The sequence below is a fragment of the Primulina eburnea genome, chromosome 16 (genome assembly GCF_022965805.1).
Source record: "Primulina eburnea isolate SZY01 chromosome 16, ASM2296580v1, whole genome shotgun sequence".
In the NCBI taxonomy this organism is placed as follows: Eukaryota; Viridiplantae; Streptophyta; class Magnoliopsida; order Lamiales; family Gesneriaceae; genus Primulina; species Primulina eburnea.
The window spans coordinates 9,916,645-9,988,733 of NC_133116.1; the positions used below are offsets into that span (position 1 = coordinate 9,916,645).

The 72,089-nt window shown below is 34.6% G+C and overlaps 5 protein-coding genes and 2 long non-coding RNA genes across 7 annotated transcripts; 3 read left to right on the forward strand and 4 right to left on the reverse strand.

Moving 5' to 3' along the window:
• Positions 1-940: 940 nt before the first annotated feature.
• Positions 941-3,185, reverse strand: LOC140816607 (uncharacterized). Its single transcript, XM_073175988.1, has 4 exons — positions 2,443-3,185; positions 2,059-2,164; positions 1,419-1,618; positions 941-1,281 (listed from the first exon to the last, which is right to left on the reverse strand). Exons 1-4 carry the CDS (start codon positions 3,183-3,185, stop codon positions 1,011-1,013), a joined length of 1,320 nt encoding a protein of 439 aa, XP_073032089.1. The 3' UTR covers positions 941-1,010.
• Positions 3,186-22,891: 19,706 nt separating this feature from the next.
• On the reverse strand, positions 22,892-32,672 carry LOC140816198 (myosin-1-like). Its single transcript, XM_073175290.1, has 24 exons — positions 32,510-32,672; positions 31,548-32,383; positions 31,034-31,135; positions 30,810-30,953; positions 30,575-30,725; positions 30,455-30,482; positions 29,468-29,633; positions 29,254-29,317; positions 29,112-29,125; positions 28,944-29,028; positions 28,707-28,810; positions 28,474-28,612; positions 28,218-28,336; positions 27,949-28,101; positions 27,776-27,865; positions 27,485-27,562; positions 27,002-27,160; positions 26,375-26,581; positions 25,610-25,815; positions 25,398-25,533; positions 24,803-24,932; positions 24,572-24,718; positions 24,207-24,274; positions 22,892-23,853 (listed from the first exon to the last, which is right to left on the reverse strand). The coding sequence occupies exons 2-24, from the start codon at positions 31,836-31,838 to the stop codon at positions 23,194-23,196; spliced, it is 3,441 nt and encodes a 1,146-aa protein (XP_073031391.1). The 5' UTR covers positions 31,839-32,383; positions 32,510-32,672; the 3' UTR covers positions 22,892-23,193.
• Positions 32,673-35,337: 2,665 nt separating this feature from the next.
• LOC140815869 (uncharacterized) lies at positions 35,338-36,021 on the forward strand. Its single transcript, XR_012114463.1, has 3 exons — positions 35,338-35,690; positions 35,778-35,827; positions 35,908-36,021. It is a non-coding gene; the product is annotated as an uncharacterized lncRNA (long non-coding RNA).
• A 4,776-nt stretch (positions 36,022-40,797) lies between these two features.
• On the forward strand, positions 40,798-42,779 carry LOC140817417 (glyceraldehyde-3-phosphate dehydrogenase A, chloroplastic-like). The gene is made up of 5 exons (XM_073177086.1): positions 40,798-40,984; positions 41,152-41,271; positions 41,370-41,671; positions 41,746-41,990; positions 42,102-42,779. The coding sequence occupies exons 1-5, from the start codon at positions 40,955-40,957 to the stop codon at positions 42,602-42,604; spliced, it is 1,200 nt and encodes a 399-aa protein (XP_073033187.1). The 5' UTR covers positions 40,798-40,954; the 3' UTR covers positions 42,605-42,779.
• Positions 42,780-42,988: 209 nt separating this feature from the next.
• Positions 42,989-46,097, reverse strand: LOC140817418 (uncharacterized). Its single transcript, XM_073177087.1, has 3 exons — positions 45,442-46,097; positions 44,587-45,082; positions 42,989-43,280 (listed from the first exon to the last, which is right to left on the reverse strand). The coding sequence occupies exons 1-3, from the start codon at positions 46,061-46,063 to the stop codon at positions 43,274-43,276; spliced, it is 1,125 nt and encodes a 374-aa protein (XP_073033188.1). The 5' UTR covers positions 46,064-46,097; the 3' UTR covers positions 42,989-43,273.
• Positions 46,098-46,123: 26 nt separating this feature from the next.
• Positions 46,124-50,582, forward strand: LOC140817419 (uncharacterized). Its single transcript, XR_012114759.1, has 3 exons — positions 46,124-46,326; positions 47,245-47,375; positions 50,347-50,582. It is a non-coding gene; the product is annotated as an uncharacterized lncRNA (long non-coding RNA).
• Positions 50,583-52,604: 2,022 nt separating this feature from the next.
• On the reverse strand, positions 52,605-53,144 carry LOC140816004 (uncharacterized). The gene has a single exon (XM_073175072.1). It carries the CDS (start codon positions 53,142-53,144, stop codon positions 52,605-52,607), a length of 540 nt encoding a protein of 179 aa, XP_073031173.1.
• Positions 53,145-72,089: the final 18,945 nt, after the last annotated feature.

Consider the following 72,089-nt stretch of genomic DNA (forward strand, 5'->3'; position numbering starts at 1 on the left):
GCTCGAGCTCGATTCGAGCTTCTATTATCAGGCTCGAGCTTGGTTTGTATTGAAATTACTGAGCTCGTTAAAAGCTCGAGCTCGGCTCGTTAAAAGCTCGTTTAACATGTTAATCAAGCCAGGCTCGAGCTCGGCTCGTTAAAAGCTCGTTTAGCATGTTAATCAAGCCAGGCTCGAGCTTGATTCATTAATAGCTCGTTTAACATGTTTAACAAGCCTGGCTTGAGATCGTCTCGTTTTCAAGCTCGATAAGCATAGAATTGAGCTCGAGTTTGAGTTTGAATCGAGCTTGTTAAAAATTAAATATATCTATAAACTAGTTTTAAATCAGACATAAAAATATAAATTCATTCATAAATAACCAAAACGACACAAAAAAGAGCAAAAAAAAAAACATAAATAAGTATATTATTGAACATTCCAAAATCATGTTTGCGAGCCACCTAAACGAGCCCGAGCTCGAGCTCGAGTACAAGTCACCTAAACGAGCCGAGCTCGAGCTCGCGGGCCTATTATCAAACATGTTTGCGAGCTCACGAGCCGAATTCCTTAGGCTTGAGCTTGGTTTGATTAAATTTTCGAGCTCAAAATCGAGCTTGGGCTTGGTTTGATATGATTAACAAACAAACTCAAACGAGCTTTTTATCGAACCGAGCTTCGAATAGCTCGCAAACCGTTTGGTTCATTTACATCCCTATTCGTAGCGACAATTGCCAAACTAAAAACTAATATTAATCATGATTTAAATAATATAACAATTATTTCTCCCTTTAATTTCTTTCAATACTGACAAATGCTCCTATTAATTTCAACTGTTTGGAATATTTGCTAATTGCTAAGGCCTTGCCTAAACTACATGTAAGCGATATGGAAATTTAATGTATGAATACAACGTTATTTTAAATTTTAGTAATTGATGAATGAAAGAGGAGACCAAGTGTAGGTACAAAATCAGTAGTATAAAAAAAGGGATACTAGAAAAAGAATCAAGAATTGGTCAGCAACCTATTTCAAGAAGAGTTTTTGCATTGAACCAGTACACAATCCTCCAGAAACTGAGTGAGCTGAGAAGAGTACAATTTCGGGTCGTTCCGAAAATGATCCACATGGGGTGTAGAAACGAAGTTACAGGCTCTAACCTCAACCCCACTACGCCGTTGCCCTTCGATGAAGGACTCGACCGACCCTGCTGGAATCACTTTGTCGGCAGAGCTGTAGATGTATAGTTGCGGGCATGATGGTTGTTGAGATGATAATAGACTCAGTACATCTGAGAGCCTCCTGTGATTTTTCAGAAATAGGTAAGCAGTGTAAGTGTCATGCAGAAAAATGGCATTGAATGCCGTAAAACGTAATCTCTGCTATGATATCAATCAGTATATACTAAATCAATATAGCTAGGACAAGTTAATCGATACCTATTTACGGAAGGATAATTCAAAACCACTCCAAAGAACTTCTCTAGAATGAGGAGCAGAGCTGCCTCAGTTAATGCGGGTTTTACTTCAATGGAGGTTCTGGTTTCAGCCAGTGCCCCCGTATTTGGTTCATCGAAAGAACCCTTCGTCGAAACACTGTTTTTCTTCAGAAAAGCTGCAGAAAATCCAGAAGCCCAGACCTAGATAGGTATAAAAACAAGTCAAAAAAAAACTTTTACCTCATGCACAAGATAAAAGTTTATGACATAGAACACATTTCAACCAAATTTAATGTACAAATACACTTTTCCTCATCTCTGTTAGGCGTTAGCAGAAAGCGTATCCTGGTCTTAGTTTTTAGTTTACCGTACAACCAGATGACAGACGATGAAACTACAGAACTAGTCAAGAAACTCACTCGATAATATTGGACAAATTATGTACAAAATAGAAAGGCCAGAGAACGGTAAACATTCTCATAATATAGCTGGTCGTATAGGTCAGCTTCAGATACAGGTAATTATGTATGACAGATTAAAATTATCTATATTAAGCATATTACGCAAAGACGATTTTCAAATTCTATCATTTAAGTAAGCCGAGAAAGGTTGTCCTCGTTTAACCACGCAAGAAATATTACCTGAGGATCAGGGGCCGCCACAGGAGCAGAATCCACAATGCAGCCTTTAATCCTTTCTATTAGATCAGAATCCTTCTTCTGAAGCTTTTCCAAAATGACCCCATAACTGCAATACAAACAAGATACACATACATCACCGCATTGCTTTACTACATATATCTCAAAATCCACTCCTCAACATCATTGTATGGTGGCAAATGAAATGAAGCTACATCCGAGCTTCTCAATTTATTATTGTACCCAAACTAGAGCCAAAAGAATTCAAATACAAGTTTCTAGTCGAGCTTCAAGCTAGCATTATAAATTTGAGTTCAATTTCGAACGTACGAATATAAATAGCATTTGGTTTAATTTGATAAATCATTATAAAACAAGGAAACTTACGTTAACCACCCAGTATTACTGAAAGTATGAAAGACCAAATTTTTCCCATGCTCCTCCTCAAGCCACTCAGCAAGATGATTCACAAGCAATTCTACATTTTTCTCAGCTTTTCCTCCAACTTGATAGCTGAGGACCTCGGACATGGGGAAAGTAAACGTTATCACATGAAACCCTCTTGAAGTATACCATTCGGCATATCTCTTAAGATGCTTCTGCTTTGCCCCCAGCCACCCTAGCAAGACAACTACTGTCCTAGCTTTATTCGAAGAACCACCGGATAACTCAACGGTGTTAGGCTCCGGCAAATGCCATCTATACAAAACATCAGATGGCGATGACGGAATATCATATCTATCTACAATGGGATTAGCGGATTTTCCCAAGTTGGCCGAGCGATATAAATCAAATAAAACAGGAGAAGACATGGCCAAAGAATGATAATGATAATTCGAGTTAGTGTTAGGGAATGGTATGCGTGCCTTAGGCATGGGAACCTGAATTCTAGTAACAAAACGCAATTGGGTCAATCTCGAAACCGAAATCTGAGAGACCCACGACGAATTTCTTGTTTCTCGTGATGAATGTGATGAAATGGAAGAAGGGTTTGATTCTTCCAAAGAAGATGAAGTGTTAGAAGATCTTGAAGGGGAAAATTTGTCGAAGAAATCAGCAGATATGGAGGCTGCAGCTACCGCAGAGGCAGCAATAACCGGCCTCTGAAAGAATCCGGCAAAAGAACCCATGATTTTTCAACAATCTTTATCTCATTCAAACAACAACCAATTTCTTATCTCCGCAAAATCTAACGAACACCAAGAAATCAAATAAACTAAGCGCCTCAATAATTCTGTACACTTAATTCAGTCACGCACAACCCACAAATCCAAGAAGACAAAACCAGAACAACCTGCGTGAAAGTTGATTATAAATAAAGTTCTATCAAAATTATGATAACACCAATCCGATAAACATTAAAAAGATCGAAAATTGAAGAGGGCCGCAACCAGATCAGCACGAGACGAATAAATTAAAGTCAAAATCGGGCTGCCAGCAAAGATGACAGCCCGACACAATCCACCGACCGCGAGCAAGAATTCGTCCGCCTCGGAGACTTAATTGTTCAACGCGTTTCTTGAATCACTTCCTTCTCCGCTCCTTCTTTATATGTATATATATAATATTGAATTAAAAGTCTTGGCTAATATTTGCTTGCTCCATGACTTCTAACAACCAACGAATCCTTTTTGCCCGCTCCGAAAATGACGGAATGAGAAATCCAATCAAATTGGAATTCTGGATATCAAATTTAAATTTGAGATGGGATTCTATGAATTTTTTTATAAATATTATTAATTTTGTTTAGGGGAAATTCTAATCAGCCAGTTTTTATTTTGATATTTTAAATAGACAAATTTCATTTTTTTAATAAAAATTATGATATAATATTACTACATAGGCCAATGTTATATTTATGTCAAATAAAAAAGAATAAAACTACGAAAAAAAATAACATAATAAAATAAAATTTTAATAATATGAATTATCAAAATCGTAAAAACAAAAGATATGTGACTTAAACATAGTTCTTTTATTTATATTTCATAAAATTTTAAAAATATTATTGATTTTATATTAGAATGATTTTTAAAAATGCTTTTTATTTTGTGTATCTAAAATTATATAAAATTTTGAAACATAAAAGTGATGTAGAGTATTGTTTTTAGGGGTGCGTTTTGGTTTTCTATTTTATAAATATAAAATTTAATATCTTGACTTTTTCCTTCGATTCGATTTTCTATCAAAAAGGTTCATATATTTCGATTTTGATAATTATTTAAATTAATAGTAAAAATATATTTTAAAATATAATATATTATCTTCTTAGATATTTTATAAATAAAACATTTAAGCATAAAATTTAAATAAACTAAAAAATTATTCAAAATGATTCTTCATCAGTAAAATATAATGTCATAAATTATATAATCTAAATAAAATTATAAACAATTCATTAATTTAATGAAAATTCGGTTTTTTCGATCGGTTCGATTTTGACATATATAATCCGAAATCGAGCAATATAAATTATCGATTTTAACATTTATATCTGAATTCAATAATTCATAGGTCCTTTGTTTTTATTAATTTAGCTACTATCTTTAAATTTATAAAATTGAACAAACTTGACTATTGACAAATTAAACTTAATTTAATGTATAAAAAATAAGAAAAACGCCGAGTCACCCTTTCGTCATTAAGCACGTGTTTAATTATTTTTCCCCAATTAGAATATTCTTTAATGGGAATCAAATTATATATTAATAATATTCTGAAAGAATATTCGGATATTACATCTTATTTCCGGTATTTTATTGGGATACGTATATTTAGACTAGATGAGGACATGTATATAATCGATCTATTACGTTTATTGTGTAATATAATAATTTTATAATTTCAGAAAAAATTTTATGATATTTTATTCGAATAAATATTTAATATGAGCCATATTAAACTAATACGTGAGATAGATTTGTTGAATTTTGCAGAATCTCACATATTTCTAAATATTTTCACATAATCTTGTAAATTTATTTTGTAAACTTTTCATAGAATCATATAGATTTTGTAATTTATTATTTTGATTTTTATTTATTTATTTGAACTAACAACTTAAAGCGAAAGAACTTTTATTTATTTCAAATATTTCTCTCTCAATAATATATATATATATATATATATATATATATATATATATATATATATATATATATATATATATATATATATATATATATATATAGTTTTAAACTATTGTTAACAACAAACGAATATGTTTTTAATAAATACAAAAAAATAAATAAAAGTTATATGGATGAGAAAAGAATGAAAATTGGTGTTTGTACTGAGTATGTAAGTTTGAGAGATTTTTCAATTAAGTGTACATCCAAATTTTTGGGTTGAATCAATAACATTTTTTGATATTTTATTGTGGTACCTCATGTTTAATTCATGTATTTAATAGAATTCTATAGAGTCATTAAAAGTTATTGTCATTTTGAATACCAATAGACTTTTGTAGAGTTTTTAAAAGTCAAGTTTGAATACCACATACTTTTTAAAATTCTACAAAACTTTACATTGAATACCGCTAAACTTTTATAGAGTATATAAAAGTCTAGATTGAATACATCTAGATTTCTAAACTCCATAAAAGTCATTAAAAGTTTAGAACCAATACACCCTCTAGTTTTGGTGATCGATAAATAACAATATCGAGCTCTTTCGGATGCAGACATTCTTTTATTTTAATTTCATGTTTTTAGACCATTTGATCATTTCAAGCCGTTCAGAATGAAGATCAGAAGTTCAAGCCGTTTTTGCAACAAAGTCAATATGCAGATTATCTGAACTCTAGCTAAAAGATATAATCTGTTAAACTGACCAGATCAAAGTCCTGCTTACAGTACACTAGTTCAAACCGTTGAAACTTCAACAACATTGTAGCTTGTCAGAGTTGAGTAATTTCAAAAAAGATATTACAAGACAAGTCGTTCAACAAACTGCTATTTTTAGAATGATAAAATAATATCTTATCAACTCTCGAATGACATAAAGCTGACTATTTAGTTCATGGTCGGTCAGTTTTTTGAAAAGAAAATAGTCTAAAATCGTAAAAACACGGGGAGCATTAAATGAGCATTTAATGATAGGTACGGTGAGTGAAAGCGGCATGTTCATTCTGTCGAGTAATAATACAGATGATCGTTGAAAAGAAAATCTAGCATTTGGAGCTCTTCAACTATACATATGAAGATTCAAGAACTTCAAAGAACACTCTTGAACTCTCATGCATCTGCCTATCTGCTTTTGCAAAAGATTTTTTATCGCACTTAAGCTAACATAATCTCACGACCGTCAAAGCACATGCCTATCAAAATATATCATATCTGTGAGGATAATTCTGTGATACATTACTGACTCGAGCTTTCAAGCTAACTGTTGCATTATTTATGTTGTTTTCTAGTGAATCAAGGGTTCTAAAACATTCAGATATTGTAAAGTGATCACTAAGAGTTTCAGCTTAGGCAATGATAAGTCCTAGTTGAAGTGAGTCGTTACAAGACGTTGTAAAGCCAAAGTCTAAGTTGTTGAAATGGTGATGTAGGAATACTATATCTGAATATCCATAAAAAAAATTATGTCTCATTTCATTACGCCACTTTACGTTCATGCATATTATTTTCAAGTCGCTTGTTGTTAACCGTTGAATGCATTATATAGTTCATCACTAGTCAACCCGAACCATTTCAGCACTTATTCACTTTTCAGTGATCCAGCGAAATCTAATCGTTCGAGAATATTTCTTAACAATCTAAAAGAAGTTAAGAGTTGTTCAAAGTTTCGAAATATTCATCCTCCTTCAAGCTCTAATCTGATCCCAACAAATTCATATATGAAGTGAAAAGTAAAATTTTGTGCATAAAAAAGTACTTTTTATGAGTTGAGTCAGGTAAGAAACTTGTCTCATAAAATTTACCAGCGAGACGATGATGTTATAGATGTTTTATATTTAAAAGATTTAATATTTGGTATTCGATAAATGGATAAATTTAAAGGATGTTCTATTATATAATTTTGCCATCGCTTATTAAAAAGAAGTCGAAATGATTTTTTGTCCAGAGACAATAAAATTAGGAATGACAATTTCATCCGAACCCGTTGGAGAATCTGATACCTGACCCGAATAGAAGAGTATATGGAGGGATTTTTAGACCCGATTAAATAATTGGGTAATCGGGTATGGGGATTTTCGGGTTTGGTTATGGAGGCGGGTTTGATATAATCCGACACACATCCGACCCGAATACCCGTTTAAATTAATATATATGTATATATATAGTAATTATATTTATTTATATTAAAGATTTATCTTCTCAAATCCAAGTAAATCGATACTTTCTTTTCCTCTTGCTCTTTCACTTTCACTTTTACATTTCAAGGTTTTACCGCTCTTTTATTTTGCATTCAATTTTTCATCTTCTCCATTGGTAAGTTTATTCCAATTTGACTTCAAAAATTGAAAAATATTTTATTTTTGTTGAATTGCGTACTTTTATTCAACTAATATAAACTATTTTTAATATTTTGTTATTTTTTCTATAAGTTTATTTTGTAAATTTTTATCATTAATAATTTTTCATATTGTTCATTTAAATATTTTTTAAATATTCATAACTTCATTGAAAAAATTTAAATTCGGGAAAATTCAATTGTATATGATAATAGAATATTTGGGTAGGGTATGAATATCCGATAATCCGATGGGTATGGGGATGAAGATGAAATTCAATACCCAATGGGTATGGGGATGGGTATGGAGATGAATTCAATAAATGAGTATGGAGATAGATGTATGAAATCCGACTCATACCCTACCCATTACCATCCTTACATAAAATACCAATTTTGTTGTTTTATATACTTCTGGGTTTGAATCTCACACATGTGCGTTTAGCAAGAAAATCTTCTCCACATTGTATAAATAAATAACACTTTTAATCATAAATAGCCATTGTTTTTGTTGAAATATTATTTAAAATGTGAAAAATATTTGTGTTGAAAATGTGAATGTTGAATGTTGAAAAATAGGTGTTGAATATTGAAAATTAGTGTGTGATGATGTAGGTAATGATGTATTTTATTTTTGGATTATGTGTAAAGATTTCCTATAAATAGATCTCTCATTTGTGAAGAAAATCACAATTGAGTAGAGAGAAAAATATTATAAAGTGTGTAGTTTGGTAAATTTTGAGAGTTTGAGATTTTTACTTTTTACCATAAATTTTTACTTTTTCACAACACGTTATCAGCACGAAGCTCTAAAAGTCCTACATACTAATCCAAGCTCCAAACAGAAGAAAAAGGTAACAAAAGTAATAATATTTATTTTACTGTTATTTATTTATTGTGTATTTATTTAATATACAATATAATGTTATTATTAGAAATAATAAAAATAAATTTTTCATAAAACTTGTTATAAATCCTGGGAGGATGTTAAGACGACATCCCACACTCCCGGTAAGGGATACGACAAGTATAAAAGCCTATACGGTTTTTAAACAAAAAGTAATAATATTTATTTTACTGATATTTATTTATTGTGTATTTATTTAATATACAATATAATGTTATTATTAGAAATAATAAAAATAAATTTTTCATAAACTTGTTATAAATCCTGGGAGGATGTTAAGACGACATCCCACACTCCCGGTAAGGGATACGACAAGTATAAAAGCCTATAAGGTTTTTAAACAAAATAAATTATGACGATCATTATAATATTATGATATGATATACATAATTATTTAAACATGTCTAACATTATATACATCATATTATTAACATAAAATTATACAAATACATACATTTATTTTTTTGTACACCAACGGTCATAAACGGTAACAAACGGCTAGTTTTTGCCCTATAAATATCATCTCACAAACACATTCAATCACTCCAACTTTCTCTTCTTCTCTAAAAATTATTCATCATCAAATTTTTCGAAGAAAAAAGAAGATGGCTTTCTCAAGGATATTTTTAATTATTTTGGTTATCATACTCACGAGTCTTGTATTTATCGGAGAATATCCCCCTCGTGCGTTTTCTTTATTTTTACAAATACTTGTACTTGTTGTTTATCCGTTACTTTGTATTGCAATATTTATTAACTAATAAAATGCATCGTAATTTTTTTTAGTACCACCATGTCAAATTTAACAAAGCTCGAATTTATTGCGCTCGACATCACGGGAAAGAATTATATGCCATGGACTCTAGATGTAGAAATGCATCTTGAGTCATTGGGTCTAAGCGAGACCATTAAAGAAAATGGCATATGCACGTCACAAGAAAAGGCAAAAGCCATGATATTTTTGCGTCGACATCTCGACGATGGATTGAAATGTGAATATCTGACTGAAAAAAATCCCATGGCTTTGTGGAAGGGATTAAAAGAAAGATTTGAACATATAAGGGAAGTTATACTTCCGACCGCCCGGGATGAATAGAACACACTGAGATTCCAAGATTTTAAAAAAGTCAGTGATTACAATTCGGCGATGTATAGAATAATCTCGCAATTAAAATTTTGTGGACATGAGGTCACAGAATCTGAGATGCTTGAAAAAACATTTTCCACATTTCATGCATCAAATATTACTCTACAGCAACAATATAGAGTACGTGGATTTGCGAGATATTCTGAGCTCATCGCCTGTCTTCTTGTGGCGGAAAAGAACAACGAGCTATTAATGAGAAATCATCAGTCCCGACCCACTGGATCAACAGCATTTCCAGAAGTAAATGCTGTAAGTAAAAATGAATTTATACCTGGAAACCAAAATCAATTTCAAAGACAAGGTTTTGGTCGAGGTCGAGGTCGAAGTCGTGGACGTGGACGTGGACGTGGACGTGGAATTGGTCGTGGTCGTGGACGCGGCCGTGGTTTTGAAAATAATAGAGATAGTTATAACTCATCTCAAAAGAGCGTCCCAAACCATCCACAGAAAAGACATCATGAGAATACAAGTGTTAATGAGAATCACTCAAAAAGATATGAAAGTTCTTGTTACAGATGTGGTACTCCAGGACATTGGTCCAAATTTTGTCGAGCCCCTGAGCACCTTTGTAAACTTTATAAAGAATCATTAAAGGGGAAAGAAAAGGAGACCAACTTCACTGAACGCAGTGACCGTTTGAGTGATTCAACTCATCTTGATGCTGGTGATTTTATGAATGATTTCTCTGGAAATGATCAACATGTTGGTGGGATAGAAATGAACAATTTTGATGCTGCAGATTTTCTCAATGATTTTTCTGAAAATGAACAATATAGTGGTAGAATATAAATGTACAATAATTTGTTTTTCATGTATTCATATAATAATGTTTTATTGTACAATTATGATATGTGTTATATTTATATATGTATTGTCAGTAATTTTATTTCATTGCATATTTTTTTGAAGTTCAAATATGGAAAATGCTATGAGCAAAGCTGAAGTTTGCATACCCGATAGTGGTACAACGCACACTATCCTCCGAGATAAAAGATATTTCTTGGAATTAAAACCAACAAAAACAACGGTGAACACAATATCAGGTCCTGTAGACTTGATTAAAGGATGTGGTAAAGCACAATTTTTGTTACCTAATGGTACAAAATTCTTGATCAATGATGCTTTATATTCACCCCAATCGAAAAGAAATTTGTTGAGTTTTAATGATATATATTCCCATGGGTATGATACTCAAACAATGAATGAAGGGAATGAGAAATATATGTGTCTTATCACATATAAATCAGGAAAGAAATATGTGATTGAAAAACTATCAATGCTCCCTACTGGATTGCATTATACACATATAAGTCCCATTGAATCAAACATGGTAGTTGATAATTCCTCGATATTAACCAATTGGCATGATCGATTGGGACATCCTGGTTCAACAATGATGCGAAGAATTATAGAAAATACACATGGTCATCCACTGAAAGACCAGAAGATCTTTCAGAATAATAAGTTTCAATGTAAAGCATGTTCTCTTGGAAAACTTATTATAAGACCATCACCAGTCAAAATCCAAACTGAATCACCAATGTTTCTTGAACGTATTCAGGGTGATATTTGTGGACCAATCCATCGACCATGTGGACCATTCAGATACTTTATGGTATTGATTGATGCCTCCAGCAGATGGTCACATGTATGTTTATTGTCAACTCGAAATGTTGCATTTGCAAGATTACTTGCTCAAATAATAAAATTGAGGAATCAATTTCCCGATTATACAATCAAGAAAATTAGACTTGATAATGCTGGTGAATTTACTTCCCAGACTTTCAATGATTATTGTATGTCTATGGGAATCATTGTTGAGCATCCTGTTGCTCATGTACATACACAGAATGGATTGGCTGAATCATTGATTAAACGTCTGCAAATGATTGCTAGACCAATGATTATGAAAACAAAGCTCCCTATTTCTATATGGGGACATGCAATTTTACACGCTGCTTCATTAATTCGCATCAGACCAAGTGCATATCATAAATACTCCCCATTGCAGCTTGCATTTGGTAAAGAACCAGACATTTCTCATCTGAGAATTTTTGGATGTATGGTGTATGTGCCTATTGCACCACCACAACGAAAGAAAATGGGACCTCAAAGAAAGGTTGGAATTTATATCGGTTATGATAGTCCATCAATTATTCGATATCTTGAACCTCAGACAGGAGATGTGTTCACAGCACGTTTTGCTGATTGTCATTTTAATGAGGAAATCTTCCCAATGTTAGGGGGAGAACAAAAACATACCGAAAAGAAATTACATGGTATGTATCATCATTGTTACATCTGGATCCAAGAACAAAACAATGTGAAAAAGATGTACAACAAATTGTACACTTGCAAAGAATAGCAAATCAAATACCAGATGCATTTGCAGATACAAAAGGGGTAACTAAATCATATATACATGCTGCAAATGCCCCTGCTCGAATTGAAATTCCAAAGAAACAAATGGAAGATACTCATGATGTCATTAAACGCCTGAAGCGTGGAAGACCAGTCGGTTCCAAGGATAAAAATCCTCGAAAAAGAAAATTCATAGAGAAACATGATGATCACAAAATAGAGAATGTTGTTCCTGAAGAAACACATGATGATGAAAATGTTCTGTCAGAACCACATGATGATGAAAATGTTCTGTCAGAACCACAAACTGACGAGAATCATGAAATCTCTATCAATTACATTAATACTGAAAAAATATGGAACCGAAAAGATATAGATGAAATTGATGATATATTTTCTTATAATGTGGCAATCGACATCATAAATGATAATGAAGATCATGAACCAAAATCTTTTGGTGAATGTAAAAATCGGCAGGACTGGATAAAATGGAAAGAAGCCATCCAGGTTGAATTGGATTCGCTAAATAAACGTAATGTTTTTGGACCTATAGTCCTTACACCTGAAGGTGTAAAACCTGTTGGATACAAATGGGTTTTTATTCGAAAGCGAAATGAGAAAAATGAAATAGTAAGATATAAAGCTCGACTTGTTGCACAGGGTTTTTCTCAAAGGCCTGGAATTGATTATGAAGAAACGTATTCTCCTGTGATGGATGCAATTACGTTTCGGTATTTGATTAGCTTGGCGGTATCTGAAAATTTAGAAATGCGTCTTATGGATGTTGTTACAGCTTACTTATATGGATCACTTGATAGTAATATATATATGAAAATCCCTAAAGGATTTAAGATGCCTGAAGCACAAAGTTCAAAACCCAGGGAATGTTATTCTGTGAAATTACAAAGATCATTATATGGGTTAAAGCAATCAGGTCGAATGTGGTATAATCGACTAAGTGATCACTTGATGAAAAAGGGATATGTAAATAATTCAATATGCCCTTGTGTTTTCATTAAGAAAACAACATCCGGATGCGTAATTATTGCTGTATATGTTGATGATTTAAACATCATTGGAACGAATAAGGAAATTCAAGAAGTTGTGTCATACTTGAAGGAAGAATTTGAAATGAAGGATCTTGGAAAAACCAAGTATTGTCTGGGTTTACAAATTGAACAAAAAGAATGTGGAATGTTTGTTCACCAGACAAATTATACAGAAAAGATCCTTAAACGTTTTAATATGGATAAAGCAAATCCTTTAAGTACTCCAATGGTTGTTAGATCATTAAACATAGAAAAGGATCCATTCCGTCCATGTGAAGATGATGAAGATATTCTTGGTCCAGAAGTACCATATCTAAGTGCCATCGGTGCCCTTATGTACCTTACAAATTGTACAAGGCCTGATATATCTTTTGCCGTAAATCTGTTGGCAAGATTTAGCACATATCCAACAAAGAGACACTGGAACGGAATTAAACATATATTCCGTTATCTACGAGGAATGACAGACTTGGGACTTTTGTATTCAAAAGATGCTAATTCAAGTATGATTGGTTATGCTGACGCTGGATACTTATCTGATCCACACAAGGCACGTTCCCAAACTGGATATGTATTTACTCGTGGAGGCACTGCAATTTCTTGGCGTTCACAGAAACAAACGCTCGTAACTACTTCATCAAATCATGCTGAGATTATTGCACTACATGAAGCAAGTCGTGAATGTGTGTGGTTAAAATCAATGACCCAACATATCCAAATCTCATGCGGATTATCATTCGATGAGAAACCTGTGATACTATATGAAGATAATGCTGCATGTGTTGCTCAAATGAAAGAAGGATACATAAAAAGCGACAGAACTAAACATATTCCTCCTAAGTTCTTCGCATTCACCAAGGAGCTTGAGAAGAATAAATGTATTGATGTTCGTCACATTCAATCAAGTGAAAACTCATCAGATCTCTTCACAAAGGCACTTCCTAAGTCAATATTCAGAAAGCACATATATAATATTGGGATGCGCAATCTACGAAATTTGTGAAGAATTGTTCATGTCAACATCAGGGGGAGTTTACGTGACTGCACTCTTTTTCCCTTACTATGGTTTTTATCCCAATGGGTTTTTCCAAGTAAGGTTTTTAACGAGGCAGTACAAAACACGTAATGAAGACATCATCGTATCATGATCATCATCACAAGGGGGAGTGTTGAAATATTATTTAAAATGTGAAAAATATTTGTGTTGAAAATGTGAATGTTGAATGTTGAAAAATAGGTGTTGAATATTGAAAATTAGTGTGTGATGATGTAGGTAATGATGTATTTTATTTTTGGATTATGTGTAAAGATTTCCTATAAATAGATCTCTCATTTGTGAAGAAAATCACAATTGAGTAGAGAGAAAAATATTATAAAGTGTGTAGTTTGGTAAATTTTGAGAGTTTGAGATTTTTACTTTTTACCATAAATTTTTACTTTTTCACAACAGTTTTTTGCTTTATGAAAAATTGCATTCGGGGAATTAATATTTTATAGTAGACCGTCTTTCCGACTGGCGGAATCAACTTGAATACTGATATTTTAACCGATTCAACCAAATATTTTTCTGAAAAAGCCATACAATCGTATTGTTTCATAATTTTTTATTATTATTATTGCTAATTTTTTGAACAAAAAAGTTGTATATTCATGTTTATTTTTTATATATAAAAATATAGACTAGGGGGGAGTAGGACAACGAACCTCTCCTTCTCAGTCATTATTATGACAAAAAAATTTCATCGTTTCTAACAAAAATAAACAAGAATAATGAGGCAAATGCTATTGACTCTCCGATTTCTATTATTTATGTTATCACTTAATTTTACAGGAATAACAATAAAATACAAACGGATTGATAGTTCATGGCTCGTCTAAACTAAACTTTCAAGTTTGAAACGATAAATTTCTCGTGTTCAAGATCTAATCGTAGCAAAATATTTTCTTCAACTAAAAACCAATAAAAAAAATATTGTGCGTGTTGGTAAGTTGTGTTAACAAACCTACAATTCAAACTCTTATTTTCTTTTATTTTTTATGACGTGAGAACTAGCGGCTGCTATCATTTTGTGTGTACTTGGTAAACCCATGAACTAATGCAATAACATGACTGTGTGATAAGCTCGTTCGAGAAGATGTTGGTAGAAAAAATCGAACTCTTGATCATTGATCGAGTGATCAGTTACTCCACTGACTCAAATATGAAAGACTTGTTATTTCTTTTATTACTCTAACTTAGTTAGGATTTAGGAACGAAGGAGAAGTTGTTAATGAAAATGACACGGAGGTGTGTTGTCCCTATGCTATCCTTTCTATTTATAAGGTATAATTAATTATGAAACTATATTTATTTTTTCAAGACATTAGGCACAACAACCCCCAATTAATCACGCGTTGCATTCATAATTTATCACTGAATTGTTTTATGAATCGAGCTTTCACAAAATTAAGAACAATTTTGATGAGATCAAAAAGTTCGCATACATTAAAATGTCTTGTTCAGATGATCAATTTCTTTAATAAGTTAAATCAAACCGCTCCAAAAATATAATTGTGTATTAAAGAAATAGGTAAGATGACTTCATCCGGAGGTCAAGCCACTCTGATGCTCAAGTTAGTATAATATTTGAGATTAAAGATACATGACTAGCGTAAATAATTGCATATAAAATAAGTATGAAAAGTTTACTTTTGAAAAATCATTTGCTCAGCATATTTGGATGCTTCAAACAAAATATTCTCCAATGAGCTGCAATAGCTCGTGTTCTAAGAATATTAACACCGATGAATTAAATCGAGTTTGGTTTTAAACCAAGCGGAAGAAACTCAAAATAATCCTTCGTAAAGAAGATTGTTAACTTAGAAAGCATTTTATCTTTTGTAAACCGACTTAACTTGTTAACCGCACAAGCGATATCAGGTCTAATACAGTTAGTTATGTACATAAGGCTTCCAATAGTTCTGGAGTATTCCAGTTGGGAAACTGGTTCTCCACGATTCTTCGCCAAATGGACATTCACATCTAAAGGCGTTTTTACTGGGGTAGATTCATAAGCGTTAAACTTCTTCAACACTGTTTCTACATAATGAGACTGAGATAGGACTATTGCTTCTGGAGTTCTAAATATTTTAATTCCTAGAATTACATAAGCAATATCTATATCTTTCATATCAAAATGTTTTGTCAACATTTTCTTTGTATCCTTAATCAACTCTTGGCTATTTCCTATTATTAGCATGTCATCCACATATATACATGCTATCACATAAGATTCTCGAGTGTCTTTAATGTAAACACATTTGTCACACTCATTAATCTTAAATCCATTTGAAAATACTACCTTGTCAAATTTTTCGTGCCACTTCTTGAGCGATTGTTTAAGTCCGGATAGTGACTTAATTAAACGACAGACCTTTCTTTCTTGTCATTTAACAATGAAGCCTCCAGGTTGCTCCATATATATTTTTTCTTCAAGTTCACCATTTAAGAATGTTGTTTGACATCCATTTGATATCTCTCAAGGTTATGAAAAGCTGCAATGACAATGAGCACACAAATAGATGTATTCTTGAAACTGGTGAATACGTGTCGAAGAAATCGTGACCTTCTCTTTGTCTATAGCCTTTGGTCACAAGCCTGGGTTTGTATTTTTCAATACTTCCATCAATTCTAGTTTTCTTTTTCAATATCCATTTGCATCCCAATGGCTTGGTACCTGATGGAAGATCCATTAGTTCTCAAGTATGGTTTTGCAAAATGGAATCCATTTCAGAGTTGATGGCTTCTTTCCAATAAGGAGCTTCAGGGCTAGCCAAAGTATCTTGTATGTCCTTTGGTTCATTCTCCAACATAAAAGTATGGAAGTATGGACCAAAGGATTCTATGATTCTAACCCTTTTGCTTCTTCTTGGCTCTTGCTCCTTTGAAGTGCCTTCCAATGGTATAGCATTTCATTTAGAGTTGGCTCATGTGTAGGTACTTGACATGCATGCTCCATCTCAAGTTTTCGTTTGCTAGAACCGTTTTTTTTTCCCTTTCTTTACAAGGAAATATATTTTCAAAAAATACTGTATTTCTTGACTCAACTGTCATGCCCGTATTCATTTCTGCATTTTCAGATTTGTGCACTATAAAAACTATAGGCACTATTATTATGTGCATATCCGATGAGTATGCAGTCGACTGTTTTTCATCCAATTCGCTCATGTTTAGGCTTTGGTATTTCTACCTTAGCTAGACACCCCCACATTTTAAGGTACTTGTAGGAAGGCTTATTACCTTTCCACAATTCGTAAGGTGACGTGTCATTTTTATTATGGGGTATCTTGTTCAGGATGTGATTAGCCCATAGTATTGCTTCCCCCACAAGTTTTAGGGTAGTCCTGAACTTATTAACATAGCATTTATCATATCTTTCAGAGTTCGATTCTTTCTTTCGGCAATGCCATTCGATTGAGGTGAATAAGGAGCAGTCGTTTCATGAATTATACCCACAGATGTGCAGAATTCATCAAACGGTGCTCCGTATTCTCCCCCTTTATCGCTTCGAACCCTCTTTATTTGTTTGCCTAGTTGATTCGCAACTTCGGTCTTATAACCTTTAAATAATTCAAGAGCTTCATCTTTCGACCTCAAAAGATATACGTAACAGTACCTTGTATGATCATCAATGAATGTCATGTAGTATCTTTTTCCTCCTCTAGTTTGTACAAACTTTAAATCACCAAGATCGGTATGTATTAGTTCTAGAGGAGTTGTACATCTTTCAATCGAGTGGTAAGGCGCTTTGGTCATTTTTGCTTCAACACATATATCGCATTTTTGTATTGGATTGACGTTGTGTTTAGGCAATAATTCCAGTTTCATTAAACGTTGCAAGGTATTAAAATTTACGTGTCCTAAACAAACATGCCATAAATGAGAACACTCAAGCAAGTAAATAGAACTTTTATCTTTATTATTTTCAACAACATTTTGGCTAATAGCCATTACATTTAATTTGAAAAGGTTCTCATCGAGATATCATTTTCCAATAAAATGACTATTCTTGGTCAATACAACCTTGTTAAACTCAAATACTAGTCTAAACCCGTGTTTGACCAACAGAGACCGCGACACGAGGTTCTTTCTTATGTCTGGTACATGAAGTGCATCAACAAGGGTTACTTCCAAACCCGATATCATCTTCAGTACTACATTTCTGGTGCCCACCACCTCAGATGTAGTGGAGTTCCTCATGTATAGTTTTCTTCCGGTCGATGGAGTGTATGTAGAGATCATCCCCTTGTTGGAGCGTTGAGTTGCTCCAGTATTAACCCACCACTTGTTGGGGTTTTTCACCAAATTTGCTTCCAAAATAACTGCAGACAAATCAAGTTCAGAAAAATCAAATGGTACCGACCTTTCTTGAACTACGTTGGCTTGAGGATTTCCTTTCTTTGGCTTCCTACAATCCTTAGCCATGTAATTCGGTTTTCCGCAGTTATAACAAGTGCCTTTGAACTTCTTCTTATTGGGTGGTTGTTGGTCTTGTTGTGGTTGCTTCTCAAACTTCCTTTTCTTCCCTTTGTAACTCGATTCAACAATGTTCACACTTGCTTCCATTTTACTTGCCTTGGCCTCGGTGCTCTTGTTGTCCTCTTCTATCCTCAATCTCACAATGAGATTCTCAAATCCCATCTCATTCTTTTATACTTCAAATAATTCTTAAAATCCTTCCACAATAGAGGGAGTTTCTCGATCAAAGCAGCAACTTGGAAGGACTCTCTTAGACTCATTCCTTCCGCATGAATCATCGTGCAAGAGAAGTTGTAGCTCTTGCACTTGACTCATCACAGATTTTGAGTCCACCATCTTGTAGTCCAAAAATCTCCCAACAATAAACTTCTTCAAACCCGCATCCTCCGCCCTATATTTCTTATCAAGCATATCCAAAGTTCCTTGGCGGTCTTGACTTGACAATACACATTGTACAATGCAGTGTCAAGTCCATTGAGGATGTAGTTCTTGCACAGAAAATCACTTTGGTTCCATGCATCCAAAGCGGCCCTCATGTTGGTGTCTGTCTCGTTTTCAGCAACGGTGGGAGGATCCTCCTTCAAGAACATTGACAAACTCAATGTTGTGAGATAGAAGAGCATCTTTTGTTGCCATCTTTTGAAATCTGTACTGGAAAACTTTTCCATTTTCTCTCCTGCTGCAACGGTTGCATGTGCTGTTGTAGATGATGATGACATTGAGATTCTTCTTGCAAATGATTAGAAATCCAAAATTCTTCTTAAGATTGTTGTGTGTGGTATTCAAATTTGATAGGAAAAGTAAGAAGAAAACAATCTTCTCCCCAGATACAACTACAAATCTTTGATAATGAGCACTCAAATATCCAAGTTCTATGACAAGGAAATGAATGGAACTCTCTCTTGTTGAAGAAGGAATAAGAACAATATGCAAAATGATATGTTATGTGTATGCCTTTTTTGATTTTCAATAATCAATCATTTAATGTTTTTCATGTGAAAATACATGATCTTTCATTCATAGTGGTGTTCCTTGGCCATTTTAACTGACCACAATCATCAAACAATGCAAAGGAAATGAAAAAATGTCGGAAAAATTAAGGGACACGAAAAAACCCGAAAGGGTGCGTGCAGGTGCCCGCCCTCCCCGTGCTGTCGAGCGCTCTCGGCAGGCGCGCGCAGGTCCGCACGAGTAGCATGCGTGCATACCTACGCGCAGACCCGCACACGGGTGCGCGCCTGCTACTGTTCATCGAACTCTTTTTTTCGTTTTCCGTCCCTTACATGTTCCGACTACTCGTTTGAAGTTCTTTCAACATTCGATGAACTTGTTTCGAGTTTAATTCAGAACCACCGAGCTTAATATTCGTTCATTAAGCTTCATTCTTCGTTTCGAATTTTTTCAATCAAACACATTGATTAACTTGCTTAATTGTCATTCATTAAGCATCAAATTATCCAATAAGTATAATATTTGAGATTAAAGATACATGATTAGCGTAAATAATTGCATATAAAATTAGTGTGAAAAGTGTACTTTGATGAGGGTTAGGAGCCCTCTACTTAAAGGTGGAGAATCCTGGTTAATATAGAATTTTGTGATATATGATAACTAGATTTGTGCATATCCACGTAATATTTTGTAATATATCTAAAATATAATTATATATTTGATAGGATTGTTACAACATCGTCAATGTTACCCCCCCCACAAAAAATATGACGATGAGTGAAATGATGGAAAAACATTTTAAGTGAGTGAAATTATATTTTATATTATGTAAGATAATATTCTAGTTGCATATAATAATGTCATTTGAGCGTTTGTTGTGGTGAGCTTTTTGAGGTGTGCTAAATAAAGTGGCCCGTATAATTATCAGCACTGAGTAGATAGTCAAATGATCTTTCATGCCAATCCGGAAGTGGCTATACTGCCCATAAGAGGTCCAGTCAAGATGTCAAAACCAACATAAGATCAAACATATATAAGAAGTACAAGATAATACTGATTACAGTAAAAAGACCAAAGAGATCCAGAGTGAACATATGCATATGAGAAGACCATATATGACTAAGAGTCCGGACATAAATATTGTTTGATATACTTATGATCTGAGTTATTTGAAAACCAACCTCAAGTAAAGAACTGTGGGTGAATATCTGCTGAAAGCCGAGCTCAAATAACGAGAAGTAGAAACAACCACGAAAGACCAAGCTAAGATAAAGAGCAATAGAGAATACTATGCTAAATCGAGTTCGAATAAAGAGTTATAGAGAATAATTTGCTAAAAATGAGCTAGAATAAGAGCTATAGATCAAATTCAAACCCTTAAATATAGTAAATAATAATAACTTTTTTTAAAAAAAAAATTAGTACACATGTATTTAAAACGTGATTCAAATTTCTTATATTTATTCAGAAAATATTGATTTTATATTATTTTCATTCATAGTACAAATGATTATTATTATTATTATTATTATTATTATTATTAATTGGTTTTCTTATTGTGTCTATTATTTTTTATTTATTTTTCATAATGTAGGAACCCGCAGCTGCTATCATTCGGTGTGTATTTGGTAAACTAACAATATATGTGTGACAAGTTCGTCTGATAAAATGTTAATAAAAAGAATCAAATTCCTGATCATGATCAAACATTCATTTATTGAATCAACTTCAATATCTACTTATTATTTCTTTTATTTTTATAACTTAGGATATAGGAACGAGGAAGAAGTTGTTAATGAAAATGAAAAGGAGGTGCGTCGTCCATATGTTGTCCTCTCTACTTATATATATAATTAATTATGAAACTAGATATATTTATGAAATTACATCTATATTATCGAAAGAAGATCCAAGAGATCTAGATTGATAATGTGTCTGAGAAGATCATATACGACCAAGATTCCGGACATAAATATTGTTTGATGTACTTGTGATATGAGTTGTTTGAAAACCAATCTCAAGCTCTGGGTGAAGATATTCTGAAAGCCGAGCTCAAACAAAAAGGAGTAAAAAACATGCACTAAGTAAAACCCAAACTAACATAAAGAGCAATACAGAATAGAATAATCTGCTAAAAATCGAGTTCGAACAAAGAGTTATAGAGAATGATATGCTAAACACCAAGCTCTCGGTGGCAGGAAAATGGTTTTATTCGGACTAAAATTCTAAATTCTAGAATCTTTTAATATTTAAAATTGATCTGTCATGGCTAATATCATATTAATCCAAGATTATAAAAAATTTACATATAAATTTTTAAAAAAAATATTGGACCACCCGGGCTGGGTAGTAATGACTGTGGCTGCGTCATTGACCGAGCTCGAATAAGCTATAAAGAACAATATGCTAAAAAAACAAGCTCTAATAAATAGTTATAGAACGAATAAAGAGCTATAGAGAATAATCCGCTAAAAATTGAGCTCAAATAAAAAGTCATAGATAAAACTCCAATTAATGTTGACGAGGCAAGGTCGGGCTTATTGTTCTTATTTTCGGCAAATTTTTTTCTTCTTAATTCAATCAATAGAAAACAATTCGTGGGTATAAATTTCGTTCCCACAAACAACGCCTTGATTTGATCAAAAAATTCCGATGACTCAGCCCGGATACGAATTCACTCAGGCGCTCAAGTCAGTGTAGTATTTGAGATAAAAGATATATTACTAGCGTAAATAAAATAATTGCATATAAAAAATGTATGCAAGATGTACCTTGATAAGGGCTAGGAACCCACTATTTATAGGTGCAAATCCTAACTAATATAGAATTTTGTATCCTAACTAATATAGAATTTTGTAATATATTATAACTATACATGTGCATATTTCAATTAACATTTTGTAATATATCTAAAATATAATTATAATTAGATATTTGATAAGATTTTTACAATATCAAAATATTTCTAAAAAAATTGGACAAAATTAATTTTATATGTGCCATTTTAATATTAATTAATATTATCCTGTGTGCCTACACAAATTCTTTTTTGGGGGGTCAACATATTGTATTTTGTAAAAAATAATGGTATACGATTATAAGGGCGCTAAAATAAAATGGAAAAGGGAAAAAAATATAATGACTTTATAGGGTCTGTTTAAAGTTGTAGATTTGGGCTAGATTTGATTAATTATATTGGGTTGCATATTTCTAGCTCATTAGATATAAAACTTATGCTGATTGAAGGTGTCATGCAAGTGTTATTATAATACAAATTTTGTTCCAAAAGTTTCAGATTGGCGAGAAATAATCTTCATCTAAATACTCAAGCATAAATCAAAATAATCTCTCTCAAAGAGCCTACAAGATAATGTTTGAGCCAATTCTATTAGTTGGCAACTAGACTTTATGGTCAGGTTGTCACATTATCCATCACACAAAAATAAATTGTAAAACTAAAAAGTAAAGCTGTTCATTATCAGAAGGAGAGATCATAAAACATAGGTGTCCTCAATCAGCACACATTTAAACCAATGACAACCAAATTTACACTACAGAGAAAAAAGGGCAATGCCATGAGGAATGGCATTTGCAATCTTCTACAAAATCATTACAAAAGCAGAACTACAAGTCCATCTTTACTATCTTATCTGTTTCCATTACCCACAAACTTGACACAAACTTGGTAATGTCAACTCAAAACTATGTATAGTTCAAGAAAATCCATCTCTTCAAGGAATGAAACTCAGGTTACCCTTGTACTGTTCCTCCCACCCCACCATTTCTTTTTCGCCTTCTCTCCAGATCCTTCTTCATGCCCAAGCTTATGGAGAATCACTTTTGTTTCTTTTAATCTTGATCCATAATCTTTTTTCCAGGCCTCGAACATATGTTTCAATCTGTGAAGCTCGAGATCAGGATCCAGACCTGCCTCGACTTGACCTGATTTAACTTCGATTAAGAACTTGGCGTCGTCCCCGAATACTTGACTTCGTTGCTCGAATTCATCAGCTAATCGACCTATAACGTTTAAACCAGTACTTGACGATCTTTCTCCAGTCTTTTCATGAACACATATGTTGCTACCTGTTTCCCAGGTAGATTCTCTATCATCGTTTCCATTGAGTGAGACATCTGAATTTCTTCGAGAATCGTCAAAAGCTAGGCTCTTTCTCGCAATGGAAAGACTAGATTGAAGCGACCTCATTTGTTTCTGCCACACTTCTTCCATGGACTTCATTTTTAGCTCATATTCAGACCATCGATTCTCATACTGTTGCAGCCTTTGGTTCAGGACCTCATCCTCTTCTTCTTTCTCTCTCAAAGCAGCTTCAGCTTTGAGAACACGACGATGAAGTTCAGCAAGAAATGACGACTTTACCAGCAGTTCTTCTGGCTCGTTACCCTGATTTCCAGTTGAGATGTATGAAAATAAGTCTTTCAGATATATACAACAAACAACAAACTGATTCTTTTTTCCAATTAAGCAAACCTTGTACAAAATATGAAAAAATTAAGCTGTAAATAGGTATCATGAAAAAACAAGCCAAGGAGAAAAATACATATCCAAAGAAAAATATATGGCATGACGTTAGCTAGATGCGTTAACAAATCGAAGCATTAGTGTCCATTGCTTCCCACAACATACTAACATGCCATATATTTGTCTTTGGATATGAATCAATTGCTGCCTACAATATACTAGCATGCAACCATACAACAATTCAAATTATCAACCAAAAACTGAGTCCTGAGTACCTTTCTTTCTCCAAATTGCAGCAACCCTATGTCTCCCGAACATCTTCGAACCAACCAGCCACGAATAACTAAGAAATAAAATAAAGGAAAGAGAAAAATGAACTTATGAATACCTTTTCACTTTTAAATGTTATAGCTCTATCACACAATGGCTATGAAGGTCAGGATGTGTCCTGCTGCAGTGATCACTGATTCGATAGTGGAGTCATGAATTCTAATTTCCCTATTGTATTTGTCTTAAATAAATATTTCTCCAGTTTTTTCAAGAAAGAAAGCGGGTAGAATATAAAACTGATGCCTGCTTCAACTTAATATAATCGTTTACATTAAGGTAGTGTGTCACATTATTATGTAACATAGTTTACCTGATTGTACTAGAACTGATGCCTTCTTCAAATTTATAAATTTTTTACTGCAAATCCTGGATTTTATTTGCTTTTGGATGGAGATAGCGGCTCGATGCCTTTGTACTAGGATTGCACAATCCTTTCTAGTTTTGACACCACGGATAACTGCATTGAACATGTTTGACAGCTTAGAAAAATTTTATTTAGTAAATGCAGTCCCAAAATACATATCCACATAGACAGACATACACGACTGAAGTGCAGCAATACCCCTCCTCAAATCCTTTAGATAGCCTCGAGCTTGATGACCCCTGTAACAGCTTTGAACACGCAAGATACCATGAAGAGTACGAGTTCTTGTATCCTCGAGTACACCAATCTGAAACGATTCATGGTACAATTAAAATTGAGTGCCAATGGAGCCCGATTAATTAACACACACTTCTCACATAATGGTTGGCGCAAAACAAGGGAACAAAATTCACGAAGAATAGTCAATTTGTTCTTAGGCCATTTTCAGACAGATACCATAGATGTACCAAGATAACACAACAGCAAATATTATTGATGCATGTAACAAACTGACACTGAGAATTTTCCAATACAGGCAATTTTCCTGAAATTTAATGAATGTCGACGAGTCACGGCAATTATGTCAAAGTTTAGGCAACTTGATACTCGATAACACAAAATTAACATCGCAAGCTAGCTTGACGAAACACACTCATAGGCATTATAAAATTGGAAACTCTTTGACCTCATTTATTTTTCATTCAATTAATAGAATTCAGAATATCAAATTCCTCAACAGTGAAGGCTATAAGAAGAGGGGATTCACTCCCACCTGTCCAGTTCGAAAAAACAACTTAGTGTAGCCAACTTGATACATCTCAGGTAGAATGTTAAACTGGCGAAGAATTGCCACTGAAACACTGAGTGGATCCTGTGATGCAACATGATCTAATAGAAGAAAACCATACCTAGAGAAAGAGGTGGGTGAGATCACATTGATAAATCATGGAATCTAGTAGAATAATCAGGTATTTTATTCTTTACCTTCTAGTAAACTTTTGATGCGACATTCTGGTAGGAAAACCAGCTCTCGATATTCTAACAACTTCTAAGACTCCACAGCAACGAAGCTGGTGCAATACTAGCCCTTGATTGTAGCTACCAGGAGATTGGAAGTCATTGGGCTTTATACAACGTATAAAATGCGGTGTTGTATTCTCAAGATGTTGCATCAATAGGAATAATTGGCCCTGACTAACAAGAAATAGTAAGAAAACGAGAATAATAATATTAAAAGAAGTAAACTGCTTAGGGAAGCGTAATCCAATCTTTAAGAAAATAGCAAAAGAATATGGCAAGTTTTTTTTCCAAATTATCAAAAACTGTGGCAAGTTGAGAACCCTTTCTCCACAATTTTCATCTTAGTCACTGTTTAATCCACTCAAATCTAATAGACCACGTGTCCAATAAGAGTCCATCAAACATGATTTGTTTTGATATAAGAATAAAACTATAAAAGTTTATCATTTTATTTTGTAATTTAAATAGTGGATAGATTAGGCTATTATCTTCTTTACTGCATTGTATACATGTAGGTTGTGCTTAACGAGAACAAAAGGGAACAAGAAAGCTTCTTTTTCCACGCATCTATTCACTCATAAACTACATGAACATATAAACAGCAACTTAGATACAACATTAACATTGAGCTCTTTAATGCAAATGTTGCATGTTGATCTTTATAATGTTTGATTGCTCAGAGCCTGAGGCATTTATTTATCCTCTGATCATTCAAGATTGAGATTTTACCTTGAATTTAGTTGTGACACTCAATTTTTGTGAATCTGCTCCACCAGATTTATAGAGTGCACCAACTACGGGCTTTTGGGATTGAGTAAGCATGCTGGAAGCAAAAGCCTGAGGGAGGTGGCAAGTACAAGAAGATAATAGTTGGATGGAATCCAAATGTAGCAAATCTCGATTCTTCTCAAGAAACCCAGTTGTGTCATACATGACCTGGAAGAAACAAATAAGTTATTGAACCTCAACAGAAAAAAAAAAAAAAAACAAACATTAAGAGGTGACTAGAAACTGTTTACAAAATATTTGATTTTTATGTGTGTAATGAAAAAAATCAAAGATGATGCAACCTGATGGCCAAAGTGGCGCCACTCACAATTTTATGTGTTCCACAAATGGTACAACAAACGAAAAAATTAATTTGATATACATAAAGCAAAAGTTTATAATCAATAATCATCCTTCAGCAAGTTCAGTTAACCATAAAATCATTAATCTAATGTCTGCCCCACAAATAAGAAATCTCAAAAATAGTGACTAGAATTTTTTTTCCTTTCTCTTTCTTCAAATGGTTGTAAGAGATAAAAATATGGATCAGTAGTCTATCCAAAAAAAATTTAGTAATAAAAGTAATACCTCTCCAGCATAATGGCAAACACTGAAAGCTTTGCCTCTTTCACCTCTAAAACAAGGATTTGAATTCAGATGTTGCTTAAGCTTATTCGCGAAGCTCAAATCTGTACCATTCGGAAAGGTTGATTCCTCATCTAGCAAGGATTGTAACCCTAATGGTTTCTGCAATAAAGAAAACAAATGTCCAAGAAAAATTGAAGAAACCACATTCTTTGCAGGCTGTTCATCTGTCAACCTCAAAATAAAGGGTATGATTTCCTATACTAATATTTATTATTGTGCATCAAACATGTTCCTAAAATTCCAAAGAATATACACCCAAATAAAAAATTAGGAGAAGAAATTCTCCCAGATTATCACTATTAAAAATTTAAACCTCATAAAAGTTGAGCAAATATGGAATATAATGCCAAAAGGTCCAGCAGCTTAGTCAAAACTGACAGAATGAGACCATTAGTTGCATAAATTGTTGGAAAAGTGTCATACCTTCTCAAAGAGATTGAGACAATCTTGGTTATCTTCAAATTCAACTTTTGCCCAGTCAATACCATCTTGAACGTATTCCTGAAGAATAATTGGATAAATTCCAGTTCAATGGAAACTTTAAATCTTTCACATACCACATTCAATGTGTTGCAAAAGAAAATTTGCAGATTCAAAAAAGTTAATCAAATTCAGAAGATTAGATAGAAATGATACATTATCGGCATTTAATCTTGATTCTTGAACTATGAAATAACTGCACAGCATAGGTTAAAGAAGACAAGTGAAGATTACCTCTTGTTCCAATTTGAACAAGTGGCGGTTGAAATGTTGTTGTAATCTTTCATTGGCATAATTGATGCAGAATTGCTCAAAACTATTCCTCTAAATTAAAAAAAAACGATAAACACAGGATTGTAAAAGACAGAGAAACAGGAAAGCTAATAAAAAATATAAAAGGTGCATACCTCAAATGATTCAAAGCCATAGATATCGAGAATGCTGATGGACCGTCCGGTGCACTTTTTACCTACTGCTAATGATATATTGATTTGTTCAACAAGCCAATCGAACAAACAAGAATAAATAGATTTTGCCAATGCATCTCTCGTATCAATGGCCTATAAGAATGAATAAGAAGCCATGAGACTCACATACAAAAGTTGTAAACCCACTAAAGTCAGTGGTAGCCACATTCGAAAATCGAAATACAATATATCGTTGTGGAATCTCTAACCTGAGATAGAGTAAGCTTTTGAACAATATTGTCATTTCCTACTTTCATTTTCCTAGTAGATAATGCTAGCTTTAGTTCCTCCACATTGCACCCAATCAATGTAGCAACATTGATTAAACCTGAAAATTGAACATACAACACAGAAAATTCATGCGCTGACAAGGAGGTATGCACATTCAAGCCATCGCATCAAAGATTTTCTAGACAATGCATACTTGCAAAAACAATTTCGCTCATCATATGTAAATATACTCACTTTCATCCACCACTGGTTGAACATGGTTTTCACCATCAACCACCGTAAATGAGACATTTCCCAGCCACAAAACTGCAGCTAGCATTGCAAATACACTATCTTGATCTTCTTTTTTAACATGAACAATGTCCAGCGCTTCCTTGGTTTAGCAAAAAAGATATATGTCTAAGTATGTTTAGATCAGATGAAATGGTAAACATAAAAACATGAGATTAAACCATAAGGTTCAATACCATAACTACGCGGAACTGTTCGGCATCATTAACCTCAGAAATTGTATAGCAATTGCTCTGTCTCAAATAATTAAACTCATCGGCATTCCGTAACTTCAATTTCTCTGTATAAAAATACCAAGGTGCAGACACGAATGAGAATATAAGAAAGAAAAGGCACGGACAAGGACTGGAAGATAAAAATGATATTTGGACTACAATTGGGATATCTTAGTGTTGATGAAGCATATGTTATACCTTGTAAGGTGGGTGGAGCTCCAGCACAAAGCTGATAAAAGATATGATATGACCTTTCTCCCTCTGAACATTGAACTACTCTGGACTGTTCATCATAACAGTAAGCCAGAGTCTTTTATATCACAAACAGAAGATGATTGAAATCAACCAAAGTAGATTAAACAATACCTTCTCAAGTAAAACTTAACGGAATGGGCCGCGTCAAAAGAAAAATACAAAAAAAAAAATAATAATAAAATTAGTCATCGTAATTTACTAAATGGTGATTTTACTTCAATATTATTCATCATTGTGCAAGACAAGATCTTACATGTTTGAATCTTGGCACCTGATATTTTTCCAGTTTCGCTGAAGTGAATTTCAATCAACTTTCCCTGCAGAAAAATTCGTCCAGGTTACTTTAATTTTTGAGAAAAAAACAAAACGGTGATGGCTATTCATATTATCTCACTCATATAAAACATGTTATGTTGATTGCACACACACTCTGGTCAAGCGAAAAAGCTAGCCAATGAGCAACTTACGAATCGACTTGAGTTATCATTTCTTAACGTTTTGGCGTTGCCAAAGGCTTCCAAAATTGGATTTGTTTTCAGAATCTCATACTCTATTCCACCACCACCTCCCAGGGCAGCTAGGTATTGCATTGCTATTTTTGCAGTCTCCGTTTTTCCAGCACCACTTTCCCCACTAGATAGAGAGAGCAAGAGAGTATAACTATATAAAAGATCAAAGGAACTCTACACAAGTAAATAGCTCAGCAAGTGAAATAAGCACTAAACATCAGCATAAAAATAAGTTAGCCATTTCTGTCTGAAATAATGAAGATGCAGTGACCCAACTTTTTCTAGCAGTTTAAAAACAAATAGTGAAACTGATAGAACTGAAGCCATGCGCTTTCTTGATTAAGATGCTGTAGAAGATATAATATAGCATAAGAAAATTTCATTTTCAATTAGATAAAACTGTTTTATAGTCAATTCATGAAAAAAAAAGTACTTCTGTGATTCAACAGTGTAGTAATTATAAGCTGCACGATAAATGCTTCAGAAACTACGAAGAACAGAAAAAACTAATTGGTGTTTGGTGTGGCTTTTAATTGTTTCAGTGGAAAAACTTTGATAGTTATTTAAAAAGAATTGAAAGTGTTAGGTAAGAAGTTGATTTGATGTTTTGTCATTTGAAAGTGTGCTGCGTATATTTTTAGTGATTCTTTTGAGTGGTGAAATCTCCACTTAGTAGCCCTTATAAACATAGCCTAAGTAGTTGTGAATTGCACTTGCATATTATCAAAGTCCAGAGGGCAAACGTTATAATAGCATGATATTGCCACAAGAAACTTATATTACAAATAGGGGAAAGCAAAACCCAAATGAATTCTAAAAAATGAAAATCGGCTAGTACAATAACATGATGCAACAAAATTGTCTTTGTAACACAACACAATGAACACAATGAAGCAATGAAGAAGAGCTGCAAGAATACGAAAATCAAATTAGTGATAAACTGACCTTATAATGATGGATTGATTCACCTCATCTGCAGACGAAAACAAATCGCGTGTTAAATCACTGCAGCAACTACCTTGGTTGCCGATTCGAGTAGTGAAGGTGGTGGATAAATCATATTACCTCGGATCATTTCCCGAATAGCTGTATCTGTGATGGCATATACATGTGGGATCTCCAAAGATTTGCACTTGTATGCTTCAATATAATTATCGCCATATAATGGCAGTTTCTTAAAGGGGTTAATGGCAACCAGAACAGGACCTGCCTTGGTCTAAAAGAAACACCGAAGTAAGAAACAAAGCATCAGGTAAAATCAAATATTAGAACGATTTTAATAATAAAGATTCATACTTACATATATCATATCATGATTATATCTATACTGAAGATTATGCAATACTGATGGTTCGTTTAAATAACTTAGTTGCATAAGATCGTCTATGCCATCGAGTATATCAGGATTCGCTGGCACCAGAGCTTCAAAATGCACTTTCAAAACCTACATGGGAAAAAAGTTGGAGAAGGATGAACTTAAATGCTTGACAAAAATAAAATCACAATGAAAAATTTTATGCTCACTTTTCCGTCGGCATATGATATCAATGATTCGTTTCCAGAGGTCCAAAGAATTGTCCCCAGCTCCCAATTACCATCAGGCAGTTTAAACCAAGATTGAAGCTTCTGAAATGACAAAGTTAAACTATTAGGTGATAAGGTAATTAAAATTTTTACCTGAATGAGGGTATCTTCAGCCAAAATAATTTTCGTATTCAACAACATATCAGATGTGTTTCCGGATCAGAATTTTTTGTCTCGTGTTAGGTAAAATTATATACAAAAGAGCTTAACCCCTTTGACAAATCAATGCCTCGTTTTCTTCAATGGGACGTAGTAAAGAAAAAACACAAGAAAATAACTCATGGGAAGAACTGAAAAAACATGCTCGGGGGAGAACAGAGATAAATGTTAGAAATAGGCATGAGAAACAATATTGGAAAATAAACAGAAAATGCGGTATACTATATAACTTATGGAATGGACTCCAAATATGCAAGTACGTAACAAGAAAAGGAAAACTCCTGTATTTATATACCTTTTTTGATGCATATGGGGTGGTGTCGCTCCATTTAGAATCAGCATGCAGCTGTTCAAATGACCGTGTGGTAGTGTTAACAGTCTGAATATAGTCACCATCATCACGCAAAGAAGCACCATCTTTGGTTGACAAGTCCAAAGTACAATATGGTGATTCCTCATTAACCGAGCCAATTTCGGCATCACTCGGCCGTTCAACATTTTCCAACATACTGTCAGTTCCCATTGACAGAAAATCAACGGGAAGTGATTTGATAGACTGAAGTCCATGTACTTTCTTCTGTGACATTTTCCTCAACGAAGGTCCTTTTTTTTCCCTTGGTTCTGCCTTAGTTCATTAATCACATTCACAGAATTATAATAATTGGATCAAAAGGAAAGCTTTTTTTCCTTTTGTTGCTCTCAAAAAGTGAATCAAGCTTTAACTAACAGGTCCCACATCCTCATCTGCCAAGCTTAATGGCGGGGACCATACAGTTTCCATAATCGTTAAGCGACTCCTCACTAATCAGTCACATTCTCTACAGCAAATCTCTAACCCCACTGGCCAAATTATGCACAATCAATAAATCAAAGCTTACTCCAAAAAATTTGAGAAGGAAATATCAAATCTTCTAGATCAGTCAGACACGCATTTAATTTGCCGAAATAAATACTTAAACGCGTAAAAGATTTAGCCGACAGTTAATCTTCAATCTCCAAGCAGATACTTTGCCTCACAGAAAAGAAAAACGGAACATAATTATCGCACCACTGTCTTTCTCTGCCAACAAAAAAATCCCAATCTGGGTTTTCGTTAATGACTCACAACGCACCTCAACCGATCGAACTCAGCTTTAAAAAAAAGAGCATAATTTCATGAGAGATGTATGAACAAGAAACCACAAAAAACATCATCTGGCAGAGCAAATGCAACCCAGAATGAAGCAAAAACAGATTGAACAATGCTCAAAAACTTACAACGATTAGTAGTAGAAATGAAAAAGGAAGAAAACCCAGTGACTGTGAGAAAAAGTAGAAAAAACCCGCATTGGGCTTAGCTTTGAGTGGGGATATTTATCTTTTGTGGGAAAATTTAAAGCCAGATTGGGCAGCCATCGATGATTGATAGGGACATGGAGGGAAGAAAGGGTAATTGTGCCACCATTTGATTTTCAAATTGTTTTGGCACCAAATGTATTTCAAGGGTCGGAATAGACCAACCACGTTTGATTGTAACGCTCATGTACGGAACGTAGGGAAATAATGCATGGAGCACAACATAACAAAATATTTAATTTTATAATTATTTTTTTTCTCTTACTAAAAAGAAATGTCCACTATTTTTTAATTTTAAAATCTTATTAAATTTTTTTTCTTCTTTATAAAATTTGAAACATTTAATTAAAACGACACAACTTTTCAAAAATCCTAAATGTCTAAAATTCTATACATCGTCAACTACCAACATCATACGTCAACATTTAAAAATAATTCAAAGTTGATCTTCAGAATAAAACATAAATCTCTAAATAGAAAATCTTCAAAATCTTTTCGTAAAACTTTAAATATTAATATATATGGAAAATAAATGTTCATCGAGAGTGTACTGCTGGACTCAATCTACTCAAACGTAGGGAAGACAATTTTCCCCGTGGGTTCGGGTCCCCACGGGGAAAACCCAAAACGGGACGGTTTCGGGGGAGAGCTATCAGTTTCGGTTTCGGGAATTTTTAAAATCCCTGCAATGATTCGGAGGCGGGTATAGGGATGATATCCCCATCCCCGAACCCGCCCTGATAATAATAATAATAATAATAATAATAATAATAATAATAATAACAATATACAAAATTAAAAGAAAATCTAACCTAACCCCTCAATTTCCATTCTCCCATTCATCGTTCACGCCTCCACCAGTTCCACTCTCGATTCTCAAATCTCAAGGTCCAACCAACACTCTAGGTTTCCATCTCTTCATGACATCTCGTTTCGATTTCGACGATTTCTAACTTTTACGGAATGTTGGACCTCAACAAAAAGTAAACCAGCACTACAAGAAATTCTGCGTACAACAACGCATATACGACAATGGTTTTTGTGAAAAATCTTTGTTGTATGTTTTCTAACAATGGTTTCACAAAAACCGTTGTCGTATGTTTTTTAATAATGGTTTTAACGAAAATCGTTGTCTTTTGGGGGTCAAAAACAACTGGTTTTTAGGGTCAATGACAAAGATTCTATAAAATCGTTGTTTTTGAGCGTTTTCTTAGGGTCAAAGACAATGGTCCCATGAACCGCTATGGTTTTGAAAAACGTTGAAATATATAGTAACAGTTTTTATTTAGCGACGATTTTTCTAAAACCGTCGCATTTTTAAAATTAGCGCCGGTTTTACAAAACCCATCGCTAAATTTAGCAACAGTTTGTTGAAATCATTACTAAGTTTAGCGACGGTTAAAAGCCAAACCATCGCTAAATTTCAAAATGCGACAGTTTTTTAATTGGCGACGGTTTTTGGAAAAACCGTCGCAAACTTTCTATAAATACCACCATTTTCGATCAATTTTTTCTCCACAACACTTCACAACACTTAAAATTTTTTCTCTTACACGATTTATCACTTCATACACCACTTAAAATTTTTCTCACCCCTTCAAAACACTTAAATTTTGCTCTCTTACACGATTTTACTACTTCACAACACTTAAATTTTTTTTCTCTGGCACGTTTTTAGTTTCGATTGTTAGTGTCTTTTAGATTTATTAAATTATTAAAAGTATTTTTTTATTTTTCGAAACAAATTAGCGACGGAAATCATAATTACTGACTGTCGCTAAAATTAGCGACGGTCTTTATTGCTAATCGTCGCAAATTGTAGTAATAGTTTAAAAAATCGTCGCTAATTAGCGATAATTTTTTATAAATCCATCGCTAATTTTATTAGTAACGGTTTTCTAAAACTGTCGCAAATTCTACCTACCACAACGGATAAAAATCTGTTGCCGTATGCCGTTTTTGTTGTAGTGCAGGTTTGATTATTGACTTGTTGTTATTTGTAGATCGATTTGAGTAATTATTGTTTAAACCATGGGTTTGAAATAAAATTGAGATTTATGGGATTTTGTTTTCTCAATTTTTCTATCATGATGTTCAAAAAGAATCTACATACACAGATCATGATTTCGTTTGATTATTAGGACATGGGTTTGTTAAAAATTTATTGAAACAACTCGATAGTTGAAGGTTCCAAGCACTAAAAAATGGGGGCTTGATTGCAAAACATGTTGGAACTCTACATATTTAATGCTTAACACTGCATTGGAGTATGAAGACATGTTTGCTCGTTTGAAACACCGTGAGAGTTTGTATAAAAGAGTTCCAACAAAAGATGATAGGTCAAAAGTGAGAGATATTTCTTCTAAATTGAAGATTTTTTATGATACCACAGAGTTGCTTTCGGGGACCAAGTATCCCACTATAAATATTTTCATCTCGACTATTTGTGATATTAAGTTGGCAATTGATTATTGGCTTCTTTTGGATGATAATGTGGTGAATACAATGGCAACAAATATGAAATTAAAGTTTGAAAAGTATTGGGAGATGATGAATTGTTTATTGGCAATTGGGAGCATTGGATCCGAGGTACAAGATGGAGACAATTCAATTTTATTATCCTCTTGTTTTACGGTGATATGTATTCATTTGAAATTGAAAAAAACAAAGTTGTATAAAATTGTTGAAGAGTACAAGAAGAAATCCAAACAATCTCAGGAAGTGAAAGATTTACGATCTTCATATTTAATGCCTCCACTTCCTAAGCGTGGTAGTTATGCTGATAAATTTAGGATGTTTATAGAATCCAATACTAATACTGAAGTTGAGAAATCGGAGTTGGATTATTATTTAGAAGAGTCTTTGTTGCCAAAAAATACAAGTGACTTTGATATCTTATGTTGGTGGAAGACGAATGAGATCAAATATCCCATTTTGTATGTTATTGCAAAGGATGTGTTGGCCATTCCTGCGATGACTGTTGCTTCTGAATCAACATTCAGTACTAGTGGAAGAGTTTTAAGTGCTCACCATAATTGACTTCATACTAAAACTATGGAGACTTTGATATGTGCTCGAGATTGGTTATGAACTGAAATTCAAGGTATTAAATAGTTTCAAAACAAATTGTTTATGAAACATTATTTATATTTTTAATTTATAATATTTTTATTTTTATTTATCTTATTAGATTCTATAGCTTCGAAGAATCAAAAGTTTGACAACGATTCTGATATAGAGGTAAGTAATAAGTCGATTTTTTTTATTTGTTATAAAGTGTTTAAAATTTATATATTTTTTCTCTGTCTTGTTATTTTTAGGAGCCGAAGTCATGCACTAACAGTAATACTGATTACAGCATGGAGTGATGTGATATAATGGAGAAGAAAGTAATCTAATGATGATAAGGAGTTTGATCTTTTATATTTATTGGATCTATGGGGGTTTTATTTGTTTTGGGAATATTGAACTATGGATTATTAATGTTATGTAAGTTTTATGGATGTTGTTAAATTTTTGTATCAATACTTTTTAAGTCAAATTAAAAAGTTTTTGTGTCAATTTAATAAATACTTAAATTTTCATAAATAAAAAAATTCAAGCGGGGACGGGGATAGGGGCGGGGATCCCCATCCCCGCGGGGTCGGGGATTGGGCTTCCCCGATTTGGTAGAATCGGGGATGGGGCCGGGGACGGGGATGGCAAACCCGCCCCGGCCCATTGCCATCCTTACTCAAGCGTCAACACCTCTATCAAATCATAATCGCATGCAGCCATTCAAACCTAGTGAGTCTAATGACTTAGTACGTTCTAAACATGAGTAACATATAATATATATACAAGCACATGCATTAAAATCATATTTTTATTTAAAATAAGCTTGTAATATATCATAAATCCTAAAATCGTAAAGATGTCGATCATTTATCATTTTGGATGAAGTTTGATCTTTGAAAGTGACTAGCATTTATCCTCTGGTTGGCTTATCAGTCTTAGATTACCATTGCACATGGAGACGGCACTAGGCACAGCCGTAAATAGAAATATGATCGTTGGGCTCCTTCTAGGGCTTTATCTATAAATGGGCTCCCTCGGGGTTTTTTCCTGCATGCGGGCCAAATTTTCATCAAAAACTTTTTAAAAATCATTTAGCTTTTATTAATTCTTTGGGCAGCCCTTTCGTACTATCCTGGGACGCAAAATGACCATTTTACCCATGAACTCCACCGATTTTGACTTTCTCTTAACTTTATTGACTCGAGCCTATCACATAATATCATACAAGTTTATAAATTTCTTCTAATATTTTTCTTAGACATAAATCCACCTTTCGATTTAAAAACTTAATGATTAAACCATAAAGCGTTTTTAACCCAAATAAATTTAAAATTTAATATTTTCTTCCAAAATTTTAAACCTAAACTTTTCATCCTTAAACTTAATATGACACCTCAAAATACACCCACAAACATTTCTTAGACGTAAAATTAAGCTCCTCAACTAATTTCTCAATGTGTTTTAAAACTTAACCATACGTGCCAGTTTTAACCCGTATCGATTCAAAACTTAATCAAACTTGAACCATAGCCTATCAACACCTAACTATACCTTATACAACCATATTCAAGCCATTTAAGACCATGATCAAGCCTAGGAACCTTCTGAAATTTTCTGCACATATTTCGAAAACCCTAACCTCATCCAACCATAAATTCCTTCGACCCTAAACCCTAACCGAGTGGACCTGTTAGAGTTCGTGCTCTTAATTAATATTTAATTACCAAACAATAAGGATTAATCGGTGTAAACAGCGAAAATGAGTTTAAAACGTTCATTTGGACCTACAGAAATTTCGGCATGACCTCCCCGTAAGTAGGACATCCCAAAAATTTCAAAACACTACAAAAACAATATACGCTCGAAAATAACATCAAATTCACAATCAACCAAACAATTATCCTACAGCCGCACTAGCCAGGACTTGACACAACATACCATAAATTAAATCCAAAACAACACCATACAGCTACATAGAGCATCTCCCTGGCAAATGTATCAAACCAGTATAACATATAAATATCTGGGAACTCTGACACAAACCAACCGACTACTGGATACTACTCGCCGACGTTCCACCAGACGCGTCAAATCCCCTGAATGACCTGCTATGGCATCAAAAACAACCACAACATAAAAAGAAAACAGGGGTCGAACCCCAGTACGATAAACCAGTAAAATCACGACGTATATAAAAGACGTGTAATAATACCAAATAAATGCAATGACATGCGATGCATGAATGGTAACAATGGAATAACGGATACCAAATGGAGTCCAAACGAATAAAATCATCAACAATAACAGTGGCCACCCGTGCCAGGAATGCAGCATCAAATCGCCGCTCGTCCATGCACGTAGCATCGGGAATGCGAGTAGCTAAGTCGCTCGTTCCTAGCTGTCATATGAGAATGTGGCTAATCTTAACCCACTCGTCCCTCTTAATGACTCAATATATCTCAACAGGATCAACATAAATCTCCGTCAAAGGAGTCAAGGTTCAATATGTTATGCCAATACAATTTATGCATTAATGCATCAGAATAAACATTCAATACACATAATGGCAAACAACATCTACTTAATATTCTTTTACACGCCAATATAATCGTCATAATGATATAGGTTTGAGCTTACCTCAACTATAACTTACAATACCACAATAATTTCTTAAGGACTTCCTGATGAAACTCGTCCAACGATATAACATATAATATAAATTCGTTATACACTTCAATACACTGCATTCCAAATGACTAAAACAAATTTAATCAGAGCGGTTAAAATTCAAATTCTCGACAGCCTATAAAACTCGTTTAGAATCTGAAATTTCAAGCTTAATACCTCAAGAGTCAAGGCTAAAATGCACAACGGTGATCTCGCCCAGGTGGCTCGCCGGAAACACTGTTCACAGTCAGGAAAAAGCTGGAAAAATAGAGGAAAAGCTTAATAATTCACTTATTCAAACTAATTCACCAAAAACAACCAAGAATCGAAGTCAAAACCTTACCTAAACCAGATCAAAGCTTACACGCACTGATGATGTAAAACAAGCCGATCGAGCTCATCACCTACCGATTCATGTCAGGAAAGAAGCTAATAGAATAGAGGAAGAAGATTTCTAAGTTGCTGCACTATTCCTCCGGCTACTGGCGGCATGACGCGAGGCTGCAGAACAGAAGAAAAAGGTGACGGGGTGCAAGGCAGGAGAAGAGCTTCTTTCTGGATTTTGAGCGATCTGCTAACCTTTATATCAAATGGGTTGGGTTAAAATAATTAAATGGTAATGGGCTGGGCCCAACTTAGGTATTGGACTCTCACAGGACCAGACCCTGACCAACCCTACTAGGACCTAGACCGAACCCTTAACAAGCTGTTGGACCAGCCTCTACAGCCCATGCACTTGCAACCATAAACCCGCGCCAAACCTGTGCTCTACAAGGCTAGCGCGACTAAGCTTCAAACCTGCAACCTTCCTCCTTGCACCAGCCTTCCCTCGACCCATCTAGGACCAGGACTAAACTTATTAGGATCCCTAGACACGTCCCAACAGCAGCCCGCAGTCGTGCCCTTCTAAGAACCCAAACCGTGTCTTAGCTTGTTTTGAAACCCGAATTTTCATTCAGCCTGTTTCCCCATCTTGTCCAACCATTATCCATGCCTCTATAGACCCTTAACTATACTGAAAAATGTCCTATCTGATAGCCCCTACATTGGCAGCCCCTTTGTGCATCAATACCGTGAATTTAAAAGCACGAAAACTCAAGTTTTATAATGTATATGCCATAAAAACGAAAATAAAATGAGGGTTTCATATTTTTCATGCAAACATGATTAAACACACAATATGATTTGAATGATGCAAAAAGAAAGTTTAGAAACGTGCTTTTGCATATAAAACGTCCGAAATACGAATGTCGTAGCGGTGGAACGTCGATGACGAACGAATGAAGATTCTATTTTTTTTCTATAATTTTTTCTTTTAAAAAACTCACCAAAAACCCACCTTAGGATACGAGGGAGTCGAGTGATAGTTGTTGGAAGAAAGAACGAAGGACGGAAAAAAATCGAAAACTTCCCTTGGCTTGCAAAGATGAAATGGCCGTAGTTCCTCTCCTTCACTTTTACGTGAATGTGAGTGTGCGTGTAGGTGTGTGTATTTAGGTCTAAGAGTCTTTTATTTATTTTTTATTTCTTTAATAAATATTAAAAAAGCTTTCAAAATATTTAATTAATGAGCTTAATTAACTTTAGTTTTTAATTAATAAATTATGCCCATTAAGGTTTATAAAATATATAAACCTCAAATTAAAAGGTTTAAAAATACTTATTTTCAAAACAAAAATCTCTTATAAAATACATAAAATTCTTTGCTCCCATTAATTATTTTAAACTTGAACTTAAACATGCAATAATTCTTAAAATATTTAAAATAAATATTGTGTTAACTAAAATAAAAATATATCTTTTAAATTTTTAACATTTTATTCGTCTCCGGTCCTCCGTCCCCAGCCAACCACCGATATTCGTTTGAAATTCTTTTAAATTATGAAACCAAGAAAAATTATACAATTAATCATTTAGTCACTCAAAATATATCATTCATGCATCCAAAATAATTTAAATAAAATAGCAGTTTAATAATTTTCATGTATTTATTTACACACACACCACTTATTCAATCCAATTAATCAATTGGATCATTAACCAATATGTTCGATTCACCTTATCAACATCTTATCGAGTGATGTATTCAAATGCAATTTACTTGCCTAATATAATTTTCAAATTATTACATTAATTCAATTTTTTTTAAATAATATATTATGACTTTATGGCTCATCTTTACGAGTAAACCGTCCAGTCCGGATTATACCAGGCCTGGATCAATAGAAAGCTGATTATTTAAAAAACACTATTAATTCAGTACAATAAAAAGAACGAAAATTGAAATAGGAGCAATAAGGTCGAACATCGAAGTTTTCAATGCACTTCTATGACATGTTTTCCAGCAATCATATTTGGAAAATGGGAAAACAATACTTTAATTATTGTGCTGTCATTCATATATTTATTATTATTACAAAAAAGAAGCACGGCCATTCGATGAGTGTGAGGCCAAATCCATCGCAAAAAATCTCATCTGATCCACTCTTTTTCTCCAAGACATTCGTACGATCCCCTTACTCCACACAAAAAAAAAAAAAAAAACCCATATCTCGACTCATTTTGCCACACCAAAAACCATTAACAAAAACAGAAACAGCAGCAGCAACACTGCTACCTAGCAGCTTCACCAGCTCAAGAAAAATGGCCTCAGCAGTTATTTCATCTCTGCAGGTCCACTACTAGCTTCTTCACACTCTATATATCTTCATATTTATGTACTCGAACAAGTTTAAATACATCCCGTTTCAATGTATTATGTGTGCGTATGTGTGTGTGTGTGTGTATGAGAAGAAGATAGATGTATATGTATATGATGCAAGAATAGATGCATACTGCAGGTGGGTTGCAGCAAAGGGTTCTCAGAGTTTTCTGGACTCCGGAGCTCATCATCGGGCCTTCCGGTTAATCAGAGACTCAATGACGATTTTGTATCCGTCATCTCCTTCCAGACATCAGTAGTAAGTTCATGCTTCTCTCAGATTCTCATCTGCATGGTGATCTAAACATGCTCACAGCTCACCAATAGCATCATATGTTTTCATGAATGAATGTTTAGATTGGTGGAAACAAGAACAAGAAAGCAGTTGTGGAGGCCAAACTGAAGGTGGCAATCAATGGATTTGGAAGGATAGGAAGGAACTTCTTGAGGTGTTGGCATGGAAGGAAGGACTCCCCACTGGACGTGATCGTCATTAACGACAGTGGAGGTGTTAAACAGGCCTCTCACCTTCTGAAATATGACTCTACACTTGGTACATTCGACGCAGATGTCAAGGCAGTCGGTACCGATGCAATCTCCGTCGATGGCAAGATCATTAAAGTCGTGTCCGATCGTAATCCGGTCAATCTCCCTTGGGGGTAAACAAAGATATATAAAGTATAACAAATTTTGTCTTGTTTTTATCTCATATATCATGTGGGCTGTGTGACAGGGCAATGGGGATTGATTTGGTAATTGAGGGAACTGGAGTGTTTGTTGATAGAGATGGTGCGGGGAAACACATTCAAGCAGGAGCAAAGAAGGTTCTTATTACAGCACCTGGAAAGGGAGACATTCCTACTTATGTTGTCGGTGTCAATGCCGATGATTACAACCCTGACGAGAGCATCATCAGCAATGCTTCATGCACAACTAACTGCCTCGCACCTTTTGTTAAAGTTCTCGACCAAAAGTTCGGTAAGCAGCTCTTATATGTCGATAAATTCAGAAGTTTACGGCAATTAGAGAATCTTGCCCGATTATCACATTCAATCAGACTGAGCTAATAGTAAATTATGTCACACGTAGGTATCATAAAGGGAACAATGACCACAACTCACTCCTACACTGGAGACCAGAGGCTTCTCGATGCAAGCCACCGTGATCTGAGGCGTGCAAGAGCCGCAGCACTGAACATAGTGCCTACATCTACCGGTGCAGCAAAGGCCGTTGCCCTTGTTCTTCCCCAACTCAAAGGGAAGCTCAATGGCATTGCCCTTCGTGTCCCCACCCCTAATGTCTCGGTGGTGGACCTTGTCGTCCAGGTCCAGAAGAAGACATTTGCAGAGGAAGTGAATGCTGCATTTAGGGAGGCAGCGGATAAAGAGCTCAATGGGATCTTATCAGTTTGCGATGAACCACTCGTTTCCATGGACTTCCGTTGCAGTGACGTGTCATCCACCGTGGATTCATCCTTGACAATGGTTATGGGAGATGATATGGTTAAGGTCATTGCTTGGTATGATAACGAATGGGGTTACTCACAGAGGGTTGTTGATCTTGCTGACATTGTTGCCAACAATTGGAAATGATATTATTGAAGGACATAGTACATAGTTCTTCATTTTGTTTTGGAGTTGTAATGAGGAAGCAAAAAATTTTCACTTGTTAATTCTTATTGCTTGCTACCGATGCATATTAAAATCTATGCAATGTAACCATCAATAATTTCTGATGGATTCCTCCTTATCTACTTGATTTTACTCATAGGAGGAGCCTTCGTTAACTCGCCGACTCTACTATATGATTAGCTCTAACAAAGTGGAAAAAATGGTCAATTTTTGGAGCTCTAATCTTTTGGGAGTTTATTGCGGTACAAGTTGGATTTTATTGCTGCTGACGAAGTAAGGACTGGGACTGGGAAGGTCCCCGTGTCGAGATATGCTTTATTTTGTGCAGTAACTGCACTTGTCTGGTGTAGCACGCCAATGAGGATTATATTTATCTTAAATTTTCTAAGCTGCAATGTTTTCTGACAAATCTTAGATCTGAAATTCATCTAAAATCACAGATACAAAATTACATAAACTACAGGATAAGCATTTCCGCTAAATTAAAAGAGTGGATGGTAATAGCAGATGCAAAAAGAAGCTGGTTCCCAGAATTTATTTACTAGATAAATTGTATAATTTATCCCGGATAATACCTTCCAACAACATTTCTGCATAACTTATTTCAGAAATAACCACCCTATCACTCCATCAGACCCTGCAGAAAATAGAACAGATATCAACGCTCCAACGAAAAAAGTAGCATCCATTATCTAGTAAAGAAAGCTGTGTCTGCCATGGGTTAAATATTCAATATCAAGGATACAAGGTTGGACACAGAATTTTCTCAGGGATTAGAAAACTTCGCAAAAATCGCATTACTATATAACTGATCCATGAAAGAGACTTCAAGCCCAATAGTAAATGAAAGTGAGAAATCCAAGATGACATCATGTTATACAGTTCACCGAAAAAATGAAAATATACACTAGAGTACCCTATGAAGAATATAATAAACCCCATATCTGAATCAAAATATTGTAGCATCCAAACTTCTGTAGAGAGTAGTAAATTGAAACCTATAATAAGTTTTCCAAAAGGGAACAACATTATTACATGCAGACTTTCAATACACAGCCTTCTGGTCGTATGAGGTGTTGTATAAAAATACAAGTAACAGGTGATGTCATGTAAATCATCAAGAAAGGGACACTCCTACAACAGCAGGTGGACATAATTACTTTCTGCCATATGTAGGAGCTCCAAGGTCGATCGCGATGCAACACCAAATCCATTTGGCGTAGCACACATCCTTTCAGATCAAATAATCGGCATTTCCTTCACATGGAATCTCAAGATCCTTATTAATACCCTTGAGATTTTCAAAAAAGCTTGATTGAGCTTGTAAATTCACTCCTTGAAATAAGTAACACCATCAATGTTCCCATTTCCCCACTACTAAATTCAGAATCCCTACTATATTTATATTGAAGCCTTGAAATTTTTTTCCAAATCTGCATCAGTCAGAAGGTCTGAAGTTATCACTGGTAGAATAAGAGCTAGAGAAAGGGAACTTTCGACCCCATAAAAAGATTTTGGCATGACTCATTTCTGAATATGCTATTTCATGTTGAAAGTGTTGTCAATGACATGATATAATTGGATGAAACGCATTATCATAGAAAAAAAGCGCAATAAGAACCTACGACATTGGCATAGCAAGGCTTGATTTCGAAAGGCAATACATAGAACAGCGGACCATCCCACATCAATATAATCTAGTTTTCCAGTCAGCCTTAACTTATTTTGTGACATAACGTCCATGTGGAAATATTCCGATTTCTAAAAATATAATGGAAGCGAGCAGATAAATGCATAAATTCTATTGCTGTGGCTTGGAATTTAAGGATATGGCATTTTATCACAACAGAGAAGACGAGAATAAAAGCAAATGCAAAACAAAAAAAAAACAAATATGGAGAGCAAATTTTTGTCTTCGAGAGAAGGTAAGAAAAGAGGCATACCATTTGATAATAGAGCCAAAGAGAAAATGTTGCATGATAGGAACCTTGCCCAAAACTTCTACTTTATACATCTTGAGCAGCCCACTGTGAACCTTCTTCCAATTAGGAACTCCACTAATGTCATCCAGCATAGGTGAATGCTCAGCAAACAATCCTTTTTTCATCTTTTTCACAAATACAATGCATCCGATATACAAATACTCTGTTGAGAAGTTCTCCAATATATCTTCATTATGAATTGACTTTGGCTTCATGTACTTGTGGTCAATCAGTTGTGATGAACCAAATACAAATGGCAAGAAATGATAGTCATCAAGCCCCCACACACCGTGGGAACCTGCAGGTTCTAAGCAATAGCCAAGTTGCAATTTCCTCATCAACTCCAAGTATTTGACAAACACTCGTGACACCAATGCTTGATAATCCTCATCTTTCACAACACCAAGTCTTGCTAAGCAATATAACCACGCTGTGAAGTTTGTCTCATGACCAGTGCCTACATCATGATTGCAAAAGAGAACAGAAGATTAATGCATTGCCTTCACATATGTCATAAGAATCTGAAAGTTTCTAATGCATACTAAGTCAACAAGTTACTCCCCTTTAACATAGAGATGATACATCACAATCATTTGAACTAAAGTCTCATATTTTCTCTTTTCGCCTTCGATACATTTAAGTGTGTATGACCCCATTAAAATTTCCAATTCAATGTATTGTCCACTAAACTAGAGCACTATTAGAATAAGAATTGGCACTGAATCAATACTTTAGGAGCTGTAAAACGTTCTACAATATGATAAAAAAAAATAGCATCATCAATTATGCTACTGTTAAAGAACTTAATCAGCATACCATAATCGATGCGTGTAGAGTTGCCAAAGCTATCCGTGAAGTAAGGCACAAGTTCTACAGAGGCAGCATGAAGATGGGGCGGTAGGAATTTTAGCATAAATGAATCTGCATCATTGCAAAGCCGCTCGTGCCACGCCCGAAACGAAATGTTTCCGTACCGAGCAGACTGCGGGGCAGGAGGGATTTCATCCACGTAAGCAATCAACGTCTGCAGAATGGAAACGATGGCTTCGACGGTGGGAGAAATGTGACAGGGATCGGAGAGCTTGCGAGATCTAACGGACTCGGAAATGGAGACGACGAAGCCGATGAAGTTGAGGAGAGCTGGGGAGGAGTGGAACGCATCGATGTCGTCTTGGGATCGGATTCTCTTCGAAGGCTCGGAAAATTGGTGAGGCAGAGTGATGGGTTCTACCTGCTGAGACTGCGGGACAGGGGTGCGCATGATGAGCTCTCTAGTGTTGGTGGGAGAATTGGGGAGGTTGACGGCGGGGAATCGGATGGGGATGTAAGAAGGGGTGTCCGACGGTGGCGGCGGGCCGGGGAACACGGTGTGGCCGCCGCAGTTGACGCAGACGGAAGGATCTGGAGTGCAACGGTGGTGGTCTCGCGGAGGATCCATCGATATTTTTGGGAAATTTAGGTGATTAACACTCTGCAAAACCATATTTAAAAAACTAGCCCACACTTTTAAAATGACTATACTACCCTCGTTTTAAAAATTTTGAAAATCACTATACTACCCATTAATGATTCTCACATCTAAAAACCGATACCTGTTTCCATCTAAGAAGAAGTAATCGGCCCGACTTCCTTTGTCTTGCGTAGAAACGACGCCGTCTTTTTGGTTGCTCCTTCGTGCCGTGTGTTTGAACTTCAGCTCCGGTGAGTCCAGGGTGAACCATTCCTTTCCTAATTTTTTCTTCTTCCTCCTCCTCTTCCACTTATTCTTCTTCTTGTTTTGCATTAGATTTTAGAAATATGATCAAATATATTGTCAGAGATTCGTGCTTCTTCTTCTTCTTCTTGTTTTGCATTTGATTTTGGAAATACGATCAAATATATTGTCATAGATTTGTGCTTATTTTTTTTTTTTTTGTTGTTTTTGCAATATGTATTCGATATTTTTTTTATTTTGATTTCTACGTGGTCAGTGGTTTGATCTGTTGTTGTCTATAGTAATGTTGCGTTAATGAGTGGAGCTTGAGTCGATGGATTTATTTGTGGGAGATGATTCTGAGCAGAAGCTTCACTACCAATCTGAGTTCGCAAAGAATTTCTGATTAAGAATACACTCGAGAATCTTTTGTAAGTGTACGAGATGTTCATCCTCTGATTGACTGTAGATAAGGATAGCATCGAAGAATATTATAACAAAATGGTGCAAATAAGAGCTAAAAGCCCGATTCATAGCAGATTGAAATGTAGAGGGTGCATTTGATAAACCGAATGACAGAATGACACAACAGTGAATTCATAATGATCCTCATGAGTCTGAAAAACTGTCTTGTGAATGTCCTTGGAATCCATCCGGATTTGGTGATACCCAGACCGCAAGTCCAGCTTAGAAAAATTTTCCATTGAATCAATCAATGGTCTAAAATTGATACACAGCCCGCAAGTTCAACTAAACGATTTATTATTAATAAATTATTTGTGTTTGATGTTAATTTATTTCTTTTTAGTAAATCATTTATAAAATTGTTTTTGCATGAGTTCAATTCTTAGTTTTGAATATTCTCTTTGATATAAGTATTTTATGAGTGACGTTAAACTAACAATATCATTCATTCTTCTCCTTAGATGACCGGCCGTTCTTCTCTTAGCTCAATTGAAATTTTCCATCAATCAATGGTCTAATTCACTAATCAAGGACCATCTAAACAACCATACATTTAACATTTGTAATTAAAATGGCAGAAGAAGAAGTTTGGGTAAGTTTATCGTTTTATATGATTTTTATTGAGTTTTTACTTTTAGTTATATTTGTGGAATTGAATTTCTGCCTAAACTTTCCTACATATCTGATAAATGAATAAAGTATTTGTGTTTTGGTTGAGAAATTGTGTTCAACATTGTATTTGCTGTTTATGTTTGAAAAATATTTATATTTTTTATATCATTTATGTTTTTTCGAGTGCAGGTAAAATTGAAACCTCAGTTATTGAGAAAGAATCACTTTGAATGCAAGTTAAGTTTAAACTCTCATTTCAAAAGTGTATCAGAGACTATCAAGGAATGCCTCAATGATGCAGAGATGCAGAATATGATTGATGGAACTCAATTTGGTAATTTAATTAAGTATGTAAGAGATTACAATTTATCCAGTCAGATTATATGGTTCTTGATGGCTAGACAGTCATGTAAGACTACTAGTGATGAGTTGTGGATGATTGTGAATCAAAGACCGTTGAGATTTTCGAAAATGGAGTATGCACTTATAACTGGGCTTGATTGTTCAGAAGATTTTCCTGAAGTTGGAGAGACGATGCAATTTCGGGATAGACATTTTTGTGGAAATGAAAATGTATATATTGAGGAGGTGGCGACAAAGCTAACGGAAATGAGAAAAACACCTGAACGCACTATAAATTTGGAAAAATTGAAGTTAGCATGTTTGTACTTTGGTGCTGCTGTTCTTTGGCCAGTTCGACAAAAGACGGTTCCTCAAGTTGACAACATGCTTTTGAGTTTAGTGGAGGATTTGTTTGGATTTGTTTAACAAATATCCTTGGGGTACGATAGCTTATAACAAAGTTCTTAAAAGTATAAAGCGAGATTTAACTTCAATCAAATTGAAGAAAAAGAAGAAGAACGAAAAGATTGTCGAATATGGAGCGTTTACTTTGAACGGATTTGTTCATCCATTGCAAGTAAGATATTTATTTGTTTTGTATTTATTTAGTTAATTTATTTAATATTAACTTGGCTATAATTTTTTTAATGCAGATTCTTGCATATGAATGTATTCCTGGCATTGCAAAGAAGTTTGCTAAGCGAAGAGATAGCTATAACATGATACTTCCGCGTATGTGTGGATGGATTTCAAATGATTGGCATGTGAAATCATCTCCAAAGTACAATGAAGTTGTTCAAGCATCACATGAGTGTTTAAATAGGGTGAGTATTTTGCCAATATTTTATTTAATATTTCAAAGATATTTAATTATAATTGAGTGTTGGAATTTTATAATTTGAAATATACAGATGGTTATTGGCGTGTTGACACCTACAGAGTTGGAACTACAAGCCTCATACATCGCAATTCGCAAATGGTCACTTTTCTAATTCAGATCCTAATTTATCGCATGTTCTGCCATTGTTGTCGGAGAGACAAAATGTATACTGCTATGCAGATAGCAGTCCCGAAAACGTTGATCAACCCTTAGAAGAGCAAAAATCTTTTGAAGATATGCAAAGCCAGAGAGCAGATGCACATGACAAACAATCACCTCCACTTCGTCAAGAAGAAGATCGACCACACACCTCCACACATATTGATCCGACTGCTTTTGTTGGAGAGGTTCCCAGTGTTCCAAATTATTTTGTCCAACTTCGAGATTATATTGATGAGAAGTTTACAAAATTGCAAGCATACGTGGATGAAAGATTTACTAAGATTGAGGAGAGGCTTGAAGAGGTATCTGTCCAGGTAAAAAAACAGGAAAAAAATCCAGCAGAGACATCACGTCAACCAACTAGTACACTTCCGGAAGCAAAAAGACAAAAGATGTTTGATATCAAATGTGTTAATGAAGAAGTCTTGCCATCAGAAGGTAAGTCACATGCTTTAGTGGATAAGTCATGTCAACTTATTAAATATTTTAAGATCTATATATTTTTATATACAGGTTCTACATCTCCTCAAAATGGACACTCCATGATCCAACCAAGCAAACATATCTTGCACACTCCCCAACGATTCGTAGTTGATGAAGGAGCTTCCAATGCCCAGCCAGTTGGAGATGCAAACAATAATGATGAAAAGAAAACTAACAATAACATGTTATTAACCTATGTCAGGGTTAAGAGGCAAATCAAGAAGTCATCGTACTTTTAGTCGCCCTTCGTGGAATTGTCAGAGACGCCCCCTGTATTAGTTAGCCATCAACTTGGATCACGTAATGGCACATTTCAACCACTTCAAATAGCAAAGTCACCGAAGCTAACTAAAGCTTTGAAAGAGCAAATTAAAACAATGAAAGACACTCGTCAATGCCTAATGGCCGCCTACGATAAGAAATGGTTTAATGATTTGCTCTTGCCTAGGTCGTGGCTTGGATCTTCTGTGAGTATATATGATTTCATCTATTTAATTAATATACATATTCTTCATGTGTTAAATAAGAAAAAGATTAATGATTAGCACAAAACACATGAAAAGGGTATGTCTCATTGTCATTGGGATGTTGTCCATTATAGCAATGTCTTGTGCCACTAAATGAGGATAATGGGTGGTTATTTTAGTGGACTTTTGGGTGTTGTCCATTCCAAAGCTGAAAAGGGTATGTCTCATTGTCATTGGGATGATTTGATTCAAATGGCTGAAGGATCAAGTAGAAAATGGAAATCATTGCCATGGAAAGAAACATCATTTATCCTTGTGCCTTACCATGTCCCCAACCATTGGGTTGCTGTAAAAATCGATATAAAGGCCACATCTATCATAATTTATGATTGTGGAATCTGTTTAACTAAAGAGATTAAAATGGAGTCGTATGTTCGTCCACTACAAGTTCTAATACCTCGATTATTGAATATTGTGGGTGTAGTAACAACCGATACATGGAATATTACACGACCGTCGTCATTCCCTCAGAATATTGCTGGGTTTGTTTTTCCAAATTCAATTTTATTTTATTTAAATTTATTCCATGATTAATTCTAATAATATTAATTTTGCAGAGGTGATTGTGGTGCATGGGTGATCAAGACCATCGAGGTGGAATTAGCTCGTCTCAATCCCTATGAAATAAATGACAAGATAGTCGACTCATGTAGACCCTATTTAAAAGCATGTACTTGGAATAAAGATTGGATTTTGTAGTGATACCATGGTGGTTATTGAGATGCTTTGTAGTTTTTTTGATCATGTACAACTTCAAACAAAAAGTAATGATTTGTAGTGCTTCTACTAGATATTATGCAATTGTGTGAAGTAATGATTTGTAGTGTGAAATTATGAAATTAAACATAGTGTGAAATAAGACAAAAATAACTGAGGGCGACCGAATGGCGACTGGGAGCGACCGAATGGCGACTGAGTGATATGATAAAAACAAAGTGAGCAAATTCGTGTTTTATATCTTATTTACTATCTTATGATATGTTTTCATGTATAAGAAATTATGAAATTAAACATAGTGTGAAATAAGGCAAAAATAACTGAGGGCGACTGAATGGCGACTAGGAGCGACCGAATGGCGACTGAGTGATATGGTAAAAACGAAGTGAGAAATTCGTGTTTTATATCCTATTTACTATATTATGGTATGTTTTCATGTATAAGAAATTATGAAATTAAACATAGTGATAAGGCAAAAACGACTGAGGGCAACCGAATGGCGACTGAGTGATATGGTAAAAACAAAGTGAGCAAATTCGTGTTTTATATCCTATTTACTATATTATGGTATGTTTTCATGTATGAAATTAAACATAGTGTGAAATAAGGCAAAAATGACTGAAGGCGACCGAATGGCGACTGGGAGCGACCGAACGACGACTGAGTGATATGGTAAAAACAAAGTGAGCATATTCGTGTTTTATATCCTATTTACTATATTATGGTATGTTTTCATGTATGAAATTAAACATAGTGTGAAATAAGGCAAAAATGACTGAAGGCGACCGAATGGCGACCGAGTGATATGGTAAAAACAAAGTGAGCACATTCGTGTTTTATATCCTATTTACTATATTATGTTATGTTTTCATGTATGAAATGAAACATAGTGTGAAATAAGGCAAAAATGACTGAAGGCGACCGAATGGCGACTGGGAGCGACCGAATGGCGACTTAGTGATATGGTAAAAACAAAGTGAGCAAATTCGTGTTTTATATCTTATTTACTATATTATGGTATGTTTTCATGTATAAGAAATTATGAAATTAAACATAGTGATAAGGAAAAAATGACTGAAGGCGACTGGGAGCGACCGAATGGCGACTGAGTGATATGGTAAAAACAAAGTGAGCAAATTCGTGTTTTATATCCTATTTACTATATTATGGTATGTATTCATGTATAAGAAATTATGAAATTAAACATAGTGTGAAATAAGGCAAAAATGACTGAGGGCGACCGAATGGCGACTGGGAGCGGCCGAATGGCGACTGAATGATATGGTAAAAACAAAGTGAGCAAATTTTTATAACGAGTCTTTAATTATTTGGTATGTTTTCATGTATAAGAAATTATGAAATTAAACATAGTGTGAAATAAGGCAAAAATAACTGAGGGCGACCGAAGGACGACTGGGAGCGACCGAATGGCGACTGAGTGATATGGTAAAAACAAAGTGATCAAATTCGTGTTTTATATCCTATTTACTAGTGATATACCTATTGGTGCTTCGGCGGGCCTTTTGATAAGGCAAAAATGACTTAGGGCGACCGAATGACGATTGTGTGATATACTATACAAAAGTAGGTTCTATTATCACTCATATATCATTCAGTCGCTCTCAGTCGCTCTTTGTATAATGACATTATTTTTATATTTTATATTATCACTCCGTTATACTATACTAAAATAGAGCAAATAGACCACAAACGTGAAGTTGCTCCTATTTTCTATTATAAAAATCATATATCACTCAGTCGCTCTCAGTCGCTCTTGAATTATTTTACTCCACTTTTATATTTTATACTCACACGATTTTAATATACTATAATATAGTAAATAGTCTACAAAACATTAATTTGATAACCTTTTACACATTGAATAGTATAAAATATCTTCGATTCATTCATACTAAATCATTAATGTTCAATTACATTTAAAAAAAAAACATCTAAACTTGCACTTCCAAAAAACTATATTTTATAGAACTTCAAATGGTTCTATTAGGATCACTCATATATCATTCAGTCGCTCTCAGTCGCTCTTTGTATTATGACATTATTTTTATATTTTACATTATCACTCCGTTATACTATACTAAAATAGAGTAAATAGACCACATGTGCAATGTAGATGATGTGAGTCCTTGTACACAACGGCCACTGAGCTGATAATGGCGGCATGTTTGTCAGAGATAATTACCAAATCAGGATCATCTGGAATCAGTTCATGCAATTTCTGCAAAAACCAAGTCCATGACATTTCATTCTCTGAGTCAACAACAGCCCATGCAATGGGGTATTGGTGTAAATCTCCATCTTGGGCTGTTGCAAGAAGCAAAACACCTCTATATTTTCCCTTCAAAAAAGTCCCATCAATTGCTATAACTTTTCGCATCCTACGAAACCCAGATATGCATACCCCATAAGCTATGAACATGTATTTAAATCTTCCACTAGAGTCACTCTCCAAATGAGTTATAGTATCTTTGTTCACTTGCTTAACAACAAATAAATAAGCTGGCAAAGTTCTGTAACTCTCTTCTGGATCTCCCCTCAAATGATTAAGAGCAAGTTGCTTGCCCTTCCAAGCTTTGTAGTAGCTAACACCAAGCCCTTTATTTTGCATCATCGTCATTATTGTTTTTGGCGCGGGGGTAATTTGTTGCCCTCTAAAATTTTCTAGCAATACATCTGCAACTACAATAGAATTTGCTTGTCGGTGCCTTCGTCTTCTGTCAGAAAGGTCACATGTGTGTATGTTACAATAAATTCGAATTTCAAACTGAGTTGAATTAGCCCTTCGTGTTGCTCGCACTCTCCAACTGCATTTTTCTGTAATGCATCCCACCACATAAAGTGTCTTTGTCGACCTTTCAACATTCATTTCAAATGAAGCATTCAAAGAAATGCTAGTCAATTCTTTCTTAATTTCATTTTTACTGTTGAACTTTTGACCAACTGATAAATTCTATCCATCGGTAAAAGAAAATGCACCATCACCATCGTTAATCGCCAAAAAATTTTGTGTATTCGCTTCCACTAAATCAGAATGATAGAAATCAACATGTGGACTTTGTGTTCTTGGTAGATCGAATACATCAATTTGGTTCAAGTTTTTATTGGCATTATCTTCTTCAACGACGACTTCTTTTGTTGCTGCAGTCAATTCAAAACCATCTTGGATAAAAGTACAACCAAAATATTCATCATGAACACCCTGATCAAAAGCATCCATATCCAAATCAATTTCCTTTCTTCCACATTCTACATTTACATCAAAATCACATTTCCTTTTTCTATCTTCTACATTAATATTAGAATTCACAGCACTACCCTCCGCATCTCCAAAATGCACATCACTGTCATTAACTTTTTCTCTATCAACTCCAATATCACAAATCTCAATTACTTCCACATGCAAAACAGGTCTAGTGCGCGAATTACCAAATGATAGATATGTTCCCAAGGATCGTGAATTTCGTATATAGATTGGGCATGGTTTGCAAGAATCTACTTCTGGTAAATAACTCAATGTCAATTTAACATCTGATTTAGCCAGACCAAGTGTCTCGTATATTTCATTCATGACACATTCTATGGTCAAATTACTACCATCAATGGAAATAGCTGTCCATTCTTTAGATTCAGATAACCATGTATAAGTTCCTTGATCATCGTTCTTCCATTCTCCATTAGAATTAATCAAAATCTGGATGATCGTCATTCCTATACAAAATAAGCAATAAAGATGTCATGAAAATTAAATGATTTAACATATAATCGGATGACATAACATATCAAAGTGGGCGACTGAAAACAGAATTGAGCGACTGAAAACAGAATTAGGCGACTGAAAATAGAATTAGGCGACTGAACCCATAATGTTTGGGCGACCGATCAATTAAGAATGAAATATATGAAAAATTATATTTACAATATATACATTGTAATAAAAACCAGTAAAACGATAAAAAAAATTTGAGATGGCATTAGAAACTTACACCTGATTTAAAATCTTTGACAATGCTGAGAGAGATTGAAACTTTTTTTAGGAAAACAAATGACTACAATATTCTCTTGTTTAATGTAGAGGAAGAAAAAAATTGAAGAAAAGACCAATGAATGAGATGAAGAAAAGGAATCGTTGTGAGAAGGATGAGAAATAGAGAGAACAAGAAGAAGAACCGATTGATTTATTTCTTTTCTCCCCTGTTTTGTAAGCTTTTTTCTAAATTAATTAATTATTTTTTTAAGTGAGTGTTATTTATCAAATTTTGAGTTGTAAAAGGCTAATTTTTTAATTTAAAATTTATTTAAGGCTAGTTTTCAAAGTGGCCCGATATTTTCACTGAAATATTCTATCCCTCCGTTGATATATTTTTGTAAGTTGCACCGGCTTGCTTTTTCTCATTTGATGACTTTCGGGTTAAAGTAGTAATTTTCAAATTAGCGTATCATGTAAACAACAGTAATATTTTTTATGACTACGAAACTCACAACCGTAGAACTTTGATGTTCATTGAGTAAATTTCTGCGCTAACGTAATAACTTATCAATCAGACGAGCGTCAGATAAACTGAATTAGAAAAACCTTGTGCTACAAGATCGCTCAAAAAATTTGGTATGAGGAATAGAATTTCTGACAATTGGTTAAACGATCATCTACTTCACTAACTCGAGCTCATTCAGGAAATCATTTCTCTTATTTTTCAAGTATGCTATATTTTAATTGTCCCAAATCGGTTGGATAAAATATCTGAGAGTTGTATATATGGTCTTGGACAATCCTCCCCCTTGAGCTAGGTCCAAGTTCTAATTTTAACATGATATCAGAGCTCAGGTTCCACCGTTATGTGTTGGATTGTCCATAGTTGGGTTATTTGTTCTGCCGATAATTGGGTCATTTGTAAATTTAATGCTCCAGATATTCATTCATGGGCGTGAGGGGTGTGTGTTAGTTGTCCCACATCGGTTGGATAAAATACCTTGTATGTGTATATAAAGTCTTGAACAATCCTCCTCCCTTGAGCTAGCTTTTGAGGTTGAGTTAGATTCAAGTTCCAATCTTTAACACTATTAATTTCCTATGTTAAGATACCCCTCGAAACACAATGAGTAAATCTTATGTTAAGATAACTTCTTACAAATTACAGTAGTAAAATAAATTGCCATCAAACCTTGTGTTTTTATAGGGATAAAGTTTGGTATTTTTTAAACAATATTTCATTGTATAATTTTATTATTATTATAATAATGAGATAACTTTGTTTTTGAAAATACAAATTCTCTTCATAATCTAAATGGTCTGAATGGACATAAAACAATTATATTGAGTGAAATCAAAAGATCTATTGTCTATTGAAAATTTATAATCTAAAAAAAGCATTATCAAAGCTTTTCTTGCTTAATTTTTAGTTTTTAGTCATCTTTTGACTGTTTAATCTAAATTTTTTGATCGTTTTACTGAAATTAGCAATTTTTCATTACCATGAATTTGTATAGTTTCTCATTTGGAACATGACGTACTTTTTTTTATGTGGTTTTGTCATTTCTTTAGTGTTTGTTGTTTCTTATCTTCATGTTGTAATTTTTTTGCTATTTAATTTGCGCTATTTGCATTCATTTTTTTCTTGTCTTCATTTTGTATTCATTAATGTTTCGATTCTTTCTTTCCTTGTTAGCATTTTTCTTGAGTTGTTGTGTTTTCTCCAATCCATCCACGATTATTGATATTATTTCAATTTTTGGTAAAGACAGACTTATCTAACTTGAATAGAAAATTGTGATTTTCTTTGCTTGGTTAATCAAATATTGTTACATGCTCTACATTACTTTTTCTAGCAATATAAATTTTGTAATTATTGGCAATATGTATTAGATTATTATAATGTTATTCAAATTAATGTTTTAATTCATCTTAGCATGCATTTCAATTATTTTTTGATTGAGCAACCAATAAACATATCAGCAACCTCTTCGAACAATGTCACTCTAGCTATTTCTTTCCATCTTAGACCATCACTGTTATCCGGTATCTGAAAAATTAATTGTGAGAAAGTATACACAATAATTAAATGTTTATAAGCATGCAAAGTTAATTATAGTTGCAATATCTTGGGACGATCTCAATATTCAGCTTCACACAATTGGCGCAATCAAACACATTGGTAGTTTTGGCAACAGATTTGAAATAGTTATAACATGTCTCGTTCCGTGGGGTTGATTTATTTTAAATTTCCTTAATGTTCGTGTTAATGTAGTAATACTTGTTCTACATATAATATTATAAGAGTAAACAAATTTAATTCTGATTATATCATCTCACGTCATCTCAAAGCATAAATGAATATGCAATATATTTTATCTTTAATAATAGATGTTTTCGTTCAAAACAACAATTCATGAAACATAACATCACCATTACTTCTTCCAAATTTTCTTTTGAGCCATCAGTTGTATGATGAGCTACTTTGATTCGTTTATCATATTTTAAATATACAAAATTCATTCAAAGTTTTCCGATGTATATTTCTCTTAAACCTTAAAAAGGTCGTAATGGATAGAAGAATAAGTCAATAAAAAATATAGCATAATTCTAAGAAATAATACAAAATTACATAAAATATAAATACATATAATATGACACAAATTTCACATTCAAATAAGAAAACTTAGCAACACTTTTTGGGAAAATAAACTCAAAACAACAAATACAAAGTATTCTTCAATTTGGTGGATTGACTAACACCGCTGTTTTCGATGTAGACTTCAGTTGTAGTCCTAAATATTAGTATAAAAAAAAAGAAGCAAAATTAGACATTTATTGTCAAATTAGATGATTTATGTATATTTGAAAATACTACCTTGGTACATATTAATTTTTAAATTAATTGCAAAAAACGGTCATTGGATTTTGATCTTGAATACGTTGAAGTAGTTGCCCTTCATTCAACGATATATCATCTAATAAATAAATTGTCATGATCTCTAACATGTTTCAGATATATACGTGTGAAATATATATTTTCAAAATGAGATGTATATATAATTATTTGTATAAATTTACGAAGTGTTGAACAAAACTACTTCCCTCCAGTAAACAACAATGTCATCTTATTTTTGGAAATTGTTAGATGACGAACCTTCTTGATGATGCCAATTATATATGTGCACATTAACATTATGTAGGACCGAGAGCTTGCCGCTTTACCAAAAGCTATAGCTAGTAGTAATGGTGCAACTCGAATCTTTTAAACCGCACAGCAGCACAAGCACCACGGTTCGATCGCTCTACCAAGCAGGGACAATTATTACACCCAACACATTATTTGATTAAAAAAAATATGTAAATATCACAATAAATAAAATGGAAACTTATTTTGGTCATTAGTATCATTTGGATTACTGCCAAATGATCAAATTTTCTGAAACGAAAATTAAGTCTGCCTAAATTTGGCGTTTCTTGCAACTCGATGACTAAAGTATATTTTGCATTATCAACTCAATACTTGGGTTTATATTTGGATAATTGGAATTTATTTTCTTCACGATTAGATTTCATATAAGATAATGTTTGTTACACTTTAATATTAATAATTGATTAAAATTAATTAATTAACGAAGGACTTAAAAGACAAACAATTTTCAAATATTGGCTCTTTTATATATGTATAAATATAAATAATATAATATAACTTAATATAATTAAAGTCCATTAATATAAGGTAATCGAAATAAATAGATTATATATTATTGAATTAATACTAATAATTAATTAATGAATGACTTAAAAGACTACACAATTCTCAAATATCGGCCCCTTTATATAGATATAGATAGATAATAGACAGAATTATCATTTACATTTTTCAACATTAAATTTTTTTATTTTCTCAGTTATGTCATTTCCAATTGATTAATATAAAAAATATGTAATTTAGAGTATGGAAGAAAATATTTGATTTTCATAACGACACTCATTTGAATGTCGAGACGAGTTCAATATCTATTTGATAAATAATTATGCATGAATTCTTTTTATTTTTTATATGTGCACATTATATTTGTGGATATTTGTAAAAGTCTCGTGAGAATAATAACATGTAAACTCACAAAATAATAATAACGACGACGACAATCGCTTCGCTTGTTGCGTCAAATACCGATAAAGGTTCAGCGTGTCTTCGTTTAGTGAAACATGCATTGTAAAGGAAAGACTTGATGTCAACTCCATCCATGTATGGAAACAGAAAGGAAGATTTTCTTATAGAGAGAAAGATGTACAGACCCGGACATATTTTTTCTCGTCCATATATCCTTTTATTTGAGTCATAGATTAGATATCCATTGGGTTGGCTTTGAACCGGAAAGACTTAAAAGAGTTATCCCTTGATCTCTGATCGAGATGTTAACAGGGCATGAATCGAAGTGGGGAAACTCTCTACCGTCTCTGTCCATCTCTTGTCGACTATGCTGATCTTCAGACATAGACTACGTACAGGGTAGTCCTCTAGTAAAAATAGAATATTATCACATGAACATAACATTTCGTTGCGAATGTAATTCCTTCCCGAGGTACCACTATGAATAATGTATACGTGTTAAAAAGTTCGACATGATAAATTTGGGGAATATCTTCATAAACTGGCTTAGAATTAATTAAACAATAATTTTGATAAACATAATATAAGAGATATTTAGGAAAATGAACATGGTCAACCATTTTTTTTTAAAAAAAATCTTCCCAAGTGTATTTGAATACACCACCGATGATCATTTTTTAAAAAAAGCAAAAACTTGTGTGAAACGATTTCACGGGTCGTATTTTGTGAGACGGATCTCTTATTTGAGTTATCCATGAAAAAAATTACTTTTTATGCTAAGAGTATTGCTTTTTGTTTTTAATATCGGTATGATTGACCCGTCTAACAGATAAAGATTCGTGAAACCGTTTCACAAGAGACCTACTCTTTAAAAAAATAATGATCGACTAAAGTTAGATAACAAAATAACTCCATAATAATATGATGGACTCCCTTTCATTCAAATAGCTTAATAATGAATTATAATGCAAAAAATAAAATAAAAAAAAAATCACCCCTTATACAACTCTAAACTCTGTGATATATAAATATATATGATAGGATCGGTTAAAGGATAAGGAGTGTTTAGAAAGAGGGGTTGAATAAACAATTACGATTTTTAACACTTTCTCGAGGGTTCGAATCAGTTTGGTGAGAAACCGATCCTCAAAATCTTGTCAGTCGATCACAGTCAGTTAAGTGCGGAATATAACTGACTAAAAGATAGAATATAGTAACTGAAAAGCTTGTAAAAGATGCACAAAGTTTGTTTATGGATATTCGGAGATTTCAATTACTCCTACGTCACTCCTTCTATCACGAAGATATGACTTCCACTAAAAGACTTTGATCAATGCAAGATTTGTACAGATCCACTTCAGTTTGGACTTAACAATGCCAACACTGAAACTCTTAGTTTACATCTCAATTTTCTCGATTGAAAGACTTAGCACAACTGATCTCTAGGATCAAGTTTCACAGTAATAACAATGTGCTAAAATGCTCGAAAGATAGCCTAACAGCTATGAATGTATATGATAAGCGTGAGTGTGAATTTCAGCAGAGTAACAGTAAGAAAGATTGCTAGTTCACTCTTCGCAACTGATTGTAAGGTTTCGTTGTTATCTTCAGCTGCTTTTCTCTGCTATTTATAGGCTTCCCTCTAACGGTAAAATTTGAATGCGGTTTAAACTTTATATCCGTTGATGTGCCACGTCAGAAATTCCTCTGCCAATAGTACAGTATGCCGTCTTTAAAATGCGGCGTTCCCACTAACAGTTGCAGACTGTTGTACTGTTTGTCGGTTGTCGTTTTCAACTTTGTGATGTGTCCAGCTGAAAGGTAGAACTGATAAAATTCACAACTACATTCTGTAGACTGCGCGTCCGGTTACGTAGATCAGTTGGTTAGATAGTTCAGTTGCTGGATTCAGTTGGGGCGTCCGATATCCCTTCAGTTTGTCAAACATCCGAAACTTAGTTTCCAACAATTTCTCCCTTTTTGGTGTTTGACAAAACTAAGCAAATAATAACTTATCAACTGAGCTCATTGTAGATAAAATAAGATCTTGAACAACTGATCTTCTTTATAGATAACTCTCTTAGTGTACAGATTTGTTATAAGGAATAAAAGAGTACAATAATCTTCAGTAATCTTCAAAAATATGGTAAAACGAATCAATCAACTGCTAATAGTTTCTTGCTATGCTGTTGATCTAGTTGAGTTTTAGCTTTAGTATCACTTCTCACTTTTTGTCAAACTCATCCATCTTGTTAGATAATCTCCGAACATCTGTTGATAAGAGCTTAACAGTAGTGGATACGTCTGAAACAACATTGAGCATAGTAGTTTGAAGCAAGTCTATCTTTCTGGAAACAGTTATCTCCAAAAATTCAACTAGTTTTCCAACAAAATTTTGAGTTACGGAAAGACTTTAAGCTATACCTCTGTTCACTTTGATTTCTTCCATTGTAAATGAGAGAGAGTTCACAGTAGCTAGAATTTTCTTCGGTCTCTCATAATTGAATTCATTTGAAGAATTCAGCTTTAGAGTATGAGAAAGCTGAGTAGATTGGATGTCTGAAATGTCGATCATCATATCTGACAGGTTGTGCTGGATGACCTGAATCTCTTCAATTACTGAATCAGTATCTATTGAGGGATGAGGAGATAAAGGTCCAGATGTTTATGGTTCCTGTTCTCTGGTAGCTTGATCAAAGATCACCATAGTCCTGTCAGTTACTACTGTTTCTGCATGTATCATTTCTGGAGCATATTCTACACAGGATTCCTGTTGAAGCTGGGGAGGATAAGAACGATTCAGATAAGAAGAAGTGGTTGGTTTATCAGTTTGAGAATCAGCTGGTTTTTCAGTTGAGTGACTAACTGGTTCATCAGCTGGCACTTCTTCAGTTGTAGCTGAGTGGAGCTGAGCTTCTTCATTTGGTTCAATAATTGCATGTTCAGTCATAACAACTGACTGAACTGGCTGCTCAGTTTCTTCAAAAGATTCCTTCTCAGCAGGTTCTTCAGTTAAGCACGGCCGAATCTCCATTGTTTCAGCAACTATCTGTTCAGTCATGATAGATGACTGAACCGGCTCTTCAGGTGGAACTTCTTGTTTAGTTGGGATGAAGGACTGAACTGGTTCCTCAGTTGTATCAATCGTAGCCTTTACGGCTGCTGGATCAATTGAAGACACATTGGGCTGAAATTCTGCGGCGACTGATTGAATAATTTCATCGATATTTGCCAGAGATAATTCAGCATCAGTGTAAATGAGAGGATCAGTAGCAGAAGATGGTTGAGGCACATCCTTGACTTGCTCAGTTGAAGTAGTAGGCGGTTCTTTGGATGGATTTCTGCCCTAAGATAAAGTTACTGCTTCCTCTTTTGAAGATTCTGTGGGATCTGCTTGAATTACCAGCTCTCGATCTTGTTCCCAATGTTTTATCTCCATTTGTAACGTGATAAGGTCCATGTCCAACTGAGTAGATACGGCTCTGTCATTGTAAGCAGTTGGACTGGTTGGGTTGTCATTGCTCTTCAGTTTATCAAGTAGTTGATACAACTTCTTGGCTCTTATTTGATCAAAGAAATAATTTTTTCTATCTAGTGCCTGAACAATGGTAGCAGCTTTGACAACGTTGAAGACTGTTGCTTCCAGTTTAATGAATTTTTCCAGTTGAAACTTCCTCCTCAACTGTTTAGCAAAAACATGAGTTCTGAATCTCATCCACGCATCAAAAGTTTTTAGATGAGACTTAGCAAAAGCATTGAAATGTTTCCAAATGAGGTCAATGTGAGTCTGAATGGCATTAGTTGGCCTAAGCTCTTCGATTAATTTTCCTTTGCCTTTTTGATTAGTAAGTACATGAGAAATGCTCAGTCCTGAGTGAGTAGTATCCACCAGTTCCTGAATTACAACTCCTTTAGGTCGTGCAGGAGGAAGAATAGCAAGGCGAATAATATGAGTCATAGGAACTTTGACTCCTGCTGATTTCTTCTTTTCACCAGATGTGGTGATGGACTTTTTAGATTGAGCAATTGGTGGAGTAAATTGAACCTCAGTTGAGACTTCAGCTGGAATAGCTTTCAGTGGAATAGCCTGAATAGGCTGTTGGGCATCCGATTGTTTCAATCTTTCAGTTGGTATAGAGCCAACCACAGCATCATGTTTTGACTTCAAGGTCCTTGGCTTCTTGACAACCTGAGGAGAGGGTGTCTTCTCATAATCTGATTCACTGACAATCAGTTTCCTCTTGTCCGTCTTCAGCTGAGCCAGAGTCTTTGCCTTTTTGACTGATTTGAGAGCCTCATGTTCCGTCCCAATCTCTTTTTTAATTTTTAAAAATAGTTTAGTAGAGATGTCCAATTTGGTCTTTGGTGGCTGGACATTATTAGCATTGAAAACTTTGAACTTGGATGATTTTTCAGCAGTATCACCCACTAGCCCCTTCATCTTTAGTAGAAAACTGATTTGCACGACATATCCTCGTGACTGCTTTGTTGACTGAAGCATATTTCTTAGAATGGTGAAAGTAATATTCCTCAAGTTCATCTTCTTCTCAGCCATGATCACCGTCATGACTTGAAATTTTTCAAGAGTAAGGGCAACAAATGAACCAGCCTTGTCTAGTATCCCCTTGGCTGAAATATCCGCCAACAGTTGAATTTCTGGCTTGAGCTCTTTCTTTGGATCGGAAACTTTGATTTTCCGACCATCAGCTGACAGAAGAGACTGCATTCCCTCAATATCAGATGTTTTCACCTCACAGAAATTGTTAAGCCCATCAGTTGGCAATTTAAACAGTTCGTCGAAAGATTCTTCAGAAATGATCAGCAACTGACCATTGATAGTAGCAGCGAAATTTCCATCAACAGTAACGTAACCAGTTGGATAGAAGTCATGAAGCTCCCGTGGATAAATTTCCTGAGAGGATCGTCCCAGAAATGTCTTTAAGCCGGTTGTTTCCAATTTCAGAAATAAGTTCTTGACATCGGCATCATTGAGTGATAGAACAGATTCAAAGTTGACAGCCATAGCATTCAGAATATGTGCGGCAACTTTGTTTGCCATTTTTGAGAGCTCTAAGTATGAATTTACTCTGAAGAGTAATTTTCGCGTAAGGAGGAACTGAATTGGAGCGAGGAAAGGTACATATGTAAGTGATTGTACAATTTTTGGACACGTGTCAGTCCACGGAAATTTGAAAATTAGTGTGTACGTGTGCTACAAACGTGTGTACAATTTTAAATGGTTCAAGTGAGTCCACATTTTAAAACCCTGTTCATCATTTAATGCAAAAACTAACAGTCACGTCACTTGATTTGGAATAAAATACGATTAATTAGTTAACTTATATGAGAAGATTAGTTAAATTATCAGCTGAACGATCAATTGTGAGACTGAATCATTTCAGATGAAAATTCACTAACTACTGTCTTCTCAGTTAACCTCTTAAAATCGATATTCCTCCTTAATAAATGCATGTTTAGATTACGAAATTTTAAACGACAAATAGAGTCACGTAATAAATCTTATGCTTCAGAATATGAAACGTCGAGCGTAATGATTACGTCCCTTCAGTTGCTTTGAACCTGGGTTATAAATAGGAATAACTAGGTTAGTCTTAACACATTAGCAAATAAATATTCCAAGAGATATAATGGCAGGTGCAAGCAGTTCTAAGGTTCCAGACATGGCTGAAGAGTTCATGGATTCAGCGCTGGAAACAAGGAAGACTGCTACGAAAGATGAAGTCTTCCACAAGATTCTTCGATTCTGGCAAAAGCTTCAAGATCTTCAGTTCCTTCAGCAAGGAGGAGCAGTTGCCACCCCCAAACGGGTGACACAAATGAAGAAGTATCGGCGGTGTTTGTGTAACGCCCCAGATTCGACGACTGTCCTCACTGTGTCAAGACGGGTCTTTCCAGCGTGCTTATGTCCTCACTCACACGCACCCTGGGAAACTTCCCAGGAGGTCACCCATCCCAAAATTGCCCCAAGTCAAGCACGCTTAACTTTGGAGTTCTTATGTGATGAGCTACCGAAAAGAAGATGCACCTTCGTGATATGAGTAGTACCAATCAAATCTTTTAAGCCCTCTTCAACTGTTCAGTCCATTACATTGCCCAGTCTCGGAATCCTTCTCATTCCCGTGTGGGTCAGTTCATTCATGTTCCCTTCACCTAGAAGCCTGCCAGGAGCCGCTCATTGTCCGTGCAACTGATGGCACCGGCGATCACCCCCAGCCCTCTTCCGCCCCGGGCCTCACAGTTTGCGCGTTGCTGATGAGGCGGACATCTTCACAGATGAAGGTGTCTACCTGCTGAGCTTAAGACGGAGAAGTGGACTCTGAAACACATAGCTATTTCAGAGGGCTTCCTGAAGACTACCACATGGGTTTTAAACGGTTGGTTGACCTCGTGGAGGTCTGCTGTTAAGAAAGAAATCACCAATGTACGCTCCGTTTATAATAAATAAAATGTTTAATCTTTTATCGTTGTCTACTTTTTTGCATACAAACAGGTGTTAGACGAATAACATGCAACTGAAAATAATTCAACCGAAATGTTATTAACTGGAAACTAACTGACTTAGTAATTAACAGATGATAAAAGACTCAGTTACATCAAGAAAATGGTAATAACCATGATATAATCAAGTTAAATCAATTAAACCAAGTATATTACGAAAGTAAGAAAAATTAGTCTCGGGCAGTGGTTTGGTGAAGATGTCAGCTGCTTGTTGTTCAGTTGAAACATACTCCAGTCTGATGGCTTTCTTCAACGCATGATCTCTGATGAAGTGATGCCTGACATCTATGTGCTTGGTCTTTGAGCGAAGAACCGGGTTGTAAGTGATAGCAATTGTGCTAGCATTGTCACAAAATATGGGTGATTATTTGGCAGTAACTCCGTAATCTTTTGGTTGTTGCTGCATCCAGAGCAGTTGAGCACAACAGCTTCCAACAACAAGATATTCTGCTTCAGTTGTGGAAGTAGCTATGGATGTCTGCTTCTTGCTGAACCAAGAAATCAGTCTGTCCCCTAGAAACTGACATGATCCACTAGTACTTTTACGATCAAGCTTACATCCGGCATAATCTGCTTCTGAATATCCAACTAAATTGAAAGAAGAGTCTTTAGAGTACCATAACCCAACATTTGGCGTGCCTTTAAGATATTTTAAAATATGTTTGGCAGCTGAGAAATGCGATTGCTTAGGGTTTGATTGAAATTTAGCACACATACAGACAACAAATACAATATCAGACGACTAACAGTTAGGTACAATAATAAATCTATTAAACCTCTGTAGAATATCGTCTCAATTGATATTTTCCCTTGATCAGTGTCATTTTTTATTGATGAACTCATGGGAGTACTTGCAGCTGAACATGATTCAATGCCAAATTTCTTGAGAAACTCCTTCGTGTATTTAGTTTGACTGATAAAAACATCAGTCTCCAATTGCTTCACTTGCAGTCCAAGGAAAAATGTCTGTTAACCCATCATGCTCATTTCAAATTTATCCTGCATGATCTTAGCAAATTTCTCGCATATTTTGGGGTTAGTTGACCCAAATATGATGACATCAACATAAATTTGAACAAGTAAAATATGATTATTATTAGAGAATTTGAACAACGTCTTATGAACTGATCCAACAGAAAAATCGTGATCAGTTAGAAATTTTGAAAGAGTTTCATACCAAGCTCTTGAAGCTTGTTTAAGGCCATATAAGGCTTTGTTCAAATGGTAGACATGATCGGGAAAATGATGATTGATAAAACCTGGAGGTTGTTCAACATAGAATTCTTTTTGCAACTGACAATTCAAGAATGCACTCTTTACGTCCATTTGGTAGACTTTAAAATTCTTGAATGATGCATAGGCAAGAAATATTCTGATTGCCTCCAGTGTTGCAACTTATGCATATGTTTCATCGTAATCAATTCCCTACTAGCCTTACTTTGTTGCGCAGAACTGAACCATCTTCGTTCAGTTTGTTCGTGTACACCCATTTTGTACCTATAATAGTTTTTGAAACTTGTCTTGGAACTAGGTTCCAGACATTGTTATGGGTAAACTGATTTAACTCTTCTTGCATAGCATTTATCCAGTTAGGATCATCAAGAGCTTCATCAGTTTTCTTTGTTTACAATTAAGAAACAAAATCTGAATGAATAAATAGATTAAGCATTTGATTGAGAGTTTTTACCGGATCAGATGGATTACCTATTACCAATTCCGGAGGATGTGATTTCTTCCATCTGTACTCTGCATTTGTTGCACCCAAGTTAGCAACTGCTTCAGTTTCCAATTGAGTATTTTCTTCAGTTTCAGTTGCTGCTGCATCAGTTGGTAATTGAATATTTTCAATAGGCTCCACAAACTGATTATCAGGAGCATATTCCCGTTCCACTGGTTTATCTAACACTTCTGGTTTAGGTTTTTGAAGGATGTTTTGATTGATATGATTTTCTTGTTCATTATCATCTTCTAAACTGATATCTGTAAATCTATCAACTAGATCAAGTGGATCAGTTGGCTTATCAGTTATTACAGTTTCATCAAAAAGAACATGGATAGGTTCTTCAACATTTAAAGAATTTTTATTGAAGACTCTATATGCTTTGCTAACTGAAGGATATCCAAGAAATATTCCCTCTGCAGATTTAGCATCAAAAGCTTTTAAATGATTTTTTTTTACCATTATCGAGTATAAAAAATATGCAGCCAAATATCTTGAAATAAGAAACCACACTTTTTCTTCCATGTCAGATCTCATATGGTGTTTTCACATGATTCTTATTAATCATTAATCTGTTCTGAGTATAACACGCAGTGTTTACTGCTTGAGCCCAAAATCTTTGAGAAATACCAGAATCAGGAAGCATTGTTCTAGTAGCTTCTTTAAGGGTCTGATTTTTTCTCTCAGCTACACCATTTTGCTGAGAGGTTCTACCTGCTGAGAGCTCATGCTTAATTCCAGTATTTTCTAAAAAAATTGAAAGAATTTGATTGATGAATTCAGTTCCTTGATCAGACCTGATTATATCAATTCCAACTGATTTTTCATTTAGTAATCTTTTAAAGAGTTGGATCAGTTGTGCACCAGTTTGGTCTTTGGATTTGAGAAATATAACCCAAGTAAATCTTGAAAAATCATCTACAACCACCAAGGTGTATTTAATTTTCCCTAAGCTCATGACGGGTATAGGACCAAATAGATCCATATATAAAAGTTCTAAGCATCGGAAAGAAGATTTACAACCCTTGTTTTTAAATGAAGATCTTACTTGTTTACCAAACTGACATGCTAAACAAATTTTATCTTTGGAGAATTCCATTTTGGGCAAACCAGTTACAAGATCATGATTATTCAGATATGCAATGGATTTAAAGTTCAGGTGGTTCAATCTCTTATGCCATAACCAGTGTTTGAAAGATTTGGAAGCAATGAAACAGACTGATGCATAAGGTTGTTCAGTCCAACTAACTTTGTAAGTATTACCACAAAGATTTCCAGTTAGAATGACCTTATCAGTTGAGTCTCTAATTGAACACGTGTGTCTGTCAAACTGAAATGAGAAATTGTTGTCGCATAATTGATTGATGCTTATCAAGTTATACTTCAAATTCTCCACTAGCAAAACATCTTTAATTGTAAAGTTATCATGGATGAGATTATCCTTACCCACAGTTTTACCTTTGGAGTTGTCTCCAAAACTGATGTTTTGTCCAGTATATTTGATCAGTTGAGATAGCAAACTTGCATCTCCTGTCATATGTCGTGAACAACCATTGTCTAGATACCAAGTTGATTCTTTGCTTGTACCTGTTACCTGCAATCACACACAATATATAATTTTGGTACTCATATTCATTTGGGTCCTAAACTGATTAGTTCTTTAGGAACCCAGACTTGAATCAGTCTAACTGATTTCCTAGTTACTTTGTTCCAAATGGTTTTCCTCGAATTTTTGGCAATATGTGTGTGATGTGAGGTCCTAGTTACTTTGTTCCAAATGGTTTTCCTCGAATTTTTGGCAATATGTGTGTGATGTGAGGATGAGATAGTATGATTAGTATCCTTTTCCAACCGGCTATTCCTTTGATATCGTTTCTAAACTGGCTTACAGTTGTAGTAATTGTAATAGTCATTCTTTGAGTACTGATTTTTGTGATTGGGCTGTTTAGATGACCAATTTCTTGTATCAATTGAACTCTCACAGCTATCAGTTAAACTCTCACAGCTATATCTAATAACATGCCGTTTTCATGTGTTCTTACTTTCAATCAATTGAACAGCTGGTTTACTAGGTTCTCAAAATGCATTTACCATAGTTGATTTTACAAAGGTAATGTACTTTCCTTTGCTTTTATTCAACTTTTGTTGAGCATCACTTGCAGAATTTTTATCAAAATGGTTAAAACCTAAACAAGTTTTATCATCAACTGATTTGTGAGAATTCTGCATTTCAGTTAATGCAACTGAAGACTTGTTCCAAGCTTTAATCAGTTCAGTATGTTTTGAAATCTCTGTTTTTAATGCAACATATCAATGCTTGATTTTCAATCATTTCAGCTTTTTACTGTGCAATATCTCTTTTTAGACTCAACAGTTCAACTGATTCATCATTTTCTGTCTTGTTGTCATTGGGATTAGTTTGCTCAGTTTTGACCTTCTGAAATGACCGAGCAAGTTTGTGGTAATCATTTACCATGTCATGCAGGTTGGTAATGAGTTCCTCACGAGTGAAATCAGTAGAGCTAAAATCAGATACTTGTTCACTTGCTGACTTCAGTTCAGCATCATCTGCCATCAGGCACTTGACTTCCTCTTCATCATCACTTGAGCTACTTGGGCTTTCTGATTCTGATTCATCACTGTCAGTTTCAGCCCACTTTGATTTGCTCTCCTCAGCTAAGAGCACTTCATGCTTCTTCTTGAATGATTTCTTTTCATCCCTGGTTCTTCTTTCCCTTATCAGTTGATACTCGACTGTCCTTCTTTGGCGCTCAAATGGCTTCTTTCCCTTATCAGTTGATACTCGACTGTCCTTCTTTGGTTTAGGACTGTCTGCTATGAAATGACCAGATTTGTCACGGTTGTAGCAAACATAGGATTCTTTTTTGTAATTGTTTATCTGGTATGGCTTTTGAAAGTTTTCTTGATTCTTCCTCATAAACCATCCAAATTTTTTGACAAACCATGACATTGCATCATTGCTCAGCTGATCGGCAGATTTGTCAACTGAACTAGTTGGTTCCAGTTTGACAGCAGTTAAAGCAGTCGTGGCAGTTGGTACAGAAGGCTCTCATTCTCTAGTTTGTAGATCAAACTCATAAGGCTTCAGATCAGCAAATAGATCATGTAGTTCAACTTTGTTAAGATCTTTTAATTCACGCATAGACATGGTCTTGACATCCCACTCTTTGGGAAGACCTCTTACCACTTTCAGTGCTACTTCTTTATTTGAGTATACTTTTCCAAGTGCATTCAGTTCATTGATGATGCAGCTGACTCTTTTATCATATTCGTGCATAGACTCTCCTGCTTTCATCTCGATATTATCAAATTTTTGAACAGCAAGTAACAGCTTGTTCTCCTTGGTTTGTTCATTTCCTTCACACAGCTGAATAAGTTTTTCCCATATCTCTTTGGCCGTTTTGCACATTTTGATTTTGCTGAACGTGAATTTGTCCAGGGTTTTGTATAGGATGTCCTTGGTCACATTATCCAAGTTTGCTTTTCTTTTGTGTTCAGTTGTCCATTCATCTCTGGGCTTTTTCTATTCGATGAGGTGCCCTGTCACTGATGGCAACTACGGTTTTTGCTTTTAAAATTTTCATTGGACCATCCGTGATGACATACAACATGTCATCATCTTGTGCAGCTAAGTGAGCCTGAATTCTTGTTTTCTAGTCGTCAAAGTCTTCTTTGAAAAACATCGGTATCTTGTTGAATGAAGACATATTGAACAGTTGTAAGTAAGAATATTTTGAGGGTTCGAATCAGTTTGGTGAGAAACCGATCCTCAAAATCTTGTCAGTCGATCAAAGTCAGTTAAGTGCGGAATATAACTGACTAAAAGATAGAATATAGTAACTGAAAAGCTTGTAAAAGATGCACAAACTTTGTTTCTGGATGTTCGGAGATTTCAATTACTCCTACGTCACCCCTTCTATCACGAAGATATGACTTCCACTAAAATACTTTGATCAATACAAGATTTGTACAGACCCACTTCAGTTTGGACTTAACAATGCCAAAACTGAAACTCTTAGTTTACATCTCAATTTTCTCGATTGAAAGACTTAGCACAACTGATCTCTAGGATCAAGTTTCACAGTAATAACAATGTGCTAAAATGCTCGAAAGATAGCCTAACAGCTATGAATGTATATGATAAGCGTGAGCGCGAATTTCAGCAGAGTAACAGTAAGAAAGATTGCTAGTTCACTCTTCGCAACTGATTGTAAAGTTTCGTTGTTATCTTCAGTTGTTTCTCTCTGCTATTTATAGGCTTCCCTCCAACGGTAAAATTTGAATGCGGTTTAAAATTTCTATCCGTTGATGTGCCACGTCAGAAATTCCTCTGCCAATAGTACAGTACGCCATCTCTGAAATGCGGCGTTCCCACTAACAGTTGCAGAATGTTGTACTGTTTGTCGGTTGTCGTTTTCAACTTGTGACGTGTCCAGCTGAAAGGTCAGCTGAAAGGTAGAAGCTGATAAAAATCACAACTGCAGTCAGTTGACTGCGCGTCAAGTTACGTAGATTAGTTGGTTAGATAGTTCAGTTGCTGGATTCAGTTGGGGCGTTCGATAGCCCTTCATTTGTCAAACATCCGAAACTTAGTTTCCAAAAATATATATTGAAACGTCTACTACTCGTTTTTCTTTAAAATATATTAGGAAATTTTTTTTCTCCCTCACCATCTCGGATGAAATGATACATACACATATATACAATAATTTTGACTCCAATTTAAAATAAAACATACCAGCTAAATTTGAAAATTCAAAAGAAAGTAATTTGAAACATAAATTCGTCACTTGTTTCCTAATCCTAAACTTAGCAATATTTCAAAGTCATCCTAAACTCTAACTTTCTCCCCAAAATCACTCAAAATCATATAAAAGTCGTGAAAATCCTTAACGTAAACTTAAACGTAAATTATAATCATATGCGGAAAATCTAGCGCTGGTCCTCGGGTTGTGTGCACCTTCAGTCCAGCAAGATCAACCATCAAAACCTACATCATCAACATCATGCTCATATGCATCCATCACACCTGTTTAGTATAATGACTCAACAAACTATAATCTTGATAACAAGTTATATATATACAATCGCATGCAATAGTGAAAGTACTTTTAATTAAAATAACTTTTCATGAACATGCATAAACATAAACATTTTTCATTTCATCATTTCATATCATATATCATTTCATCATAACCATTTTCTTGTTAATCATAAG

Excerpts from the sequence above, each read along its gene's own strand:
- LOC140816607 (XM_073175988.1), bottom strand. The coding sequence starts at position 3,185 with ATGGGTTCTTTTGCCGGATTCTTTCAGAGGCCGGTTATTGCTGCCTCT. Across the intron at positions 2,165-2,442 it reads AGTAATACTGGGTGGTTAAC|TTATGGGGTCATTTTGGAAA; the intron begins GTAAGTTTCCTT and ends TTTGTATTGCAG. Across the intron at positions 1,282-1,418 it reads AATTATCCTTCCGTAAATAG|GAGGCTCTCAGATGTACTGA; the intron begins GTATCGATTAAC and ends GAAAAATCACAG.
- LOC140816198 (XM_073175290.1), bottom strand. The coding sequence starts at position 31,838 with ATGTCACAGAAGAAAGTACATGGACTTCAGTCTATCAAATCACTTCCC. Across the intron at positions 29,634-30,454 it reads AATCAATCCATCATTATAAG|TGGGGAAAGTGGTGCTGGAA; the intron begins GTCAGTTTATCA and ends CTCTCTATCTAG. Across the intron at positions 27,563-27,775 it reads TGTTCAAATTGGAACAAGAG|GAATACGTTCAAGATGGTAT; the intron begins GTAATCTTCACT and ends ATTATTCTTCAG.
- LOC140817417 (XM_073177086.1), top strand. The coding sequence starts at position 40,955 with ATGGCCTCAGCAGTTATTTCATCTCTGCAG. Across the intron at positions 41,272-41,369 it reads TCTCCTTCCAGACATCAGTA|ATTGGTGGAAACAAGAACAA; the intron begins GTAAGTTCATGC and ends ATGAATGTTTAG. Across the intron at positions 41,991-42,101 it reads AGTTCTCGACCAAAAGTTCG|GTATCATAAAGGGAACAATG; the intron begins GTAAGCAGCTCT and ends TGTCACACGTAG.
- LOC140817418 (XM_073177087.1), bottom strand. The coding sequence starts at position 46,063 with ATGGATCCTCCGCGAGACCACCACCGTTGCACTCCAGATCCTTCCGTC. Across the intron at positions 45,083-45,441 it reads CTCTACACGCATCGATTATG|GCACTGGTCATGAGACAAAC; the intron begins GTATGCTGATTA and ends ATCATGATGTAG.
- LOC140816004 (XM_073175072.1), bottom strand. The coding sequence starts at position 53,144 with ATGACGATGATGCAAAATAAAGGGCTTGGTGTTAGCTACTACAAAGCT.